The following is a 72,089-nucleotide window of genomic DNA, read 5'->3' as shown; positions in this document are numbered from 1 at the left end:
CTAACTTCTGACAAGAGTGTACCTTCAAAGAGTGTTGCCTCATAGTTGTAGTTTCACATATACCCAATCTCTTGCCTAGTACTGTCTGTTAGACCTGTGTTGGTCAGCTTGTTGCTTCATCCTATTTTGTGCCTTGTGAAGGTTGTACTTTAAGTGATGCAAAACTATCTCCCTTGCTGCCAAGATTCTATCCACCACTTCCACTACTGAATTCCCAAGTAGACAAGGCATATGCAGAGATGGTGCATGACCATACACCACCTCAAATTGGATAACCTTAGTGGCAGCATGAAATTTGGTATTGTACCAATATTCAGCCAAGGGTAACTAGATAGACCATTGCTTTGGAAAATCTCCACACATGCACCTCAAATATTACTCCTCCACACATGCACCTCAAATATTACTCCAAACACCTGTTTACCACCTCAGTTTGACCATCTGACTGAGGGTGGTAGGTAGAAGAGGTATTAATCTGCACTTTTAGTAACTTAAAAAGTTCTTGCCAAAAAGTGCTAATGAAGACCACATCCTTGTCACTAACAATGCTCTGAGACAAGCCGTGAAGTCTACAGATCTGATCCAGGAATATGTGCAAATATAAATGCTGAATAAGCATGTGACAATGCCAAGAAGTGTGCATACTTACCTAACTTGTCAACCACCACCAAGATGGCTTGTTTACCATGTGCATTAGGTAAACCTTCCATAAAGTCCATGGAAATTCACTCCAAACCTTTTGAGGCACACGTAAAAGTCGTAATAAACCCAAATCAGCAGTATTGTCATATTTGTTGCACTGACAGACATCACATGCAGCCACATAGTTGACTATGTCTTGATACATTCTTCTCTAATAAACCACTGACTTCAACTTCTTTTAGGCAGCATAAACTCCTGAATGCCTCCAACAGCACTAGAATGCCACAAGTGAATTATATTATTCTTGAATTGGCAGTCATTTTCTACCACTAGTCTCCCCATCCTCCTTAACTGCAAGTTGCTCCATGTGTAATAAGGTGAGACCTTAGAAAGATCAAATTGTAATTGAGTGATGAAGTTCTATAGCCTTATATCTATTTGCCATCCCTTTTTAATCACTATCAAAGATCACTGTTAACAATGATGATGGCAAGAGCTTCTCTTGGTTCTGCTAGTTTTCTAAAGAGAGTATCTCTCACCATATTATATGCTTCTTTCCTGTAGTGAAGCTCATAATAAAATCTTACTAGCTTAGCCATCCATTTCTGCTGCATAAGGAGTTATGCGCGGCTCAGTTTGGTTTTTCAATCTTTGTTCCATCATATATTCAATGCTCTAATGGTCATTTTTAATGATAACGTACCTTCCAGGTAGATAAGGTCTCCACTTCTATACAGCAGCAACTATGGCCAATATTTGCACTTTTCCAATATACTATCATATGCTATTCCCCCACACACCTAAATCTTACATTGTCCCCAATGTAAAATAAAGAATAAAAGAAAATTAATGGGGATAACGAAACTTCCTTGATAACTGAGGGGGCCGTCGACAGCTACAGGTGAGGGGCGAATGACTGTGGAGCTCGACGTATGTTGATGGTTGGCGGCGGTGGAGTTCGGATGGAAGAAAGAAAGAAAGAAGAAAGAAAAAGAAGAGAGAAAGAAAGAAAGAAAAAGAAAAGGAAAAAGAAAGGAAAAGGAAGAGAAAAGAAAAGGGAAATACGAATGGGAATTGCTCCAATGCAGCAAGCGCGGAAATTTTTTTTTTTTTTACATCTGATTTTGATTTTTTTTTCCTTTTCTGTATTTCCTTTTCTTTTCTTTCTATTTTTTCTGCAAAAACAATCAAATAAAAATCAAATGAGATGGAATGATTTTTTTTTAAAAAGGTAAAAATATAAATAGAGATAAATAAATATAGTAATTAAATAATAATAGATATAACAAATCAATAAAATGATTTATATAAAATTTTTTTGGTGTCTACGTATATACACATACTATTAAATTTTATGATTTATATATTTTTTCTATTTAATTTACCTGATAATTCTTCCTTATTTTATTACTTTCTTAATTATTTTATATTTCAAAAATATAACATCTAAAAAATATATATTAACGAAGAGGGCATCTGTTAGACAGGTCCTATTTTATGTAGCATATATGTACTACATGGAAAAAACTTTTTTAATAGGTATCCCGTTTTTTGACATGAAAAATACCTTTTGACTACATTCTGACTAGCGCCAAAAGCTATCCACTTTTGACATGTTGCCCATGTGGGGTCCTTGATGATTGGTGTCACAATTTTAACACATGGTCGTACTAGGTACAATGTGGTCAATATTGGATTAGGAGCACTAATTCAAAAAAATTGGTGTAATTGTACGGTTGTTATTTTTTTATATAAAATTTGGCACATATTTATATAAATGTTTATATATTTTTATACATTTTCAAAAAATATTTTATATACTTTTTTAAAAATATATAAATTTTTGTATATATATTTTAAAAATTTTGGTATTTATGAGCAAAATTCTTACATACAATAAAATAATAGCATGATATGAGATGAATAATAATTGAATAGTACTGCAGTTGCCCCATTTACCGGTGACGCTACTCGTAACTTGATGTTCAAAAAGTACCACCATAACTTTTGCTGAACTAAATTTGAAAAAGCATTTCATCAAATTTGAATGGTATCGAATATAAAATAATGTTCAAAGTTGATTTGACAAGTTGGTGAACCAAATCGAACGAGCTTTTACCAGACTGAACTTAATTCGAATATCAGTAGTTTGATTCATCTTTCAACCTTTATACCGACCAAAAAAAAAAAAATCAATTACCAATCAAGTATAATGTCTTATTTTTTTACCAAGTTTTTAAGGGTGTGCACACCATTGTTCTCCCTTTTCCTTTGACATGTAAGGCCACTTTTCCTGCTTCATGTGTTGCCTAATTTAAGTTTCGTTTTATGTTGACTCCTAATTTAGCGTCTTCTTGAAAGCTCCGACTATTGCTCGGAAAAAAATATTGCTGTTGAAAACATCATCACATATTTGGAAAGATTTACTTGTTGCTCTGGATTTTAGGTTTGATCTTTATTTCATAAAGCATTTTGTTAGATTTCAATGGCTTAAAAAAATGATGACTTTTGTTAGAATATTGAGCTCTCAGACATTCAGTGCAGGCCTAATATTTTTTTTTTAGTACTGAATTTGTTTTGGATACGTTAGTATTTCTTGAATTTTAGAAAATGCTTCTCTTTAATAAATGTAAGTTCATTTTAATCTTGATTCGCAAGCTTTTTCTCGTAAATGGTTTGCCATTTCTTATTAGTTGTTACAGTAAATTTAACATGCATATATGCTTTTTGTCAAAATTCAATCATTTCAAAATCTAGAAGGGAACTTCTAAAATACCTGCATCCTCCTTTTTCTTTTTTCTTTTTTATTTTTCCCCCTCTTGGCTTTGTATTCAGAATCAGATTGTGTTCAATTAGTTGGAATTTGGCTTTGGAGTTAGAAGGGATTTCCATTTTTTCCTAGGTATTCCACAGCTTGCATACCAAAAGCACAGAGGCGGAAGAAAACCTATGATTAAATCATACAACAGGCTTGTAAGAAAATGCCCACTTTGAAAAAAATGAAAAGTTGAATTTCCTATTTTCAAATTTACATGCAAAAAATGAAAAATGACATGCAAGAAATAGTCTACTATTTCGCAATGTTTCATAGTTATGAGAAATATATTACAAATAAATCCACATAAATGGTGGGAATAATAACTCAAATATGGTGGGACAAATAAACATACAGGGTGACCCCTGCCAGCTGAGATAACTAGCTGGTTTATTTAATTTAATAGTTTGAATACAATAGTAAATCAATGCCATAGCTCAGATACTGACTAAATTTTTCTCCCTGAAGAATTCAACAGCATCTTTTAGGCTGACCTCCAAAGGAGTGAATTGAACTCCCAACCTTTTTGCCTTCTCATTGGAGGCTCTGTAGTTTGGGCTGATAAGGTTGGTATTGTTTGACATTCTGCTGTATGCGGGACAATACACAATTATGGCAAACATAAATAAAGCTTAGGTAATGAAAATGCAAATGTAAATTCAAATGCTTGAAAATCTACTGGACAATTGCCTCATATCTACTGTAAATTGTGCCTTTTTTACGAAGTTTCAAAAGACCTTTTAAAAGATAACTTTAGTTGTGATATGAATGAAATTTATTTTTTTCTAAAAAAAAGCCTAAAACGGAATTTCTATTTTGGAGACAAAGCCAATTTGGTGATATATCCTAGTCCAAAGAAGACCATCTTCTAGAAATCAACCTGAGAAAGAGCTCATTTTTTATGGAACATGAGACCAAAAGAAAAAAAAAAAGAAGGCAGAAAATTTAGGATTTAGTGTCCTTTAAAAGAGAGTATAAAAATATGTGATACATTTTGGACGTATACAAGGCCATCAGCAAAAGCCTGTAAAGACCTAAACAAGGAAAACAAGACTTACTTATCAGGAAATTGGTGAGTTGGGTAATGCTCATGCAAAATCTTGATGATCTGAGAGGCATTTGCACATCTTTCAACCAGACAATATCTTCCACTTGCAGAAGGGGTTTCAAGGGCAAGAACATGTGCATAGGCAACATCTCTAACATCAACCCAGCTACATGTTGCCTTAGGAAATGGTTCAACCCCTGCATTTGGCACCTAAGATCTTTAAACACATTTTTTTGCAGGCTCTTCAGCAAACATAAGTGAAACCAATTTGGTTTGTTTGGATTGGCATGATTTCAGATAAAATAATTTGCTTCACAAATTCCAATCACCTTTTTATCTCACATACAGCACATCACAAAAAGTGTTACAGTAATTATCTCAAATAAATCATCTAAATAAACTTCTATCCAAACAAAATGTTGTTTGCCATGAAAAGAGTCAAATTTAGAGGCCATGGCCTGCCTTCCAGAAGAAATGTGTGGTATGTACTACTTTGTTCTGTTTTAGTATCAGCAAAGCCACAGAGGGGAGGGAGATGTGAGGAATGAACTAGTTGAGACAATTCAGATAATTGGTGAATAATAATAAAGATTAATCCCGACAATCTTCTAGTTAATCTGTCCCTGGAATTTCTCAGATTTAGAGTTAGGTTTCTCTTTCAAAGGATAGTTTATTTATTTTCTTCCAAAAAGGATCAATTACTAGACAAAAGAATAAACTACAGGCATGATAATACTAGTTGTCTCGTACTTAAGAGTGTTAAATGGTGAGAGCTGAAGAAACTTGTCCCTTCACTCTCATCCAGATAGAAAAACAGAATTTATTCCTGTTGTTTTGTTCCAGAGAGTGAAATAGTAATCAATTCCTGAAATTTGTTTCTTGCCATTGTTGTACAAAGTGGCTATTTGGGTCGAAGGAGTCATGGCGAATTGAAAGAATAATAAACAAGCTTTAGCAAGTAAAGTTTGTACAACAAAAACAGTGACTACTCCTAACAAATTTTTCCTCACAATTACCACCCAAAAATTTCTTTTCCTTCCTGTTAATCACATAGAACCTCAATGTTGTTGAAAGGAAGATGCACACAACGTGAATTTCAGATGAAAGATTGTACTGCAAACCTTTAAAACATCATAAGCTGGTCAGAGTTTATAGCTTGATATATCAGTTCACATTCTGACCTATGTCTGTCAATCATGTGATTAGCCAGCAGTGCCTTGAAATGTTATTAGTCATAAGTTTTTTGTTCTACTGTAACAAAGAAAGTTGTGGTGCATAATAAAGCTATAACTAACATAGATGGAAGAGTCAGTTAGACAATGATTACTAAGGTGATTCAATAAATTTTGAAACAAACCCTTTAATAGGTTGAGGAACAAAACGGCGCTCGAATTAATAGATGGCTGCAAGAGAGGACCAATGACCAATCCTGGATGAATTGTGATTGTGTGTCAATGCCATGCTCCTTTGCAAATTTCAATGCAGCATTCTCGGCCATGGTTTTTGAAAGTTCATACCAAGACTATCAACACCAAAAAATCAGTAAATGTTGGTAAGATGGTAGCAGAAAGTAATTAGATTTGTAAACTTTAAGAAGTAACATTATAAATTTATACAAATTTGACAAAACCAGTAGCTAACAACAGTTGGAACTATTATTGCTGTGGCTACAGACCACAGAGTGAAAGTATCCACATTTCCTAGGACAAGCTATGCTCTAAGTGAATAAGTAGATTTCTCAAGGATCCTAGCAATGGTGTAAACTTTTTATATTCAAGGAATGATGCAAAGCACCAGAGTGTCGACATATCCTGATCATCTGATCTCTTAATCCACAAGTTAACAGCAAAACTACAAGGGACCTTGACACTTGAACACATAGAGCCATATTCATGATATTATAGCAGAAGTTCCCTTTCAACCGACCAACCAAATATTGCTCATCTAGGTGTGTATTCTCAGACAATAATATAGAGTTTGATAATGCAAGAGATGCATAATTGAGTAGGAAAACTTTCATATTGCTCTTTCCTCGACTATTCCACACTACATTATTAATTTTTTGTTAAAGTTAAGTTGTTACTTAGAAGGAAAGAAATGGACTGACCATTCTGGTTACAAAAATATCCTTCTTTTTGCCTATTAAAGTACCACCAAGTCATGAAGATCCTAACTTAATTATCTCCACAGCTGGGCTAACTCCTCATTTGTGTTCCAATAACAAGTTAAAACTAAAGAATTCCAGCATTCCGTATTAGATTTTGCTGGAAGAAGACAGACAATATATGTACCTTTTGGTCCTCACAGTATGATGGATCGGAAAACCAACTTTCATCAACTACCACATCCTCCTTTAATTCTCTGTTTTTTGAAACTACAACCATAGAGGATGTTATAACTACTCTTTTGACAGAAGAAGAATTTGCACATGACCGCAGCACATTCAGTGTTCCGCTTACTGCAGGTTCCAGTAGTTCTGCTTATGAAATCAAACCAAGTAAAAAAGGAAGTCATTACCAGTCATAAGTAAGACTATGCTTTTAACCTGCAAAAAACTTATCATTCTGGTATTATGTTTGAGAATTTCACCACAAATGCTGTAAACCTACAGCTTTAGTTACTTAGCTAAAGGATGCATATAGTTGTCTTATCTCCTCTTGCTGCTAAAATATGGTCTCAGGTCCTTTATTGTTGTTTTTTCCCGAATTTTTTGAGCTTTCACTGGGTGACAGGAACTTGAGACCAATAGAGGAACAACTGAAATAAGTCTCAGATGTGGTCACCAATTAAACCGTTTGCTACCAAATATCAGCCAATGAAATTCTGTTCTGGCTTGAACAGGACAGACAGAGAAAATAGAAAAGGAGTAGCTCCCATAAATCCTGCGAACAGATTTTAGCGTGAACACATAATGCATGTTGCAATTTCTTTTAGTGTCTGTGAGTCAACCTTGTTCATTGAAATGACTAAAATCAAAGTTCTACGAAGTTACTTAAATAAAAATCCATAAACACAATTAGAGAAACAGACAAGGATAGGGGTACTACGTAAAATTTTAAGGCACAATCATTAATAGAAGTTAATCAACTTACAAATGAAGATACATTTAATTTGCAGATGCTCGAACATATATTGTAGTTTCTATAGGCTTCTTATTCATGGTGATATCGGCACCCAAAAACTATGGCTCTATACTGACTGAATAATTAGTTGGTCAAAGCAGCGATTCATTTTGCTCCAGGACAAGCTTGTAGCTTGCTCTATAACCTTACCCTGACTGACCCACCCCAATGTTTCGAAAACTGGATCGGATCGATCGGTTCGATCGATTCAATCGCGAACCGACCATGCCTCCGGTCCGGTTTAATTACAAAGCTAAAGAATTAATTGAACCAGTCAAAATCGATCAAGAACTTGAAAAAATCGAAGGTTCAACCGATTTTTATTAAGTATTTATTTTCTAAAATAAATATTTTAGTTTTATTCAAAAATTTTAATACTAAAATGAATAAAAAATTATTAAAACTTTGAACCGGAGTTGAATCGGTTGAATCGATTGAACCGTGAACCGAAAGATTTTTCGGTTCACTCTCCGGTCCGGATTTAAAAACATTGACTTACCCAGGAAAATAGTTAGTCGACCCAATCTACGGCCCAATTGTGGACCATTTGCTATGTTTATGGCTCTTAATGTTTTTATTCCATAACGTTGCACCCTTTGAATTGTTTCTCTGAAGTACCAACAGAGAAACATCATTTCCTAAGGCAAATGTTTTAAACATCATTTGATCATTTTATAGAAACATCATGTAAACTGATTAAAGAGAGACAAAAGCACATAACACACGACAGTCTTTTTGTGAATGACCTGCAGGAACAGAATAGTTTTGTATGTACCAAATGTAAAGAAATATTCTTCAGGTGTTAGACCTGCTTGCTTCATTAATCTCTTCCATTTGGTTAATATAAGAATAAGTAGAGCTGTAGAATTGGAAACATTTGATTCTAACTCTTTTTTATTTTACAGTTGTAACATTGTCATAAATCATATATAGAGGAATAGACTATAACCCAAAAAAGCCAGTAAAAATGCAACAGAGGAAGATACTAAAAGAAGTCGTACAATTATAAATCAGAAAATATGCTACGATTTTCAAACTTCACTAGATAAATAGCAGATTTTGTAGACAGTAGAGAATTTTCAATCTTGTAAAGCAAATGTACCTCTGGATTGCTAAATGAAAGTTTGATTGAAGATGCAGTATGGAAAACCCCTTCACATCCCTCGACTATTGGATCAAACGATCCCTCTTCTAGTAAGTTTGCCGAGTACAACTGAAGCCTTTCTTTAGCTCCATCAAGTGATATCAAATGTTGTGTCCTTTCCGGATCATCTGTGTCATGACTGCATCAGTAGAATGTTCAGACAGCTATAATCAAAACCATGCCGCCAACAGGAGACCGCCTTGGTTTTCACTATGGTCAAAACTCAAGAAGAAATGGACTTAAGAGTAATAATAAACGAATCTCAAAGCAATGATAAATTTGACTAGCTAAAGGCAATTGGGGAAAAGCGAAAAGAAATTGACGGGCAACATAATATGACCACAATAATATCATAGCCCTATGATTTCTGGTTTTGAGATGCGTACATTTGTAACTTTCTTGATAACAATTAATTCTTGAGATAATTATCAGAGGGACAATTGTATGCCATCTACCACTATTTTTATAACAAACTCAGTCCTTCAGAAGAAGGATATAGATTCGATAGGGTAAAGATTTTTTAGTATAACTTGATCTTTGTATCTGGAGCATGAAACATTACTGTTAAGGTATACATTATATAGTTTCAGCTACTCAAATATCAATTAGGTTGGTCCACATCAATTTTTTTTTTTTTTTTGCAAGTGATTTTTTTTTTTTGAGCAAACAGAACTTGGGGAGCATTTACTAGCAGTTGTTGCAAGAATATCATCTGGAGCTACAAAACAATTTCACACTGCAGAGTTGAATAAAAATGTTGGGCAAATTACATATAATGCTCCTGTGGCTTTGTTTGTTGCCACATGACCCTTCTAACATTTTAAAATATCCAATTCACCCACTATGATTTATGTAAAGCGGAAACTTGATGGAGAATATCCTATGTAATGTCGTTAATTGAAATACCATTAGCATTTTTACTTAAATGCTAAATCAATCGACGATTTAATTACCTTATATAAAAGTATAAGGGGATTATGTGGATAAATATAAAAATCACAGGAGGGATAAAGTAGGCATTTATACAAACTATAAGGGAATTACATTGAAATTAAGACTTTATCACACACGCTTTTAGAGCGTGTTTGGTATAAATGTCGTAACTAATTGTGCATTCCATCATTTTCCGCTTTACATATAACTATGGGGGGTTATGTGACTATTTTGAAATCTTAAGGGGACCATCTAGCATTATATAAAATCACCCTAAAATATTGTTATAAGTAATTTACCCTAAAATGTTAGATTCCAGGAGCAATTAAACAACAATCAGAACAGGGCATCAAAAACTGCACAAGCCACTTAGATAGTTGATCAAGAATAAAAACTGGACTAACTGGCATCTCGAACAGAACCTTTAACAGTATAACCGCGCTCGAGCAGCAGCTTCACCAGCCATGAAACTGTGTAACCCGAAGCTCCCGTCACACACACCATTTTCCCTTCTCCTGCTCCACTCATTTTGTTATAATATTTTTGTGTGTGAATCTGTCACCTGTTTGCCTTACTTCTGGACTAATAATAATGGAGGGAGGCCTATATGGTGTACATATAGCTATGGTGAAGAAGACGAAAGATTGGATATGAGATTACTGGGAGACTGGGGAGATCCATATCTATTCTTGCAATTTGCATGGATCATCGCTGACATACGTATGGTATAATCGCGTCACGTCCCATTTTATCAAGGTCAATTGATCAGTGTAAATAGAAATGAGCAATAAATACGAGGATAAATTACCTTTTACATCTTATGCTTTGATGTTTTATCACATAATCCCCTATGATTTAAAAATCTATATACGACTCTCTCATAGTTTGGATTATTGTATAAGTAAAAAGTCAAATTCAAACTTAACAAATTCACTGTTTCACTACTTTTTTTTTGTTTTTTTTTCTTGTTTTCCTTTTCTTTCTCTTTTTTTTTTGGAAAGAGTACAAATGATTTTGAAAACCTATATTTTGGCTTACAAAACCTTAATTTTTTACAAATACAAAAGAGACAGAAGGGAAATAAAAAATAAAATCAATAAGAAACGAAAAATATGGAAGGTAAAGATAAAACAAAAAAATAAGAAACAAAAAAATACCAAATCTTTTTTTACTATAAATATCATTATAAGCTTTTAAACCAAATCTTTTATGGTATTTTCTAGTTCTTATTTATCTATTTTTTATTCAATTTCTTCCTTTTTATGTTTGGAGGAAAAAAAGAAGTAATGAAGGGATAAATTTGTCAATTTATCAGTTTGACTTTTTAATATTGACTATTAGTTTTAATGAAAAAACTAATAATGACACATTAACCCAAATCATGAGAGGGTTATATATAGTTTTTAAACCATGGGGGTTTACGTGGTAAAACACCAAACTATAGAGGTTAAATGCAATTTAGCCTAAATCCAAAATCAGGCGGTTGCATATGAACAAATACCAAGGTTCTTGACTTTGTTCAATACAATCCCAAGGCTAGAGACACAAATTTTAAATTCACTACCAAGATAAACCATTCTCTTGTTTATTTTTCATTTTTTCGGGTCAAAAAGTACAAACTACTTGAACTAGAAACTAATCCCGACAAAGTTTGTGGGTTTTTTTGCAAGAGTTTTAGTTAAATATTGGTTACTTCGCCTAATTTGCACCTATTTTATCATGCAAATGCATGCACACTTTTAAAAAAATAATGCATGCACTTATATTATTGCCTTTCTTACATTTAAATACTTTTTTCAATTTAATTTTACTTTTCTGGCAAAACTAAATCTGAAGCCCATTTCAAGAAATATCCACCGAATACCAGGTAAACAAACCTCCTTCGTAATAAAGAATGAAAAGGACCAAAAAATTTTTTTGTCTTTAAGGATTAAATTTATAACCAGTCCTAAGATAACACGCAGCAGTCTTTTTGCATCTAACAAAGTTTTTGATTGACTAGAAATCCTTCTCTGATTGAGAAATGGGAATTGGCTTGATGATAGCTGTACGCGATAAAAGTTAAAGTTTTCAGAAACAAGAAATATACACGACAAATATGTGATATATAAATTTAAGAAAAATATGTGAGCACAATCTCTGAGGTTTTCTCGAACTCGTAGAGAGTTTCCCTCGATTCTCCTCCTCGAATGCCAATTCAAGGGCTTCGCAGTTTGTTCTTGGATCCACCACCGATTCCTTCAAATCTTGATATAGAAGATTTGAAGAATTTTAGAAGATATTTGAAGACTCAAGTCTTGATATATGGGAGACTTTGAGAGCTTGAAGATCCAGACCTTTGTAGCTTGGAGCTTCAATGCTTTGAGCGAATGAGATGCCTCTTGGTGTCTCTGTGTGTGACTTGGTAGAGAAACCCCTATTTATAGCTGTAGCAAAAGGTAGAGGCTGAAGACTTGTGTACCACTTTACTTGTCTTGCAAGACGTGCAGTCATATTAGGACTGTGCTAGTCAAATATTATCTCTTCATTTTATATTTATTAATAAAGAGATAAGTAATTCATCGATTGGCCAAACTCGTGGGGACACGTGACGTGGCGCCGTTTGACTGGCCAAGCTATTGCAGTATATAAGAAATATACTTGGATTAAACAACTCTAAATGTTATCCCTTTAATAAGAAATAAATATTTAGATATTTATCTAATAGACATGTGACATGATATGATTTGGTTGGTGGAGATATCCCTGCAATTTGAATTGATTCGGAATACCTCAACTTGACACGTGGCGAAATATAATTGGTCATTTAATAACTAATCTTTCCAGGTGTATATGCCATATGGCAATATTCAATTGGATAAAAATACTTTATAGACCAATGGTAATTTTTGGAATTTAATTAAAATTTCATTGTCTACAAATGCCCCCTCAAAACCTGTTTGCGAAGAGTACAACTTAAACGGACAAGTTTTGACTTTCTTTAATTCGCTTAAGAGCCTTTCTTGCCAAATTGGACTTCGAAACTTTGTGAATCAATTCACCTAAGTAGGAAGCCAGCCGCACAAAGACTTCAATGACCAAATAGGCACATAAGTGATTAATCAAACTTCATGGAATTCAATCTCGTAAGTGCTTGATCAAGCACTAGTGCACCAGTGCACCTTACATGCAAAACACCTTTTCATTGGCCTAGGAAGTTACCAACTCCAATTATAAGACAAGTGCATTGTTCCTTGATCAATCATGAATTCCACCGCTTCACAAGATTCAAGGTTTGAACCAGTCGGCTTCTTGGCGAAATTCTAAGATTTGTATCCTTGATGAACTTAAACATTTGAGTTCCTTTTTGTTTTCCTTCTTTTTGTGATAAAGCCGAAGCTTGAAGAGTAACCCAACACAATTCTTCAAGGAATTAATCAGCCTATAGAAGTTGGTTGTGAAAATAATTCCTTCCAAGGCCAACATGAATTGAAGCTTTGTCCTTTATAATCCTATGGAAGAGCAAGCCCCCGAAACCAGCTTAGAATTCACTTTCTTTTAGATGTTCAGCCTGCCAACCGATTTAATTGCTAGGAACCTCCAGAGCGAAGGTATTCCCTAGACAATTTAGGTGAACTAGGAAGCCAATTACACTTGAACTCACCTTCCTCTCCGAATTTGTAGTAGAAATCCTTTCTATAAATCCCCAAGTCCAAAGCCGTTAATGTATGAAGCTCCTTGAAACTAGTCGTGGCTCTTAATTGATAACATAGAATGATGATAGCATGTACTAGTGCTCTCAATTTCCCGAGGCCGGATCATCTTACGTAGTAGCTTCATGTTTGCTATTTCAGACCAATTCTATTCTTTGTGGTATTCCATTTCTTGAAGCCAGGATTTGCATCATTGTTGACTAATCAATTAACTTCTCCACTGAACATATTTGAAACTCAAGGAGCTGTCTGACACCAATGTTGAGACCCAACTCGCAGAGGAAGTCGATTGCGAGAACAATTCTTCTCCAAAACCATCTTGAGTCAGAGCTCCATGTCTCTTTCTTCCCTCTTCGTCCACTATACTAAACAGGAGGAAACCAACTTCTTTCGCTAGTCAACTTCCTCGGCTTGACAAATTAACCCGCTAAGCCGCAAATAATGAACCCTTTGTCATCTCAAGCTGAAACACCTTTGACCAGAATCCTTCTTGAATATGGAACGCATATCTGCTATATATACTCGAAGGTTTGAGGCATTAGTTTTCCCACAATCCAAAGGCAAACTCTCCCTCGTTTTTTTTCGCTAATGTTATCGAACTGCCGCTACGTCTTTATTTGCTAGTGCCGTTGTTTATTATTTGCTGGTTTGCTTGGCTTTGCTAGCCTTTTCGACTAATAGAATCAACTTGAAGTCGGTCATCACTGCTGCCGAGCTATTATTTCAAGGTACGCACTACTTTTCCCAAGCTATGGATGAATTTCTTCCTTGCTAGAGTTCAAAACCCTTTTTTTTTCTTTTTTATCTATGTATAACTAACCCGCGGGCTCTCAAATTATCCCACCCGAAATAACTTTCATGCAGTGATCTAATATGCCTCTTGAGTTTACAGTAGAACCCATACGGATTAACCGATGAATGACTTGACGCTCTCATTACCACCCTGCTTGTGTTTCTTTTTTTTTCTTTTTACTACCTTGCATGGAACAATTGCTGATTTTTGTAGTCTGTGCACAGATAGATTCAGGGACAATATTTTCTTTGCCGATGTTGCCAGAACACCTGACCCAATGTGCTTTACATTTATTTCCCATGCAAGATGCTAAGTACCTTATGAATTATTGTCTTTGTTGGCCTCGCATGAAACTTCCCATCATGAATTGGTTAGAACATTATGTCCGCCAATCATGCTTTAAGATGAAAAGTTGATGCACTATGAGCGGTCATATAGAAATATTTGACGGTTGCTTCAACCAAATTGGTGCCACCCGCTATCCACATCCTGTCGATGCCATTTTTTTATGCCATTTTTTTCGTGTTTATGACAAATTGGCACCTAGGATTTTGCTTTCCCGTACTTAATTGCTAAACGGAACTTCAGCAATAGACTTTGCGTGTTTATTTTGATGCATCCTTGATGTCTCGGATGTGATTAGCACTTGAAATTCGTATGCCTACTTGTCTTGTGTTTTAAACTTGTAGAATTGCATCCGCATGTGTCATAAGATGGCCTTAATTTTCACACAGGTCCATATCAATATCTCAACCTTACTAACTTGCTCTCTTGTAGATAACCAACCTCGTGCTTGAAAAGAAGCTTGAAACAATTTCGGGGATTTGAAAAAAGCAACCAATTAGGTAATTTAGTTACCAAACTTTTGTAAGAAGTTCCCTTCATCATCTAATACTTTCTTTTACAAAATTCTAGCAAACATGCAAATTAAGGACTACGCCACGCCATTACCACATATTTCATTGACGGACGAACGGGGTGGACCTCAATCAAAGAGCTTGTCACTACATATTCATAAACCCGCAATCAGCCCGTTCGCTGAATCTTTCATACCCCTTGAAGGATGCCTTCATCTCGAAAATTGGACTAGCAAGTGGGCTAAGGAAGTGGTGGCACCCTCGACTTTCTCCACTACATCGAGGGAAGAAGAAGTGGTCGTATTAAATTCGTCACTTCACAACAGAGATCCAGAAATAGCCAAATTCACGCTTCTGTTCGTGGGATTCAATATTGACAAAACTACATGGAAGATCCCTTCGTCCTTCTTTGGCGAGGCGTGCTTCACTTCTCATTATTGGGAATGGGTTGAGGACATCCTCGGAAGGTATAAAGAGGTACTCATACGTACTGGCATATTTGAAGCTGTCTACGCGTCGAGCTACTCCTACGATCGCTATGAAAATTCTTGCGAGCCTTCTTCAAATATTGGTGTCCCTCGACAAATACACTTCATACACCCGTTGGGGAGTTGTCCATCACACTTTGGGACCTTTATCGACTTGGTGGCCTTTCGATCGATGGCTCGTTCTTTGATGAAGTTATTACTTCGGCGCAGGAGCTTCTCACTCGTGACAAAGAAGGGAAGCCACTTCTCCCTGAAAGTTGCAGGCACATCTTTTCCGTTTACTACCACCTTTGGACTAATGACCAAGGGATATGGATGAAAGACTGGATTCGCTTCTGGTTCAAAGAAGAGGCTAGGTATAGGGTTCCTCCAAATAGGGCGAATAGAAGAAAGACCACATCTAAACCGAAAATGACTTACAGCCTTTCTAGAAGCTTAGAGCCACACGACCTTGCTGATACGAAGGACTTCAACATCCCTTTCGACACACTGGATATCCCAGGGTCTTTAAGAAAGGAAACCTATATTGCGGCATCCATAACTTGCTGGATTTGCAAGTTCCTTTTGCCAAGCAAAAAGGTCGATCGTGTTCGCCCAAGTGCCTTCAAGGTTGCATGCTTAATGGCCACAGGGAAAAGATTTTGCCTTGCAATTCTCGTTCTTACGAGTATATATCATGGGTTGAGGGAGATATTCCACACCCCTAACCTTGGAGAATATGGGGTAATTTTTCCAATCTATTACGTCTATGCTTAGATTGGCAAATACTTCGATGTATATTATGAAAACAATCAAGTGAGTAGCCACCACGCGCGCATGACAAGATTTAGTTGTGAGAAAATGACAATATTTTATGGCCGATCAGAAGTTGAGAAAATCTTCAAAGAAGTGAATCCTTTGATGCTTCCCAAATTGTGTTGGACTGAAAATGAAGAAAAGGTGTTGATCGACAATGGATCCTTATCATCAAGACTTATGAGCTACTTCATTAGTCAACGCTCTTGCCATTTAACTCTACGTAAGGACAATACTTTCATTGTTGAAAAATATAATCCTTGCAGGTTTAGCAGACAATTCGGCTTCTGTCAAGAGACCCCCAACAACTTGAAAGAGATCACTCATACTTATACTTTGGGTGAGACTATTCAACTATGGGATTCCTCAGTTCGCACGCAGACGCGATCTCGAATGACTATACCCATGCACAAGAAGCATCCATTGATCACAAAAGACTATGACGCCTGGTGGTCGACTCGGTCAAACAGTGTCTCTTCAATTTCCTTTAAATTCACCGTTAAGATCCCTCAGCAATCATCGAAGAAGGGTAAGGTTACTTCCGCCAACAAGTCAGTGCATCATAATGGAGCTATAGAGATTGTAGTGGGTCTTACCTCATCCACCTTGCGGAAGAACAAAATTACTAGCAGTCCCTCGAAAAATATTGTCACAAAAAATAAGTCTTGCAAGGACTCTCGACAGGTCATCAAAGAGGTGCAACCAGTGATTCCAGCACAGAAGACACCGCCCAAAGTTTTAAAATCCTTATCGGTGACTCACACAGAAGAAGATGTCGAAATCGAAACGGTGGACGATCGTGATTCTATCGAAGCTATAGAAAAGGAAGGGATTCAAGTTCAGGGCATCGGATCTACCCAAGGAGGAGCCCATTCATTGGCGAGTGGTAGTAGTAGTCAAGACCGTCACTGGAACCGATCAAAGAAGAGGACATCTTCTGATTTGGAGGAGGTTTCCTTTACACCACCATCGATTGGAGTGTCGCCACTTAAGGTAATCATCTCGCTATTTTTTTTTTTTAATAATTTTTTTTGGTAACTTTTTTTCTTTTCAGCCCCCATTTTTTGAATTCCGTCAAGAAGATGTTGGTAACAATTCACAACCCAAACTGATGATGTAATTTCAAATAACAAAAGCGACAAAGTAGCTATCAGTACTCCAAAATAATTTGCCCACAGTTGAGGTACCTTGCCAATGCGTAAGAAGGAGTTAATTGGTTTGCACGAGATCCGAAAGAGATCTAAACCAGCACTGATTTCAGAATTTTGCGAGAAAAAATTGATCCAAGCGCATCGAAGGAGATACTTGCAGAGTTTGTTGATGGATTTTACCGAGCAAATTCTTAACACTCCTATTGAACAGATCTCTTCTTTAAAAGAGTGCGCAGAGGAAATCATTACGGAAATCACAAGAACGGATCCTACCAATGGTCTCCCTTTAAAGGACTTCTTGATAGAATTGTTTGCCAAGGCGGAGGCATATGATATTTTGGCATTTTCATCATGAAAAAAGATAAGTAAAAAAACACATGCAGAACTCCTTTCCAAAGTGACCGTCCAACTCGGGAGAACTAAGACGAATGAAGAAGAACTAACTCGTCATCTGCAAAGTCTTGAAGAAAAGTTGCAGTCTATTGAAGACAGGAAGGAAGTTCTGTAACAGAAACTTATCAATTTGGGAAAAAAAGATCTAGAAATCAGGTCAACTATCAATCAAAAGTATGAAACTTTCAAAGAGATCCAGACTGAAATAACCTGGGCACATGATGAGCTCTCTTCTATTGAAAGTACCAGCATCTTGACTGATGACGCAGTGAAAGAAATTGAAGACATGAAGTCTACACTTGAATCATGCAAGATAGCCGTAGTGGACTACAAATTTGGCATTTAGACTTTTCACCATGTCTTTTTTCTGAATCTGTTTCATTTTTTTTTCTTTTTCCATGTAATGAATTTTTTCCCATTTTTTTATGAATAATAAAATGCTTTCTGTTCCTTATCTCTTGTTTTTTTTTTTAAGATACAAGAACTCAAATGGAGTATTTTATTTATTTTATATATTTTTTTTGGAAAGAGAAGATTCTTTTTTTTTTTGCAAGGAAACAAGGATTTGATTTGGAGTGGTGTGACTGAACCTGAGAAGTTGCCCTCCAAACTGCTTACGTATTCCAAAAAGGGAATCAAGTCACACGTAGTTCCTGCTGTTCACATTTTAAGTTCATGCGGGCCAAGAGTATCTATTTGTTTACCACCTTAACTTGGTGGAGGTTTTCACCATTTAACACACATACTACACATTGGTGATTGCATCCACATTTTAGCTTATACGGGACAGGAGTATCTATTGTTTACCACCTTGAATTTGGGGAGTGTTTTAGCAGTTTAACCACATACTACACTATTGGTGGTTGCCATCCACAGTTTTTAACTCATGCGGGCCAGGAGCATCGCGGTTCCGATTACGCATAGTACCTTTTTTAAGTACTTGCCATTGATGGGACCAACCCTTAATCCATTTCTCAGCAACTAAACTTTTATGAGCCATTTGTATACACTTCTCGAACAACATATGGACCATCCCACTTAGGAGTAAACTTTCTTTGTCCGCCATGAGTGAAAATGATCGGTCTCCGAATAGCGAGTACTAACTCTCCAATCTGGAAAGAGCGTGGCCGGATATGCTTATTAAATCTTTGAAAGGCGTGCTTGATAGCACTCAATTCGTTGTTGAGTTTCCAATCTCTTTCGTCGAGTGCTTCTAACTCTTCGAGGCGAAGACAAATATTATCTTCTTCACTGAACCCTTCTTGAATCGCAATTCTTAGCGAAGGTATTTGACATTCAAGTGGAAGAACAGTTTCAACACCGTAAACAAGCGCATATGGGGTCGCTTGCGTGGGAGTTCGAAAAGTAGTTCGGTATGCCCAAAGTGCTTCTCCAATTCGAAGATGCCAATCCCTTTTCGATTTATCCGCGATTTTTTTCAACAGATTACATAAGGTCTTGTTAAATGCTTCAACGAGTCCATTTGCGGCAGCGTAGTACATGGACGAATTGCATTGTTTGAAATGAAACTTTTCACAAAATTTGTTCATTGCTACATTGCAAAAAGGCTTACCATTATCGGTGAGATATAATGCGGGACCACATATCGATAAATGATGTGCGAGCAAATGAAATCTACTACATTCTCCTTTTTGACCTCTCTTAGAGGAACCGTTTCGACCCACTTTGAGAAATAATCCGTTGCCGCCAAAATAAAAATGTGTCCTCCAGAAGATTTTGGGAGCTGTCCAACTATATTCAAACCCCAAGTATCGAACGGTCAAGAAGCCACAGTTGGATGCAATGGTTCAGGAGGTTGACGGATGAAATTGCCATGAAATTGACAAGCTTGACATCTTCTAACAAAATCGCTATAGTCTTTTACCATCGTTGGTCAGTAGTATCCCATTCTCTTAATGCGAAAGTGTAATTTCGGACCAAATTAGTGAGCACCACATATCCCAGAGTGAGCCTCCTCCATTGCTTGCATGGCCTCATCTTCTCCAAGACATCGTAGAGACACCCCATCGAATGATTTTCGGTAAAGCGTCCCTTTGTAGTAAATGAAATGTGGCGTTCGACGACGTACATCAACCCTTTTCCCGGGATCTTCATGTAATTTCCCATGATTAAGGTAATCAATGATGAGGTGACGCCAATCCTTCTTTTCAATCTCATGGACAAAAATATGATAAGTTTTTTCTTCTCCACCATCATCTTCTTCATCGAACATCGGAGGTATGACCCAATTTTGACATATTAAAATTTGATTTTGATGAGAAGGTAGAGTGATCATGGACGCCACCCTTGCCAAAGAGTCAGCTTGTTGGTTAAAATTTCTAGAGATATATTCTATAGTGATATTATCTAAATATCCCATTAGTTGTCTTGCATACTTATAATATGAGATCAATTCAGGTTTCTTGACATCATAAATATCAAGAAGTTGATTTATCACTAATTTTGAATCACCATAGATTCTAAGATACAACTACTTCATGTCTATAGCCGTTTCAAGACCGAGAATTAACGCCTGATATTCGGTCACATTGTTTGAACACCGGCGTGTTAAAATGAAAGAGTACTGCAATATATCTGCTTTAGGAGTAAAAAGACAACTCCCACACTAGCTCCATCACGGTGAGCAACCCCATCGAAATACATCGACCACGAGGATTCGACCATAAACACTTCTTCATCGGGGAGTTCATCAGTCAATTCCTACTAGGCAGGTATGGGATGATCGGCTAAAAAGTCTGCCAATATTTGTCCTTTGACAGCCTTTGCAGGTACATAAATAATTTAGAATTGTTGAAACTGGAAGTACCATCTCGCGAGCCAATCAGATAGTACAGGTTTCGCCATGACATATTTAATGGGATTAGACTTAGATATGAGTCGAATAGTGTGTGCTTGAAAATAATGTTTCAACTTCTGAATGATAAATATAAGTACCAAATACAATTTCTCAATGGATTAGATGTCATCATCTGACTCAAGTAATACAGCGCATTCTCCTTACCTTCATCATTTTCTTGAGCAAGTAAGGCCCCAACCGACCGTTCTTGAGCGAAAATATAGAGAATCAATGATTTTCCTGGAATGGGCGCAGCCAACACTGAGGGATTCATGAGGTACATTTTGATGCTTGTAAAATCATTTCTACACGATTCATCCCACTCGAAGGGCATCCTTTCTTCATCAGTCGACTGAAGGGTTTGCATCGTCCGACCAAATTAGAAATAAACCTCTGAATATATGCCAACTTCCCTTGAAGGTTCTTCAATTCATGAATATTTCGCGGTTCAGGCATGTTCACAATGGTATCAATTTTAGATCGATCGACCTCTATTCCCATTGATGAACGATGAAACCGAGAAACTTGTCAGAAGTGACTTCGAATGCACACTTCAAAGGATTCATCTTCAGTTGGTATCTCCGAAAGCGTTGAAATCAACTCTTGCGATAGGTTCTTGCAATCATGATTCCATCTACGCTTCTTGCATTATCACAAGGTCTCAACGTTAGCATTCCACATTCCTATGGAGCATATCATTCAAAAATTCTTTGCATTCCGCCCTTTGATATGTCGCTCCAGTGTTTTTCAAGCCAAACAGCATCACTTTATAGCAATAAATTGTCTTGGGGGTGCGGAAGGCAGTGACCTCCTCATCCTCGGGCACCATGCATATTTGATTGTAGCCAGGCGATCCATTGAGAAAAGATAGTGCTTCATGCCCGGTTGTAGCATCTACCGTCAATTCTGTGATGGGGAGCGAAAAATCATCTTTGGGGCAAGTCTCATTTAAATCTCGAAAATCAACACAAATTCGAATTTGCCCATTCTTCTTCCTCACAGGAACAATGCTTGAAATCCATGTTGGATATTTCACTTCCCGTATGAACCCAACTTCAATCAATCTATTTATCTCATTTTCTATCAGAGAAATCAATTTGGGCCGAAAGCGCCTTTGAGTTTGCTTGACACGTTTTGTTCCTCGCTTGATAGACAAATTATGAACGGCGATCCTTGGATCCAAACCAGGCATTTTTGAGTAATTCCAGGCAAAGACGTCCCTGAACTCGAGCAGCAAATCAACATACTCTTTCTCTTCTTCAGAAGTCATATAAGAGCTTATGTAAATTGGGCGAGAATCGTCGCTTGTGTCAAGGTTAATCTCCTTTAGCATATCGACTGTATTTTTTACCCCTTGTTCAAGTTCAGTGGGAGCGTTATCCGCATCTTCTTCTTCTTCTTCGGGATCACTGATCGTAATATGATGACAGGAAACCATATTTTCTTGACACTGTTCTTAAAAAATGGTTTCAATTCTTATATTGAATAAGTCTCCATAGTGCATGAAGAAACTGGAGACTCGCTTTCTTAGTCCGTTCTTTTTTATTGGAGTAAGAGTTTCTTCTTTGTCAACTTGGTACTCTTACTTTTTACTGCCTAATCTTTCATAGACGGGCGGTTTCAAAATTTTCGGCTGTGAGCCAAATCTGTCATACACAAAAGTACGCTTTGACTTATTTCCCAACCTATCGAACACAGATCTGTTTCGGCTTGTGACCTCCATTTCTTCGTTCACGTAGTTATAACTTGCCCTTTTGATCATTATACGCACTGGAGAAGGCGATTGATAACCAAGACCCATCGATGAACTTTCAACATTATAGCCTTTTTCTTTCAATATTTTCTGCGTAGGTGTTAATCCATGAGTCTTCTCTCCAGTTACCTCAGGAGGGAGTTTGCCCAATGCATGCTTCTCATTTGGGTTATAACCGGCCTTAGCAAGAAGTCTATATGCGTTTGGATCAAAACCTTCTTGAGTCCGATTAATTGGTAGTAAATAGTATTCTACTGTCGGTTCTTCTTTGGAACGAACACATCCTGGCAAGCTCGCTTTCTCACTTTTAACAGGTTCTATTTTGGTGAGCGGAACATTTAATGTATCATTCCTGATAAAAGAAGACGACCTTCTTCTCTCTTTGATCTTGGAATATACCGCAAAATGGGTACTTTGAAATCTTGACTTTCTTCCTTTACTGATTCTTTTCTTTTTACTTTTTTCTGAATGTAAAATTTGGCATCGACAAAGTGAGCCTCGGCCTCAGTTTGGCATCGACAAAGTGAGCCTCGGCCTCAGTGAAAGGTTTATCATTGAGAACAACCTTCTTAATTATACCGTCTCGATACTATTTGAAATATTGATGCAGAGTAAACGGTATAATTTCATTCTCGTAAATCCAGGGTCATCCCAAGAGCATATTATAAGAGGTTTTGGTTTCAATGATATGAAATAACGCACTTGAAGACAACTCACCAATGAGCAATTCAAGCCTTATAAGACCAATTATTTTTTGCCCCCATGATTAAATTCTTGGATCATGAGGCGGCTTTGGGAGAGTTCATCGTTTGAGATTTCTAATTCTTTCATAGCACGTACAGACATAATATTGACAGCAGATCCCCCATCAATGAGTATCCGAGTCATCTTCTGTTCTCGGACATACGCACTAACAAACAAAGGTCGATTGTGGGTCTTGAACTCAACAGTTAAATCGTCATCATAAAAAATAATAGTCGTTGCACAATCCACTGGTGGTTATCATCGATTTTGAGTTTTTTCTCAAATTTAGTGCTAATTTGTGTGATTTGAGGATTTTCAACTTTGACGACATTACAAGAAATGGAATTATCAGCATCGTCACTTAAATACCCCTTGGGTATAAATCTCTCAGTGTCACGGGCTGTCGAATCTCTTGAAGGAGCTGAAAATCTGAAGGAATTGGCATTGTGGCCACTCCTTTTTATTTCTTTGTTGCATTTCATTGTTTCATTGTCATTTTAGGCTTTGTCGAATGAATGCTTTTCGAAAAGATGTACTTCTTTATTTTTTGGCTTGCAAGTTCTCTTTCGAGTGACTAAAGTCCATCCTTCGTTGTCATCTTCAATAACGTATTCAATTGAAAATTTTTCAAACTCCTTAGACAAAGCATTGCTTGATGTGGATAAAACTTCTATCGGACAACACATAGACCCAAACATTATTGTTGTTTGGTTTGTCGATACTTTATCTTCTTCGAGAAGGATTTTTTCTTGACGGGCCAATTCCATAATTTTGTCCTTAAAGACAAAACATTTTGTGAGAGGGTGGCCTATCAGGCGATGATAACAGCAATAATTTGGATCAGTGACTCAATCGGCTTCCTCTGGGCGTTTCATTTCGGGAAGTTCAAGGAGTTTCTCCTTGAAAAGATCATCAAACATCCCTTGTAAATCAGATTCAAGGAATAGGTTTCTTTTTCTTGCATCTCTTTCAAAGTGGGTCTTCTTACCTACCTATTTTGAGGGGAGTCTACCTTTTCGGTGACCTTTCGGCTCACCTTAGTAGCAATTTTCATGGGAGCTGTGTTTATTGCCATAGATTCCTTATTATTGAATCTTGAAAGAGGCTTGTCCCCTTTTTTATTTTCTTGTCTTTCATTGCTTTGACGAGGCGGCTGCACTCGTGGAGCTTGAATAGGAAGCCCATCAGTTGCATTGGCCATGATGCTTAACTCTATATCATGAGCACGAGTAGCTAATTTTTCCAATGTGTTTGGACATATACCCTGTAGAATATAGCTTAGGCTCCAATGCATTCCTCGGATGCACATTTCTATGGCAGAGGGTTCAGACAGTCTGTCCTTGCAGTTAAGACTCAGACTTCTCCACCTATCAATGTAATTGATCATAGGTTCATCCTTCCATTGACGAGTATTAATCAACTCCAGCATACTGACGGTTCTTCTAGTGCTGTAGAAGCGATTCAAGAACTCTTTTCCCAACTGTTCCCAACTATCGATGGATCCCGGAGTGAGATCAGTATACCAATCAAACGCGTTGCCCTTCAAGGATCGGACAAACTGTTTGACTAGCAGGTCACCATAGGTTCCAGCGTTATTGCAGGTTTCGACAAAATGGGTCACATATTGTTTTGGACTACCTTTCCCATCGAACTGTTGAAATTTAGGCGGTTGATATCCAACAGGCATTGCTAGGTTGTCAATTCTAGCAGTGCAAGGCTTGCAGTAGGTAAAACTTGACTTTGAACCACCCTCCTTTTTATCTTTGATCACGCCTTCAACAAGTTCCTTTAGTTGTTCAACAGGGATAGTTTCATCGGCAGTCACATATATTTTCTTCACCTTGTCTTTACCTTTAGATGAGGAAATTTCAAACTCTTGGTGCTCCTTAGGGTTCGCATGGCTTCTTTCAAGAGCGTGATCTTTTTAGGTGAGTAGTTGAGCGATAAGAGCATCTTGGTCCTTGATGTGTTTCGTCATGGTCTCCATCATTTTGGACATGTTCAAAACTTGTTCTTCGAGACTTAAAGTATTTGTTATCATAGCAGGCATTGCAGCAGAAGAAACAGCAAAATCTTCAATAGAAAATCTTGATTGAAGAGTTTCATGTGAAGAGGCTGATCCAGTGCTTGATGAATCATCATCATGCTTAGAAAATTTGGATTCGGATCCAAATTCGAGAATAGCAAGAGCCTTCTCAATCGAGGCAGGAACGTCTTGGATTCCCATCGTGAAGGAATAGCTCATTGGTGATGTTGAACTGAAGACAGGAGTTGGTGCCGATGAAGCTTCCATGCTACTTTGGGTGGAAGTTCTCGTCATGCTCCTTGTCACAAGACCAATAACGCGAGTATTGGTGGCAACATGTGCAGTTTCCTGAACAGGTTTGACATTAGCAGCGTTGGAACGAGCAGTCATGGACTTGTTGTTCTTTGGTGCCATTGGTGATATACGTAGTTGATATACTTGCAGTATATAAGAAATATATTTGGATTAAATAACTCTAAATATTATCCCTTTAATAAGAAATAAATATTTAGATATTTATCCAATAGACATGTGACATCATATGATATGGTTGGTGGAGATATCCCTGCAATTTGAATTGATTCGGAACACCTCAACTTGACACGTGGCGAAATATAATTGGCCATTTAATAACCAATCTTTCCAGGTGTACATGCCATATGGCAATATTCAATTGGATAAAAATAAGTTATAAAATATTTTATAGACCAATGGTAATTTTTGGAATTTAATTAAAATTTCATTGTCTACAATAGCAACTCCATTTAGAAAACTGGTCCACACCCTTGAATGTGGTTTAAATTTAATAACACCATTTCATCATTTCTGACGACTGCTTTTTCCACACCCTTGGGTGACAACTGCACAAGAATATTTTAACTTTACTTGGTATGTTGAGTTTCTACAAGCGGAGCCAAATATCATCCACAGAACTATTACTCCTACTAGAAAAGCTCTTGAAGTAAATCATATTTCCATTTCCTGCTATTTTCATCAATTAAACAATCTATAGTGGAGTCTTCCAGTAGCACATCAAAATGAGATATAATTTTGAAAGTAGAAGGACGTGGAATCTATCTATCTTTCCAAATTTTGATATGATTTCCGTTTCCAACTCGCCATCAACTACCAAAAACACCTTTGACTGATAATTAAATAGTTAAAAAAAACTATATCTACCTAATTTGTTTACTCAATATTTATGTGCACTTAAACATAAAAAGAAAAGGTCAATCCATATATTAGTGTTATATTTGTAATATTAGTTCCCTATATAGTAGGTTGCTGAGTTGGATGTATTTATATTCTACTGAGTAAATGCCCAATCTTTTCAAAACGTGGCAAAAAAATTGTGTTTGTTTTTTAGGAAGATTTCATTCTTTTTCTTTTTTGGTAACAATTAATTTACTCTTCCTTTTCAATTCATTATTTATAGTAAATTTCAATCAATCATCAATTACTTACCTTATATGCATTTCTATTAATTATACCTCTATTTTTTTTCAATCAACTCATAGCTTTCCTTTTTAATCAGGCACTCGTTAATATATATCTTAGGTGTTAAATTATTAGAAATATAAGATTAATTAGGGAAAGCATATAAATGTAAGGGAATTATTTAGAAAAATATATAAATACAAGAGAAAGTAGTAATTGTTGTATATATACATAGTAGGTTGGGTGAAATGTAAGTGTGTTAACGATTGCCCATAGGGCACCTATTAGAAAAACTCATCAAAATTTGGATGAATTTTTATTTTGCCTATCATTGCAATCATTATTACCATTTTTCCTATCATTTATTACTATACCTTCATGTTTTCTAAATTCCAATCAATGTATTACTCTCTTATTTTTTATATGATTGTGCTAATTACAGCTTTCCTTTTACTTAATCAATTAGTCAATCAATCAATCAACCCATGATTTTAATTTTCTTTTTCAATCACAAGATTCTTTCTTTTATCCATCATTAGGGAGATTTACAATTAGTCACATTTTTTCTATTTTGTACTTCCATTACTTGACCTGATTATTAATTCAATCCACATATCTTGTAATGTGTACAAGAATATGCAATCATAAGCACAAATAAATGCAATTCTAATAATTTTGCATATATGCTTTCATATTGTATTGCAACACATTTAATAATTCATTATATGGTTACAAAAGAAAAAAAATCTAGTATTACCTAGACCTTAGCTAGTTCCCAATGTATACGCTGATACTATACGAAAAGATTTAAAATCTGCTAATGTATATACTGATTGCATATGAAGATTCATCCCTAGTTTAGACCTCTTAGATAGTTTCCAAGCATTATATTCCCTTTTTTCAATTTCTTATTTAGTTTAATTCCTAAAGTTAATGAAATGGTTTTTAAATCTCCCCTATAAGTGTACCTTATTACCATTTATGATTTTTTTTAAAATTTAAGCAACATCTTCCAATATTTTATCACCATTTTAAATTAGTTCATTTTTAGGAGATAGTAGTATAAGTGTGGCATTTTGTCCAAATAACTTTGAATATGCATAGACAACCCAAAAATAAAATGTGTTTATCTTTATTCGTACCTTTTGATGATTACAAAACAAGTGGATAAAACTAATATTTTCCAAGTTTGTTTTTGGTCAGAAAATGGAGCAAGATAGGTTCAAAGGCCAAGCATCTGCTAAAACATCTGTCGGACGCACAAATACATCCTATCGGCCGTCCGATAACCATTGTGTGAGAGCCCATAAATTTTCTTATTTTCTAGGCTTTACTTTATTTAATTGCACGCCTTTTATGCATTTTCTTTATTAGGAAAATTTTCCAGATAATTTTTATGAGCAAATAGAGTTTTGAAGTTATTTTTCTAGTATAAATGAGTTCATGAGAATTTTGGAGCGTATACCGGACGTGCGACCCGCTAGTGTGGAGAAAGTTCGGTAAAATTCGGCCAATTGGGTTAAGTTTTGTATACAGGGTTTAATTTACTAGGTGCTAAGAGATAATTAGAGGATACCATATGGATGAGAGTTGAGGAAACAAAGGGATATTCATGCATTAAATAGGGTGACAAGTGTCACCATATGATTAAATCTTGCATTTTGACCACTATTCATTACCTTTACTAAATACCAAAATTTGACCACAAATCATCTTCAATTTCTTGTGTCTTGGCCGAACCTTGGAGGGAAGAAAGAAGAAAAAAAAAACTTCATCTTGCACCATTCTTTCTTGCTTCAATCTTGGATTCCAACCATAAATCTTGCAAACCTCTCCATATAAGTTGCTCTTTGGGTTAGATTAAAGATTGTGGTGGAGTGATTTTTGGAGAAGAAAACCTAAGCTATCATCTTTCCTCAAGTTTCAAGGTAAATTCCCTAGAACTTTCCTTTTACTCTTGATAATTGTCGATTAATGGATTGGAAAGGTTAAAGGTGTAGTTTTGTGGATAAGTTTATGGTTTTAAGTAGGGTTATGGTGAATTTCAGTTTTTATAGTAAAATTTCTGTCCTCATATGATGATTAATGTTTGGGCATGATTTGGTAGTTGTTATGAGCAATTTTGAGCTTGAGAATGCTAGTTTTGCTTGCCTTCAAAGAATTTCAGCTTGTATAGAAAAATTTCTAGATTAGGATTTACAATTTTCCCATTCTGGCTGGCACTGTTTCTCCTATTTAGAGGCCGAATTAGCCTTGGTTAAAACATGAAAGTTGTAGAGAATGATGTTTTATAGTTTCCTTCAAAGTTTTAGCTCAATCGGAGCAACGTAGCTTGTGAAAAAGACCGAAATACCCTTGCTGCCCTGTTTCTATCCGAACATGCTAATCAGCTTCTGTAATTGGTTGTTTTGACCAGGAATACTACTGATTTGGTTGCCAATGTCTTTTAACATTTATACCCTTGTATCTTAGCTTTCAAAGGGCTTTGGAATCACTTGAATTGGAGTTGTGTATGATGAGATATGACTGAATGAATCAGAACTGCCACAGTAAACTTCGAATTGGAAAATCTGGGGTTATTTTGATAACTTTTACCTAGATACATTGCAAACTGGACTGAGTGGCCTTCTTCAACATTGTAGCCTTTTCTCTTAGCTTCGAAACGGTGTAAATTTCACCCCAATCCGATAAGTGTAGCTCCAGTTGTGTCCATTCCGTTAAATGACGTCAAAACTGTCTTTTGGTTTTAAGGTTTATAATTGGGGCTTTTCTAGGGTTCCTTTGTTGAGCTACCATTTGGTTGTTTTGAAAGGTATTGTGGCTCTAATTAAAGGTATTTGATGTTCGTGATTGGGTGTTGATGCTTGGTTGGAAAAGTAAAGAAAGACAAGGGGAAGTGCTGTCCAAATGTTTGCAGGAGCTTCGGTGCAATCTCGGGAGATTTGCTATATCTTGATGTAGAAATGTCGGAATTGAGTTCTGTTTATTGCTTTTAAACTAGATTCATAGGGTTATAAACCGTGTAAATTTTAGATCCTGTTTCTGTCTGTCCAATTTATGGTGATTTTTCAAAGTTGACAGAAATCTTGTACCTGTTCTGTCCTCCACTGGATAAAGCAGCAACTTGCGACTTGAATTCGACTGACTTACGTTCTGAATCTTACAATAGTGTTTTCTGGAAATTTATAGCCCTTTGAATGTATTTTCCAACGGTATAACTTTTATTAATTTTGGACTTACAAAACTTGAGATATGATTTTTCATATAAGGTCGCGCGGAACTGGAAAAATTCTGTTTTCCTAGTATTGATCTTGCTTTCATTATCTACTTCAAATTTGGAATTGGTCAGTCATTGTAGGAAGGGCTTTGAGGTTGTTCATGCTTTTAAGACTACTTGTTACCTTTTCACTCCGAAGTCACCTCTTTGCTTTGCATTAATGGTTCTTTTGACTAGGCATATGGCTCGTAACCGAGTCTCACTTGCGAATTCCATACTCGGTCTTGGAGTCGAGTTTTAAGTGTTTGCCTTGATTGTTCTAGGAGGTAACGACGAGTAAAGCCACACTTGGGAAGGAAACTTTTGACATTATCCTTGTTTGATCAGGTGAGTGCACCACTCCCCTGAGTTATTGCTAAACTGGTTTTCTGTACTTGCAACATGCTTTGAATATCTTTCCTGACTGTTTATCTTGTATGAGACGAGAGTGTAGTTTATCACACTCGTTCTCTTGCCTGTACTGAACAAACTAGAATCTATTACTTGTACTTGTTATGTACTTGAACTTGTTACTTGCACTTGTTATGCGATCGTTTGGAAGTGTGTTCACGATCGTCCTGTTAAACTTGATCGTCCTGTTAAACCTGAGCTCAACCTCATGGGGAGTTAATTAAATCGAGCCATGCAAGGGTTTGGTCGAGAAAATTGATAATCCGTGGGTGCCTTTTTTATGGAATCTTTGAGTATTGAGACTCTTGATTCCGGTATACTCGAGTATTACCATTCCTGTTTCTATTTGGCGTTCGGGTCCGGTAAGGGGGTATGAATGGTGAACGGGATTCGGCGTTAAAGCGGTGTTCTACTGGACTGGTTTTCTTTAGTTGAAAGTTGACGGAGGGTCAACGTAGTCGGATCAAGTACTGCAACGGGAAATTGGCTCTTGAGAGCCATCTGTATCCTTTCTATCTAAGTTGTTTACATATCTCCTTATTTGGTACACTTATGTGATTAATTGAGCATGAAGTTCCTTGGTCCTTGACTGTTATTATTTTTGGTATCTCATTGAGCTTATAACTCACCCCGTTTTGTTATAATTGTTTTCCTTACAGGAAAATCTTTGGGAACAATGATGTTTGGAAGCATGAGTTGAGCTAGATATATATTCTTTTGTATAGCTCCTCAATAGATAGAAACCTTGAATGTATTTCGATCCAACAACTCCCTTTTGATTTGTAAATTTGCAATCATGTATTTATATATATATATATAAAAGTGTTTAATCATGTACATGTGTTACCCCGCTCGAATGTGTTCATTCTTTATGGCTACGTGGAGTTTAATGAAATTCTGAGGTTTCGGACGAGTATAGTATCCAAGTGTGAAAAGAAAAAAAAAATCGGCAGGGATTTCGACAATATTTTGGGTTGGCAAGTTACATTTAACTTGGAGGTTTCCCAATCGTTCGTTTTCTTTGGTTTCTATCACGCGTGCTATAGAGTTGGGAGTGATTTGACCCCGTAGTCCCGGCGAGAGTTGGGCAGGCGATCCGCCGAACCCTTTGGTTCGCCTTAGGGGAGGTGGGGCTGTCACACGTTGAGTATCTTCGGACGCGCAAAAAACCTATCCTCGGACGTCCGACACTGATAAGTCAGTACTTCTAAGATCTCTAACCTCGATCAGAAGCACAATACCTGAGCACCGGACGTCCAACAATCGTTGCAACACTTCGGACGACAAGCATTAGAAGCACCGGACGTCCGAAAGAATTAATGAAGGATTCCAAGTTTTACATCATATGGTCGGACGCATATTCTGATGCTGCCGGACGTCTTAATGATTTCAAGAAAATTTCTTGAACTCACTACCTGCATTCGGACGCACAAAACCAGCCTACCGTACGTCCGACACTACTAACGGCTAGTTGACTCTTCAGCTGCCTTGTGTCCGTTAGTGGCATTAATTGAAGATGTTTTTGGTCTATTATAAATAAGATAAAAGTCAACCACCAAAAGTATTGATACACATTAAGTCTACATCAGATCTTGAGTGATTCAAGCATAAGAATACTCCAAAAAGAAGATTTGTACTCTTAGTTGTGTGATCATCTTTTAGCTTTTCAAGTGTGATTCAATTTCTTCAATAGTATAGCTCTGTGAGGATTATTCGAGTGTTTGTAAAACTTCCTTGCTTGATCAAGTTTATCTTGAGGCAAGGAGGAAGTGATCCTTCCCGTGTACACAAGAGATTGGTTGTTTGTTGAATCAACTTGAAGAAACTTACAATATAAAGGGGATATTCAAACTCTAGACGAGTTTGAGATTTGGTTTGCTATTCCATCTTCTTATTCACTGTTTTGTAACACTAACTGTTTATTTCTTCTGCTCTAAATTACTTCCGCCTTATCATAAATTGTTCCCTGGTCTGGTACTTTAGAAAAAGACGGCTAGTTCAGAAAAAGTGATTTATATTTTAGCTAGCTTTTAAAACTGCCTAATTCACCCCCCCTCTTAGGTTGTCTTCGATCCTTACAATTGGTATCAGAACTTGGTCTCCTAGAGATTAAGTTCAATCGGCTTTGGAGTAAAAATGACAACCAATAATGCCATGTTTTTTGAGGGACAATCAGTAACTAGACCTCCTATGTTCAATGGTTCAAACTATGTGAGTTGGAAGGAAATGATGATTATTTTCTTACAATCTATTGATATTGAGCTATGGTTTATTGTCAATGAAGGTCCGTTTGATGCCTCTACTATTGATGCAAATACAAACAGGCCGAGACCAAAAACAAGAAGGGAACTAACTGCTGAAGATAGAACTCATCTCACTCTGAATGCCAAGGCGATGAATGTACTGTACAGTACTTTAGACTCAGACAAATCTGTTAGAGTCAAGGGCTGCAAATCTGCAAAAGAAATCTGGGATAAACTTCGAGAAATACACGAAGGAAGTGAAAATGTGAGAGAATAGAAGAAGTCCATTCTGGTCACGAAGTATGAATCCTTTAAGATGGAACCTCACGAAAACATCGACAAGATGTATTGCAGATTCAATGATCTTATTAAGGATCTAGAAGTTCTTGAGAAAGATTACTCTCTAGGTGAGAAAAACAGAAAAATTCTGAATGCTCTATCAAAGGATTGGGAGAGCAAAGTGACTGCCATTGAGGAAGCCAAAGATCTGAACACTTTATCTATTGAATCCCTTATAAATTCACTAAGCTCTTATGAGCTAAAACTCAAGTCTAAGGTGCAGGAAGAAGAAGACACAAGAGTTAGAAAGAGCATTGCTCTGAAGACTTCACAAGAAGAAGATGATACAATCTCTCTGGATGGAGATGACATGGAAGGTGATGATAGTGACATTGCACTCATCACACGAGGCTTCAAAAGAATACTCAACAAGAGAAGATTCAGAAAAGGAGGACATAGCAATTCTCTTTCCAAATCAGTCCAACAACTTCAGAAATAAAGGAAAGCTGGAATTCAACAAAAAGCAAACTGATAAGTGCTTTGAATGCGGTCAACCTGGTCATTATGCAAATGAATGTCCAATGAAGAAAAAGAAGGAGAACAAGAGTGAACGAAAACCAAAATTCAACAATTTCCAGATCACCTGGAATGACTGCAATTCAGAAGGAGAAGTAGAGGAAGAAGAGGAATCCGCCCAAGTGGCTTTCATGGCCATTGGAGATGAAGAGGTAACCCAATGTAACTCTCAAACTGATAGTGATAGTGAGTCTGATGTTGATATTAATTCTTTCCTAGAAAAAATGCATAACAGCTTAAAAGAATCCTATGTTAGAAACAAGGAACTAAAACAGAAAATTAGCTTTCTAATACAAGATAATGCAAATCTTTTTCGACAAAACAAGTGTCTTAAGCATGAAAATGAGAACCTGAAAAGGATTGAAACTGATGTGCTTGCTGAACTTAACAAAAAGACAAATCTCTGTGACATGCTCAGAAGTGAACAATGCAGCCTAAAAAAAAGGATGGATGATTTATGTCAATTGTTACAACATATGAAACAGAACCGCCTTCAAAAGAATGACACTGAACCTCACCTTAACACTCATCGAAAAGATTGAATTATAGTAAAAATGAGTTTACTGTCTACAAGAGAAGGCAAGTCAGATTCATTAAACCTGTTCATTTGATTGATCCAATGACTGTATGCAACTTTTATTGTCAATTTGGTCACATGAATAGCAACTGTTATGTTAAGAAAAACATGAGAAATGGAATGAGATGCATGTGGGTTGTTAGACATAATGCTAACCATGAAGGACCCAAAAAGTAATGGGTACCAAACATTATATTGTGGACTACTGTGTAGGTGAACCTGGTGAACATTGTTAAAGAATCAAAATGGTTCATAGATAGTGGATGCTCAAGACATATGACTGGTGATGCATCACAGTTCATCAAGCTCAAGCCAAAAACAAGTGGAAAGGTTACTTTTGGAGATGATAATAAAGCCAAAACTGTTGGAATTGGTGATGTTGGTAAGAATGGTCAAACTTTTGTTCATAATGTTCTTTTAGTCGACAACCTGAGTTACAATTTGTTGAGTGTTAGTCAATTATGTGATAGGAACCTGCTCGTGTTATTTAAGAAACATCAATGCCTTGTTCTTGACTCAAAGTTTAACATTATTTTCAAAGGAAAAAGAGTTAATGATATTTATGTGGTGATTCTTGAAAAAGTTGATGCTTCCAGCCTTAGTTGTCTCAAAGTAGCAAATGAGGATCCCTGGTTATGGCACAGAAGGCTTTGTCACTTCAATATGGATTTGCTAAAAGAGGTTTCCAAAAAGGACCTGGTTAGAGGGATTCCAAAACTCAATTTTGTAAAGATCGCATCTGTGATGCTTGCCAATTTGGAAAACAAATCAAGGTATCTTTTAAACCAAAAAAATGTGTTTCTACCTCAAAGCCCTTAGAACTCCTACATCTTGATCTGTTTGGTCCAACTCAAACCACAAGCCTTGGTGGCAAGAGATTTTGTTTTGTTGTTGTTGATGACTATTCTAGATACACTTGGGTGATGTTTCTTGCACATAAAGATGATGCTTTCAAAAACTTTATTTCCCTGTTTGCCAAGGTTCAAAATCTGATTGGTTTGAAAATCATAAAAATAAGAAGTGACAATGGCACAGAATTTCATTTTTGTGGATTTCCAGAATTTTGTGACAACAATGACATTACACATGAGTTTTCTATTGCTAGAGTACCTCAGCAAAATGGAGTGGTTGAGAGGAAAAATAGAACTCTTCAAGAAGCTGCTAGAACCATGCTTAGTGAATGCAATTTATCAAAGTACTTTTGGGTTGAAACTATAAACACTGCATGCTATACCATGAACAGAGTTCTATTAAGGCCAATCTTGAACAAGACTTCATATGAGTTGTTGTTTGATAAAAAACCTATAGTTGGTTATTTTAAAGTATTTGGTTGTAAATGCTTCATTCTGAACATCAAGGAGCATCTTGGTAAGTTTGATAAAAAATCTGACGAGGGGATCTTCTTGGGATATTGTGAAAATAAGAGAGGCTTTAGAGTTTATAATCGTAGAACTCTGGTTATAGAAGAAGCTATACATATCACTTTTGATGAATCTAATGGTGACACTTCCATGAGTTGTGGTGAAGATGATGATGCAGGTGTTCGAGAAGAATTAAAGAAGCTAACAATTAGCAATCAAGGCACAGCTCCATCAGAAAATGATTCAAAGGAAGATGAAAATCAAGACAGTCCTACTAGAGAAGACAATGACAGTGACACTGCGATTCCTAATGATCTTCCAAGAGTCTGAAAATTCGTCCAAAATCATCCTAAGGAACTTATCATTGGGGATCCATCTGAAAATGTCAGAACACGTTCCTCCTCTAGACAATTAATAGATAACTTTGCATTGGTCTCACATTTTGAGCCCAAAAATGTTGTTGATGCATTAAATGATGAGAGCTGGATTTTGGCAATGGAAGAGGAGTTAAATCAATTTGAAAGAAATAAGGTTTGGACATTAGTTGCTAGACCACAAGATCATCCTATTATTGGCACTAAATGGATTTTTAGAAACAAAATGAATGACAAAGTTGAGATAGTTAGAAATAAGGCCAGATTGGTAGTTAAGGGTTACACTCAAGAAGAAGGAATAGATTTTGATGAATCATTTGCACCCGTAGCTAGGTTAGAATATGTTAGAATGTTTTTAGCTTTTGCATGTTTCAAAAATTTTAAATTATTTCAAATGGATGTTAAAAGTGTTTTCCTAAATGGTTTTATAGATCAAGAAGTTTATGTTGATCAGCCCCCTGGTTTTGAAAATGAGAATTATCCAAACCATATTTTTAAACTCTCAAAAGCTTTATATGGATTAAAACAAGCTCCAAGAGCATGATATGAACGCTTGAGTGGTTTTTTGATTGAAAATGGGTTCAAAAGAGGCATAGTAGATATTACTCTTTTCACTAAACAAAATTCACGTGATCTTCTAATTGTTCAAATATATGTGGATGATATTATTTTTGGTGCTACTAATGAGAATTTGTGCAAGGAATTTTTCAAAATTATGCAAAAAGAGTTTGAAATGAGCATGATGGGAGAATTAAATTTCTTCCTTGGACTCCAAGTGGTTTAAACCAGAGAAGGAACGTTTATCAATCAAACAAAATACACCAAAGAGCTGCTCAAAAGATTTGGAATGAAGGACTCAAAGCAGGTTGGAACACCTATGTGCACATCTACCAACCTCGACAAAGATGAAGAAGGTACAAAAGTTGATGAAAAGAAGTATAGAGGTATGATTGGTAGTCTGCTTTATTTAACTGCTAGTAGACCAGATATCATGTTTGTTGTATGCTTGTGTGCTCGTTTTCAGTCCTGTCCAAAGGAATCACATTTGAATGCAGTAAAAAGAATTCTTAGATATCTAAAAGGAACCTTGAATTTTGGTCTTTGGTATCCTAAGTGTAATGAACTCCCATTGAGTGGATTCTCTGATGCTGATTTTGGTGGTTGTAGAGTTGATAGAAAAAGTACATCAGGAATATGTAGTTTTCTTGGAAACTGCTTAGTATCTTGGTTCAGCAAGAAACAAAATGCTATTTCTCTTTCTACAACTGAAACAGAATATATTGCTGCTGGTGCTTGTTGTGCTCAACTGTTATGAATGAAAAACACATTGAATGATTTCGGACTAATATATGAATGTGTGCCTATGTATTATGATAATACTAGTGCCATAAATTTAACAAAAAATCCCATTCAGCACTCTAGAACAAAGCACATAGACATAAAGCATCACTTCATTCGTGATCTTGTCCAAAAGAGAGAAATCTGCGTTCAGTATGTGTGTTCAAAAAATCAAATTGCTGATATTTTCACAAAATCCCTTCCACTGGACCAATTTGTGTATCTTAGAACAAAACTGGGCGTCTGTGAAAAAGTTCTCTAAAAACTTCCATCGGACGTCCGATGTGTTAGAACGGACGTCCGACAGTGTTCTTCATCAGTTTCCCCAGGAAATTTTTGTTCGGACGATTGTGTCGGACGCTTCATTTTGTTCGGCCGTCCGACACTCAATTTGCTGCGTCTTATAAAGAAGTCATCCACTTCATTCAGTTCAGTTACCTCCTTAGACTCGGACGCAACCCTTCGGTTCTCCTTCAAATACAAAATTCAAATCAATCTCTCCCGTATTCAAGTTCCAAGGAATTGATCCAACCATCTTCATTACACCTCCATTGACCGTTTTACTTCACTCATAACACCCCATAACTCCCAACTGCCTCATAATTCCCAATTCATACTAGAAACCCTAATTTTTCCAAATCCACTACCTGTAATCATCTCAAGCATCCTCTGCAGTTCTTAACGCACTAGTAGTCAATTTGACACGCATCTGCACTACACTGCATCTCAAAAATCAACTGCATTACATCATGGTGAGAGTTAGAGGCGGTTCAGCAAGTGCCAGACGCACATTTAGACTCAGGGATGAAGATGTTGAGATCGTAGAACCTTCCACCAGGGTATCCAAAAAGAGGACAGGGACTCGTGGTGGAAAGGCAAAGCAACCTGCAAAGAAGATACAAGATGCTCCAACTGCTGATCCATCTCCTGTACAAGTGGAAGCACATCAAACTGAGGAACAAATTGCTGAGGAACAGCAAACACCTGAACCCTCTACCAGAAAATCACCGAGGACAAGGTCTGATGCTCAGACTACTGGGTCATCTGCCAAACAAAGTACAAAAAGGAAACGCACTTCAAAGGAACCAGCGGCTCAGCCTGTCAAAGAACCTACATCCCTGCCAAAGTTCATTGATGACGAGGCCAGAGATAGATTTGAGTTAATCTCTCAAAAAGGATTCATTATTCAGAGGTCTGTCATCCCATATGAATTTTGTAAGATTGATTTAAAACCTGTGCTTAAGCTTTTTGAGTCCCAAAAATGGACTCACCTCCTGACTATCCCACACACCTTCTACCCTGACATGCTTTACCAGTTTTTTGCAAATCTTAGGAAAGGAAACTCACACACCGAGCTTATCTCTAGAGTCAATTCTGTTGATATCACTTTAACTCCTGATGTCATTAACTCTGTTTTAAAAACTAAGATTGAAGATGGTTTCAGAGGAAAAATTACAAATTTCTTTTCATATGAAGAATTCCCCTCTACTTACCATCATATTCACATCTCCAAATTAATGACTTACTTTCGCACTCACTTCAACACTCCTGCTGAGGCGAGATTAGAGGATCTCAATCTTCAGAACTTGATTATCTTCACAATTGTTTCCAATTTGTCGGTATCCACTGATGGTCACAGAATCGATGCAAACAAAATGAAATTGTATCTGTTTTACTATTTTGTGGAAAAGATCAGAATCGATTTTGGTTTTGTGATGTGCAAATTCCTGCTTAAGATTAGTACCGACAGTCGTAGGAAGCTTTCCTATGGAAAATTCCTGACTCCCATCTTTGCTCACATTGAAATTCCCTTCACTGGAAAGTCTCCTAGAGATAGTGCCTCAACTGTTTTCTCAAAGGCCTATTTTGAACGAAAAAATTTGAAGTTTTTTGAGGGTCACTGGTGTCACAAGGAACCTTTGACAGAGTTCAGAAGAAAGCGCCTTCACGAAACTCCAGTCACTCCTAGGACCTCTCGGGATCAATCCATGTATATCTCTCCTTTCACCATTCACCCTAGAAAATCAGCCAACAAGTCCTTTGTATATAACTTTGAGGTCATCACGTTGCTTGAAGACCTCAAGCAACATGTTATGCTCATTGAAGATGGTCTAATGTCGACCATGACACCTGACCGGCAGGCTTCCTTCATTGAGAAATGAAATCTTCTTGTGCCTCCCACTCCTGTGAACAATGAACATGCTCATCAAAAAGAGCCCAGAATTGAGCCTACTGAGCACACTCCTGGTACTGAAGCTACTCCAGAAGCTCATGCCTCCAGTTCTCAACCCAAGAATAAAGGAAAAGCTCCCATCTCTGAAGAGGCGACTGAAGTTGATGCTGAAGATACTGAAGAGGAAGATCATGTGGATCCTGAGCAATTTCGTCTGACTAGGAGAAGGCCTGGATCATCCAAGATCACCATATAGGCACTACTAGGCCACTGCACTTCATTAGTAGTTCTCAATAATTCTCTTTTGCATATTTTGCTTTTAAAAGACATCTGGTGTGTTTGTTAATTTTAAGGAGTTTACTCCTCTACTGGTCTGTAAAAATATTTAGCTATCCGTTGTTGGAAGATGTTTCTATATTTTGGTTGTGTCTCTCTTGTCATAAATGGATGTTGTCTCTCTTGTCTTAAATGGATGTCTTAAATCCGTTGTTAGCTATCTCTCTTGTCTGTGTATGTTAGTTCTTGTTGATTGCTGTCATTTGTTACTGCTCTGATCTTAGTTCTGATTGATTTTGGTTCTGATATGGATATTGCTGTTATGATGACAAAAAGGGGGAGAAACATGGATGGAATCAGGATATGAATCTAATCTATATGTGAGGGGGAGTCAAGTAAATTTTTCTGTGGGGTATGGAAAATTTTCTGAGGGGGAGTCACTGAAGGGATGTGGATATCATTCTGAGGGGGAGTTGTAAATACTCCAAGGCCTCTCTAAGAAAAGGGAAACTATATCAAAATTCCCTCACTTCATCCATTGTTTTGTCATCATCAAAAAGGGGGAGATTGTTTATCTTTGTTCATACCTTTTGATGATTACAAAACAAGTGGATAAAACTAATGTTTTCCAAGCTTGTTTTTGGTCAGAAAATGGAGCAAGACAGGTTCAAAGGCCAAGCATCTGCTAAAACATCTGTCGGACGCACAAATACATCCTATCGGCCATCCGATAACCGTTGAGTATCTTCGGACGCGCAAAGAACCTATCCTCGGACGTCCGAAGCTGATAAGTCAGTACTTCTAAGATCTCTAACCTCGATCAGACGCACAATACCTGAGCACCGGACGTCCGACAATCGTTGCAACACTTCGGACGACAAGCATTAGAAGCATCGGACGTCCGAAAGAATTAATGAAGGATTCCAAGTTTTACATCATATGGTCGGACGCATATTCTGATGCTGCCGGACGTCCTAAAGATTTCAAGAAAATTTCTTGAACCCACTACCTGCGTTCGGACGCACAAAACCAGCCTACCGGACGTCCGACACTACTAACGACTAGTTGACTCTTCATCTGCCTTGTGTCCGTTAGTGGCATTAATTGAAGATGTTTTTGGTCTATTATAAATAGGATAAAAGTCAACCACCAAAAGTATTGATACACATTAAGTCTACATCAGATCTTGAGTGATTCAAGCATAAGAATACTCCAAAAAGAAGATTTGTACTCTTAGTTGTGTGATCTTCATTTAGCTTTTCAAGTATGAATCAATTTCTTCAATAATGTAGCTTTGTGAGGGTTATTCGAGTGATTGTAAAACTTCCTTGCTTGATCAAATGTATCTTGAGGCAAGGAGGAAGTGATCCTTTCCGTGTACACAAGAGATTGGTTGTATGTTGAATCAACTTGAAGGAGCTTACAATATAAAGAGATATTCAAACTCTAGTCGAGTTTGAGATTTGGTTTGCTATTCCATCTTCTTATTCACTGTTTTGCAACATTAACTGTTTATCTCTTCTGCTCTAAATTACTTCCGCTTTATCATAAATTGTTCCTTGGTCTGGTTCTTTAGAAAAAGAGGGCTAGTTCAGAAAAAAAGTGATTTATATTTTGGTTAGCTTTTAAACCACCTAATTCACCCCCCTTCTTAGGTTGTCTTCGATCCTTACAAAATGATAGTTGTTTATATTCTTATCACTCAATGATGAGAGTGGTCTATAATTTAAATGATTGAGATATATAGCCATCCAAATATAAATTTAATACGAGGGTATGATACCTAAAAGTGACTATAGAATCTCCCTAAATGATAAATAATGTGAATTAGATATTCCCTCAAAAACTTGTAAAGTACTTAATGTATATACGGGTAAATTCTTGCAATAGTGAAAGGAAAATATCGTACTAGCCTTGAATTTTTGGCTATGTATTGACTTTTGTTAGCTAAATTAAACTATCCTGGAGTGAAGACATAAAATCTGCTACAAATATTGAAAGAATTGTGAACATAGCTAACTTATCTAGCATACAAATTTTTTCTCGAGTTTGAGTTCTCTCACTTATACTATAAAAACAAAAAAACTATCGTACATTTAACTTCCAACTAACAACGATGTATAGATAACAAATTATATGCATGGGATATTCCCATAAATAAATGAAATATATTTAAGTGAGAAAGAGTAAATTCTTAAATTAAGAAGAAATAATATTATAGTACCTGTCAATTTGATTATATGACTTTTTGGTTTGTCTTTACTCATGATAGCCAATTATATATGTTATTTTGATGTAAAAATATCCAAAAATGGTTAAATACAATGAGGGACATTATTATTATTACTCGGATTAAGCATGTCAATGGGTAGGGTCTGGTTTGGATCCCTTTGATCCAGATCCAAACCCATTTAATTTAGTTAGATTCAGACCTAAATCTATACCTTTTTTGGTTTAGAAAGGTAAGGCCATACCTAGACCCTTATGGATCTGGATATCCAATGGACATCCATGAATATTTTTGAACATACTAAAGTAAAAATGTATTTAAAATATATAGAGTTCATAAATAATATAAACACTATTCAATTTTTGTTTTCAAATAAAACATTAACATTTGACAAGTTGAATGCAATATTGTGAACTCAAAGAAAGAATTATTATTGACTATTTTTATATATTTTCAAAGATTCAACTGCATCCATACCTAATATTTTATTTGTTTGCCTTTACTTTTTCTCCTTTTCTTGAAAAGTTTGAACAAATTACAATGACAACCAGGATTAGTTTTTAAAAAAAGAAAACAACCATAACATATATAAATATTTAATCTCATTAAAAAAATGTAATTTTGTACCTCTTATTCTTATTTAAACTTCAATATTGGTATATGTCTCGCAATCCAGCACTAAAATAGTGAATGAGATAAAAGTCATTTGACTAAGGACCTAACAAATAAATATTAGAATAAGAAGATTTACAAATACTTATTAATTTTTTGGGTAAAATACCAAAAAACTCCTTGTGGTTTACTAAATGTTTAATTTAACTCTCTTTGGTTTGGAAACCTACACTATAACTCCCAGTGATTTTAACTAATTTGAAAATTGGACGGAAAACATCCAATCTAATGGTTATACGTGAAATGTCAATATTGCCCCTATATAAATGAACTCCCTATGGTTTGTCAAATGGTCAATTTAACACCCTCTAGTTTGAAAAATTACACTATAACTCCCTGTGGTTTCGACTAAATTGAAAATTGAATGGAAGCATCTTACATATAGTAAGGACAATATTGAAATTTCACACACAACCGTTAGATTGGATGCTTTCTGTCCAATTTTCAATTTAGTCAACATCACAGGGAGTTATAGTGTAGGTTTCCAAACTAGAGGGAGTTAGATTGAATTTTTATCAAATCACAAGGAGTTTTTTGGTATTTTACCCTAATTTTCTTTGATTCAATTCAATCATCACTAGTCACTAATGTTTCAACCATGTCTAGAAGCAGTTTGACATGAGTCTCTTCAATCACCAAACCATCAATACTAAATGTAGATTCTAATACCATAATATCTTACTATATTCGATCCAATAACCATAAAATATTAGATTATTTTATAAATTTACTAATATATATATTATTTAATTAAATATATATATGGATTTGGGTAAAGTTTGGTATGAGTTTGGATTTGGATATGGATTCTATAAAACTAGACCTTACCTAGACCCACGACTCTTTCACAGGGTCTGGGTCTGGGTATGAGTAGGGTCTAGATTTGAGAAATTAAATCCAAACCCTACCCAAATATAGTGGGTCTGGGTTGGATCTGGATAAGATTCGACCCATTGACATGCCTAACTCCAGATACCTCAATATTTATAAAATTTGTTAAATTGGAATCCATTTGGATTTGACAGTATTTTGAAAAATTATTTTTGTTTTTTAGGTCTACAGTAATAAATTTTACAAACAACCTTAAAAACAATTCAAAAAATGCAACATATTTCAAATACATTAAAAAATAATTAAAAAATTCCCTCATTCTTCTTCCCCACACTACCCACTACAACCACCACCACCACCACCCATTACTCTCCACTACCACAGCCATCCCCACACCCAGGACCCTCCTTCCTCTCTCCCCTCTCCTCTCTCTCTCTCTCTCTCTCTCTCTCTTTCTCTCTCTCTCCCCCTACTAATTCTCCTTCTCTTTTCTTCTTCCTCCTCTCCCTTGTCCTTTCTCCCTTCTCCCTTTCCTTCCCCCCCCCCAATCCCATCTCCCGTCTACTGACCGCAACCTTCCCGGTCGTGACTAGAAAGGTCGCTAGAAGCTGCGACTGGTGGCTTCCGGCCACAACCAAGAAGGTTGTGGCTGGAGTCTCAGATGGAGTCGCAACCACCAGGGGAGACTCAGGTGGAGTCTCAGGGGAGAGGGGTTTGGGGGCGGGAGAGGAGAAGGAAAGGAGGGAGTAGAAGAGGAAAGAGGAGCGAGAAGGAAGAGGAAGGGGAGGAAAGAGAGGGAGGGAAAAAGAGAGATAGAGGGGAGGAGTAGGAAGGGAGTGGCGGCAGCGGGTGGTGGTGATAGGTGGTGTAAAATTTTTAAAAAATACCCCATAAAGTTGTTGCAAAATATATTTTAAAAATATTCCAAAATATATTTTGAAAAGCCCTGAAAATACTTTTAAAAACACCTCAAAAAACATCTATAGTAAAAGTTTTTTTTATATATAGTTGCAGTAAACTTTTTGAAAGACACCCCCAGAAACAGCTAGTCCAAACAGAGTCTTGAGTTTTGAGATTAAGGTGCAATGATTGACTACTTTTAGGTCAAAACAAAGCTTGGCCGAAAGTTTAGTGGGTTAAAATATAATTTTAAAAATTAATCATTTTCCCTAATCCTCACAGCTGCAATGGGGACACTGGTCGCCCATCTTCAACCACCACCAACACTGCTTTTCAAGATCAATTCTTGTCCAACACTCATTTTATTCGCTTGAGTCATGATTATGGCATCATTTTTCATCAATTTAAACCCTTTGACGATACAAAAACAAGGTCACAATTGAAATTTTGATTTGAAAATTTGAAACTTTCGGGATTGCCTCCTGCTATGGGCTTGTCTCAGACTCGGGCATATGCCCAAACAAATTCATCAACCAACTCTCACTCTGCCAAGGCACCCAATCAACCCCTTTAAAACAATTTTGAAGACACTCAATACTAGGGTTGGACAAAAATACCCGTTTACTCAAAAATCCATCATATTCGATTCGATTCGATTCGATTCAACAAATAGGGTATCCGATGTGCATTATTTGATTAGGTCAAAAGAGGGTTAGGTAATTACTTATATGCGATGTAAGGTAGGGTTACATGATTAAGAATCCGTGGGTATCCAACGCGTCACACAAATATATATTTTATTTTTTATTTTTATACACATATTACAAAATAATACTTTTGGAGCTAAATAAGTAATTTTATTGAAGAAGCTATATTATAAATATGAAAATTATAGTTTGTTTATAAGATTCATTTATAGAGGTCGTGATCTTTTTTTCTTTTAGGAAAGAGTTTAATTAATGTAGAATATATACTTTTAAAAAGGTACTATTTAGTTGAAATTTTCATTGATTTTGAATTATTTTAATTATTTTCTTTTTCTTGTATTCTCTTCGCATATTTGTTTTTTGGTAGGAGACTTTTTTTGAGAAAAAAATCTTTATTAAGTCTTAGATAAATATTCAAAATACAAAATTAAATTACTATAAATTATCTTTTTTTAAAACTAAATGATAACCAAGGCGACGCAGGTACCTGTTAAGCCGACCCTACCTTAACAAATATCCGTTCGTATGCGGAATGGGTAAGGGTCAAAAAACAACTGACCTGCAAGGTGCAGGTCTAGTCAGCCAAATAATGCATAGAACATGTACTACTCAACCCATACTCACCCCTACCCAAAACAAATCTTAATAATCATAAAATAGCAACCAGAACATGCAAAATCCAATTTTCAAATTTCTCCTCAAGATTTAGCATCAAATTTTACAAAAATTACACAAAAAAATCCAATCAACAAATAAATACTCAAGCACTGAATTGGCATTATACTGTATTTGTGCAGCACCGAATTGACATTATCTGACTTGTATGTATGGCGAAAGAGAGGAACTATGGAGAGGAGGGGGAGGAGGGAGAAGGATGTTGAGAGTAAGGGAGGAGATGAATCAGAAAATTTAGATATTTTTTCTTTTTATTTTTCTATATTTTCTTTTAACCGTATTTGTAGGTAACTTGCATCAAAACGGCCTTATTCTCTCAGTACTTTTTTTGCCTTTTTATAAAACACAGGTGCATTAACGCACAACAGAAGCACCCTATCAATCTAAGATCCCAGCCTGCTTGTAGCTTTCGACAGAGTCAACAAGGGTTTCTTCCACAGGTCTATATGTCCAGCCTAGCCTCTCCAATTTTTCTGAGCTAATATTCCATCGGCTTTGATCCTTCACCTCTATAAGTCTGCGAAGAAATGAGCTATTTCAAGAAAATATGCAGACAACATAAATGGTTCTTGTAGAGACTCGTAGATGCCACACTTTTGGAAATGGAAATCATGACGGACATGAACAAACAAGAAAATCAGGACAAACGGGGTGTCTGAAAAATGAGACAATTAATTTCAAAGATGGTAATCCACCTCTTAGGGTACTTGTAGTTGGCATAGTTTTTCCTCAGAGTTTCCACCATATGTTTTGTCGTGGTGAGGTGAGGTGAACATATGTACCGGCCTTCAGCTTCAGGTCTCCCGTAAACCAAAAGCAGTGCCTCGGCCACATCACGCACATCTACTGTGTTGTAGAATTTGTTTTCTGTTTCCTCACATCCTTCTGTGCAGCCAAGGAGTAAAAAGAAGAGCAGTTTAATCTCAAAAAATGATGTTATCTAAGCTAATCTCTGAGTTCTTTACTGCATATATGAAACATACAATCCCTTTGACAAATCGTACCGCAATAAATTCATGCGACTTTTGAACTGCAAAGGACCTACAGGTCACAATGTTAACCTTTTATATCTTCAACTACGTCCCAAAGCAATCAAGCAAACAGTTGAAAGATGCAACCTCTTCAGATGTTATGCCTATTGTCTGTCTCACCTTCCATTAGGTTCTTAAGTTTTTTTTTTTTTAGATCACTTTGCAAGTTTTCAGATCATTGCCAAAATCATAAAACTATTAGAATGGCAGATAGCTTACAGGTTTAGAATCTGAAAACCTTTCAGCTGGCTTGAAGATTAAAAAAAATGCCAAAAAGACGGCAAAGCAGTTATCTGATCAATGAATATGGTTTCATTCCTAGAAGTTCAATCGCAACCATGTTGACGAATTTTGTGAAATTTTATTGACATCAATTCATTGTGTACCATGAAAATAACACTGGAAGCCAGAAGCATAAAAATGATGGGTTACTTGGAAAATTAGTTGATCAACCGCATGAAGAAATTCAATTGCTTGACCTTTGACGGACCAAAAGAAAAAATGCTAAGCTTTAGAGTTCATCAGAGTTCTACAGTGACATCCATGCTCACTTAGGCACAAACCAATATCAAGGAAAAAACTGTATCACTTACGAGTTACGACCACTTCCATGCAGAAGGTGAAAGAAAGAAAGAAAATATATAACATAACGGAATAGTTCTCTAATTGATTACGGGCATTAGTAAATCACCTTTCAAGAGCTTTATAAGAATTAGGCTGCTAGCATTTGCGTCATGCTGAAGCATGGGGCCAAAAACATAGGATGGGCATACAGTTAAAACATCAAGGCCAGTTTCTTTTGCATATTGTAAAGCCTCTCTTTCAGCAACCGTCTTGGAGTAACAATACCAGATCTGGAGCAATATTAGTACAGGATGGTCAACCAAAAACTGATAGTAATTGCTAAAATCTGATTTCTCAGCAATCTTAGAAGCAGTATGAATAAGACAGTGATTTTTCTGCACAATTACAAAACCAAGGTGCAACAGTAAAAAGTGTAATTATGTTGATGCATACATTTGTTGCCTTGCAGTATTCTCCGTCTGACCAACACTTCTCATCTATAATTTCACCTTCAGGCAGATTAGGACTCATTACAACAGCAGCAAGAGAGGAAACCGCTACAACGCGCTTGACATTTGCTTCAGAACAAGCCTTCAGTACATTAAGGGTACCCTTTACAGCTGGCTCAACAAGTTCAACCTGCAAGAAATCATCATGTTGGCAGAGGAACTAGCACTCAACTCTTCATGCTGAACTGCTTGTTTTTGCGTAAAATATATCCAGATAGACGACTGAGTAGTGTCAGTTAACCTGACATCTTTAGAGTGAATGAGTACATAGTTAAGAACTCATGACTGCTTATGCCAGCGATGAACTTGGTTACCAGCATAGGTTATTATTATATGCATTTATTCACTCATTTCAACATTTGAAAAATCCTTCCACAAATAGATAGAAAGGCAAAGAGCCCCAGTGACTACATAAGTTCGTACAAAAGCTTAACAAGATCCTATTTTAAACGATACCCAACTTTAGCTCATGTTTGGCAAAACGCAATAAAATATCATCTGTTATGACAAAAGCTGTCTCTCATAAACAAAAGATATGTTAAAGATGTTATTCTGGGGAAACCAAAAGGATAAAATATCATAGCAATTGAAACGATTGAAAATGGTCTTGCCTCAGGATTGGGAACAGAGCCTGAAGGAACAGGACTAGCTACATGAAATACGCCATCACAACCCCTGATGGCTGCAGAAATGGAGTTGTAATCCAGCAAATCAGCCTTAAAGAGTTTCAAATTCTCAGCTGCTTTGTCAAGTTTCTTCAGATGAACATATTTCTCATCGTCTACAAAACATACACAGCAGTGCCCACATCATCAAGTAACGAAGCACACAATTCACAGCAGGTGCTTTTATATATTTCTTCAATTAAACATATTTCTCACCCTTCACAAAACATTTACAGCAATTCCCACTACATCAAATAGGAAACAGCCAATTGACAGCAGGTAAAAAATCAATTGTCGTATTAAAGGGAATGAAACAAATTATACAAGACCCAAAACCCAAAAAAAAAAAAAAGAGCAGTAAATCAGGAAGGAAGGGGTATGAGGATGAAATACGTACCGGGGTTTCTGAGGGTGGCATGAACAGTATAGTGGCGGGAAAGGAGTAGCTTGACTAACCAAGATGCCAGGTATCCCCCTGCTCCTGTAACACACACTGTCCTGTCCTTCTCAGCCTCCCACGCTGCCATGTCTGATTGCTTACTAGTAGCAGTAGTGGGATTAGTATTTTAGCTCCAAATTCACTATAGACTGATCAAGAAGGTGGGTGAAGTTCTATTCTTTTCTTTTTGTGAATATTAATTCTTTTTTGGTCGGACAAGGCAGAGATTTCGTCGATCCTTAAGGAGAGGGCGATTGGAGGAGGAGGAGGAGGAGGAGGAGGAGGAGGTGGTGGTGGTGGAATTTTGAATGGATAAGTCCTGTATGTAGGAGCTAGCTGATTCCAGCAGTCTCTGTCAAAACTAGTAGTGATCAGCAGCTAGCAGGCTTGGGGGCTTGTATATAGCAGCAGACCAAAGGTGCTGTTGCGATTTGCATGGCTCATAGATGACGTAGGGTTTCAAGGTTTCAGTGGGCTGTGGGGGGGGGGGGGGGGGGGGGGGGGGGGGAACGGTAATAATGGTAAATGTATGTCAAATGAAATTTGAGTGTATTACTGAGAGATTTCTAGCAATCTGTTAATAAAATTTATTTTTATAAAAAAAAAAGGAGTAAAAGAGCATAATATTATTAAGTTATAATAAAATTTGATGCATATATCAATAAAATTAGATATTCTGTGCATTTGAATACAACAGTATACTATGATTGTACCATTGTCAGATGTTTAACAAATTTATTAATGGATATTAAAGTGTTAGATTTTATCTCATATTTTCCCAATTTATGACTCAGATTTTAAATTGATTAACTCATTAGAGAATAAAAAACTCATCCCGTTGCTAAACTGGACAAGTAACAAATACTCATGTCCATAATGGGGTTTTGCTTCTGATTGAAATTCTATACTGTGAACCAAACCCTAAATCCCTCCATCCTGAAATATAAACTAAACTACTCAATATTCAAAGCAAATTCCGCTCAGTAAAAGTTTGTTCGAATTTGATTTGCAAACTAATTTAATCAAGTTACAACAAAATTTTTTGTTTAAAAAAATTTTAACTGCAGCTCGAGCTTAGCTCGATAATCATAAAATTGGATTTTATAGATAAAAATTACTCGAATTCGACTCAATAAAAATTCTTTTGAACTTGCCTTAGTAAATAAATGAGCCAATCCTGAATACTATCTCAAAATTCTTTAAAATAAATAAGCAAGATACTTGGTTTGATTAGACACATTCACAGCCCTATTTTTCATATGCTCGATAACAATATATTTCTGCACTGGACCAGGTCAGGAATAGGTATCTAAATCGTTGAGTTTTGGGACATGTTTGTCATTTTTAAAAATTTTTTTTTATTTCTTGTTTTTGTAGGAAAAAACTAAAGGATGTGTTTGGATTAGAGACCAATGAACTTTTTTCCCCCTCGTGCCTAATTGCAGATTAAAAGGAAGAACTAGTTCTTAGATAACGTTTCTAAGTACAACTCTATTACTCAGAAAACTGGTCTACCAGACTGTGGGTTTTCCTTTAGTCATGCCATTTTGTCATTAGTGATGATTGCTTCTTCTAAACCTTAGCTCACTGCACACGCCATGCGTATGAAAGCCAAACTTAAATTGAACTCGTCAAGTTGCAAAATAAGAAAATTTGTGTTACGTTTGGTATGAGTAGTAAGGGAAAATTTAATTCCTTATCAATTTAATTCCTATATTTATGATTCTTGACTAATGTGATTGTAGAATTGTTGACTGAAAATAAAAGGAAACTGACAAAGAAATGTCATGTGATTGCATGTGCATGGTTAAAACAATACAAATTATAACCAATTTGATCCCTTGTTTTTAAGGTTTTGATCGTTTTGGTCCCTTAGTATCATGACAAGCCAATTTTGCCTCTTAAATTTAAAAATATGGTTAGGGAGGTCCTTTTGATAGAAATTTGAGTCGCTAATGAAGTGAAGAGACCCTTTAATGCCTTTCGTGTCACATCCATCTCAACAGTATATTAAAGTTTCAAAAAATCTCAAATAAGTCATAAAACTAAACCCAAAACTCTTTATCGTGAAGAAAATAAATTTTTGTAACTTTAAAATAAATCAAACACAAAACTTTAAACATAATTATGGAATTTGTGCCATTTCCGAGTTGAAATATCATGAAAAAGAGTACCTAAAGGTGACAGAAAAAATGCATAAATTTATGTTTGACATAGTATAAAAAACTTTTATCTCATTATATTGAAGAGTTTTGGGTGAGTTTATAGTTTTAGGCTTTTGTTTGAATGCTTGGTGTTTTCTGCAAGATGGTACGAAGTACCCTCTAAGGTCTCTTAACTCCGTTAACAACTCTAAATTAGCCTTGACCAAATTCTTAAAATTTAAGAAAAATTGGTTCGCCATAATACAAAGGGACTATATTGTTTGGAGATAAGATACCAAATTAATTAATTTTTATTCTTTGCGTAATTCAAGTGATTTCTCCGTTAGCTTCCCACAATTTTGCTGCATTAGTCTCTTTTGATGGAGATAGAGCACTAAATTTGTTGATATGACAGACCATATTGGCTGAGACTTCAAAGATAGATGACCAAAGCAACAACATTTCCTAAGTAGTTCATGAATCAATTTCATTGTATAGTTAGATATGATAGAGAAGATGTGTCTTTTTTAAAAATGAAAGGAAATAATATTAAGTTATAGATGATTTCTTGAATAAAAGGGCAATAATATTATTGTACTCACTTTTTTCATTATTTTTAACTTAGACTAGTTTTCATGAGGGGTAAAATATACATATTTAATGTTAATGGGAGCAAAGTGTGATTATCCACTAAGTTTAGGGGACGCAAAATGTTATTAACCCTTTTTATAACTCACAATTGTATTAGAACTTAACTTACGCTGTAACCGTTAGGATTTTCTTATAATCATTCGACAACTCAGTAACCATCCTATTGTATAATAACTATCCTACACCTCATCAAAGCCTGGGTTTCTTAAACCGACAAAACTAGACAACAAGCCGAGGCCATTCCGTTTCTTAAATTTTTGGGCATCTAAGCCTGGGTTTTTGGATGTGGTCCGATGCAACTGGAACGTGGCTTTCTCGGGGCCTCCGTTAATGGTCCTTGCTGCTAAGCTTCGAAGTGTCAAGATGGCGTTACGTGCCTGGTCTCGGGAGGTTTTCGGAGATATCTTTGGCTCGGTACGGGTGGCAGAGGACATGGCCCTCAACGCTGAGTTGAGCTATGACACTGATCCATCGGAAGACAAGCTTGTAGCATTACAGAAGGCTCGGGCTCATCTTCGGCGGTCGCAAGGGGTGGAGCATATGTTTTGGCAACAAAAATCAAGGGTCAAATGGTTGAAGGATGGAGATCGAAATTCGAGATATTTCCATGCAGTGGTGGCAGAGCGCCACCAACGGTCGGTAATCCATCGGATTAAATCATCCACTGGGGATTGGCTGGAGTCTGCGGATGCCATTGAGAGTGAAGCCGAATCCTTTTTTAAACGGTTATTTACGGCAGAGTCCCCTAGTGCATCCTTTAATGCTCTTGACGTTATACCGAAATTGCTGACGGACCAGGATAATGACATGCTAGACGAGATCCCTTCTAAGGAAGAAGTTAAGTTAGTGATTTTTGCAATGGATGGTGGGAGTGCGGCTGGGCCGGATGGGTTCTCGGGTAGGTTTTTTACGTGTGCATGGGACATTGTGGCAGAGGATGTCCATGCGGCTGTGGTAAGTTTCTTCTGTGGAGAGGTGCTGCCTAGGAGTATATCTTCCACTTCAATAGTGCTGGTTCCGAAGGTCCAGTCTCCGCAGGATTTTACCCAATTCCGTCCGATTAGCTTGTGTAACTTTATCAATAAGGTGATATCCAAGGTCTTGTCGGACAGATTAGCATGGATCTTGCCGAAGATTATTTCCCCTCAGCAGAGTGGCTTTGTGAAAGGTAGGCATATCTCTGATAATTTTCTGTTGGCTCAGGAGCTTATATCTGGTATTCGTCGCTCTAATAGGGGAGGGAATGTGGTGTTAAAGTTGGACATGGCCAAGGCTTACGACCGCATTTCATGGGTTTTCTTGTTACAAGTACTGCGTCGATTTGGTTTCACGGAGAGGTGGATTGATATGATTTGGCGATTAATCTCCAATGTTTGGTTTTCGGTTCTGGTCAACGGCTCTCCTTGTGGCTTTTTCCAATCTACTAGGGGGCTCCGACAAGGTGACCCCATTTCACCGGCTCTTTTTGTTATTGGGGCAGAGGTCCTGTCTAGGTTGCTTAACTCTTTGGTTGGCCAGCGTGGATTCCTGCCGTTTAAGATTCCTTCCACATGTCCTGTCATTACACATCTAGCTTTTGCAGATGACGTAATTATTTTTTGTAGCGGGGTTAAGAGTACTTTGCGGCATGTTATGAGGGTTTTGGGGTTGTATTGTAGTACGTCTGGGCAGCAGGTAAATTGTCTGAAGAGTTGCTTTGTTACTCATGATAAGTTGAGCCCTGCTCGTCGACGAGTGGTGTCACAAGTTTCTGGTTTTCAGGCCAAGTCCCTCCCACTTAAGTATCTTGGATGCACTCTCTATTCCGGAAGACGGAGATGTAGCTACTTCTTGGACATCTGCTCCTCAGTTGCAAAGCGGGTTCTATCGTGGAAGGAAAAGTTATTGTCGCCTGGTGGGCGTTTGGTTTTAATCAGGAGTGTTTTGTCGTCGTTGCCTCTGCACATCCTTGCTGTCACGGATCCTCCAAAGGGTGTGCTTCATACCCTCGAGAAGGTTTTTGCAAATTTCCTTTGGGGAAGGTCTGTGGGGGGTAATCGCTACCATTGGATTAGATGGGAGACTATGTGCAAACCGCTTGATGAAGGGGGGATTGGTGTTCGGTCCCTGGCGGATGTGTTGGAGACATTTTCAGTGAAGCTATGGTGGTCCTTCAGGCAATGTTTATCCCTCTGGGCGAAATTTATGCACGATAAATACCTCCAAGGCGGTCATGTGTGTGAAGCGGAACTTCAGCGCTTTCAATCTCCCACCTGGAGGAGGCTAGTCAGGTGCCAGGCTCTGGCAGATTCCCATATCCGGTGGGTGTTGCAGAATGGAATGGTCGACTTTTGGCATGAGAATTGGATGGGTGAAGGGTCGTTGTGTCAACAGGTTGAGAATTTTGGTGATCACGCCGTAGCGGACTTCGTGTTGAATGGGAGCTGGAACGTTTCGATGCTTCATCAATGGCTACCTGATAGCATTGTTTCTACGATTATGCAAATACGCCCTCCTGATATTTTTTCTACAACCCCAGATAGGATGGTGTGGGACTTGGAGACAACTGGTTCCTTCTCCTTCTCATCTGCATATAATTTGGTCCGACAGGAATCCAACATTTCCATCTTCTCCTCTAATATTTGGTTGTCAGCTTTGCCTGTAAAAATCTCTTTTTTTATGATTAGGATGTTATCGGGCCGCCTGCCTGTGATGGAATCGCTGCAGAGGCGGGGTGTCTGCGGTCCATCTCGGTGTTCTTGCTGTGTCAACCCAGCGGTGGAGTCAGTTGATCATGTCTTGTGTGTTGGAGATGTCCCACGGTGGGTATGGAATTCTTTTCAGGTAGAGGCAGGAGACTTTGCACATGTCTCAACAGTAAAACATGCAGTCATTCAATGGTGGATGCGCCCGGCTAAGAACAAGTTGATGAAATTGTTGTATCAGATATTGCCTTCGCTTATTTGTTGGCATCTCTGGAAGGCTAGAAATGTGGCGGTGTGGGAAGGAAAGGTGTTGTCAGCGATACAGGTACATGGCTTTATTCTTTCGGATCTCTGTGATATTCTTCAGATGCACTTTAAGGATATGGGGGTGGGACGTTATTCGTGGCATCGACTACACATTTCGCTGATGGGGTGGAAGAAGGAAATGAGGGTCACTTTAGTCAGGTGGCTGCCTCCGGCTTCTACCCTCCTAAAACTGAACACTGATGGGTGCTCCTTAGGGAATCCGGGGAGGAGTGGAGGTGGTGGGATTTTGCGAGATAGTGCAGGTTTTTTCAGACTTGGTTTTGCGGGTTATTGGGGAGAGACGACGAGCCTACATTCAGAATTGAAGGCCTTGTTATTTGGGGTTAAGTTGTGTGTCACGCAAGGCTTTTGTTGCTTGCACCTGGAGTCTGATTCCATTCTTTTAGTCCAAATGGTCACAGGGGTTGGTAGATGCCCATGGGCCTTGCAACGAGAGCTGGACGAGTTGCTTGCCTTTCGGAATGCTTTTCAAGCTGTCTCCCACTGTTATCGCCAAGCGAATGTGCCAGCAGATCGGCTTTCTAAGATTGGGACAGATACCCGCTCTACTGTTATCTATAACTCGTTTGCGCAATTGCCGCGTTTGGTTCGAGGAGACCTTAGGTTGGATAGGCTTGGCTATCCTAACTTCCGTGCTTCTTGAGCGCCGGCGTGCTTGTGTTTAGTGATGTTTCCATGTACTCGTTCAGCAAAATGGGGGGAAAAGGGGAGGATAGGTCAAGTCTTTTGTTCATGGCCATGCTGCAAATCTTGTAACTTTTATGATTCTGTTTGAATAATAACGATGAGGGCTGTCCTCTTTAATCAAAAAAAAAAAAAAAAGATGAAGAAAATTTCTTTTCTGGCATCTTAATGCCTTATATCCAGTATTGAGGGAAAAAAATTAGTCGCATTACAGTCTGAGAATTTGAATCCAGCAATTTCATGGTCTGACGTAGTCACCCAAGTAGGATCTCCTTAAAACAGGGTCTTGAGGCAAAATACACATCAAATAGGTCATCTGTCGATCTTTGATTATGTCTACACGTTCAAAAGATAGGCTTAATCATATTAGTGGAAATAACTCATAGTTCATCATATATTAATTTGCTATTCAATTTAGTTTGAATACATGATCAATGTTATCGTATGCCAAAAAAGATTGAGGATACTTTTGACCTAGTTCTTTGCACTAACTTGAAATCTACCAATTGTTCTTTCTTTGATGCACTTGCAAAATCTCCTGCAAAAGTAAAATAACTCAGTTGGTGAATTTTGGCTAATTGAGAGGCCCTATCTTCTTTTTACTTCTTTAGCACAAGCGAAGAATGAATTTATGCATAATAACCGTGTGATTCTAATGAGATATGATTTTTTTGGTTTTGCATGCTGGTTAAACAATTGTTCAAGCTCTTATCTCGGTTTTTGATACTTCACCAGTATGTTGCTGCTTCATTAGAAGAATTTTCTATTTTATGACTGGCAAGTGATTTGGTATCTTAGCAGTTCATCAATTTTGGTGCTTTGTTTACAATTTAATTGGCTTCAATGGTCCATACATATAGGAACTTGGAATTTACCCTTTTATTTCCTTTTGCATGAGCAAAGATTAGTAATTTTTAATCATAATTTTCGATTCCTCTATTCTGGCCATGGTGAAGAAATCTACCTTTTTGTACTTGTGTATATGCACACCAAACATCATTGGGCTGTCTACTTTTGACTTCTTGAATTACTCAGTTTAGAATGTGTATTAGCTGCTGGAAGCAAATGCATCATCGTTGGCAATTACTAAACAGAAAATATGCATGCCATTACTATTTTCACTGAAATTAGCATCTAACTTATAGTGATCTAATTAAAGGTTAACCACATTGGTTTTGACTAGAACTAAGAGATCACTAGCCCTCTTATTTTTGGATTTGCATTAATCCAGTATCATCAAACTTCTTCAAATGGGCTCTTTAGCTACTAACCCCTTCAAAAATAATTTAGGCTTACGGTTCTGTTGATGTCGTAATTGCAGGAGGTTCAGAAGATAACGAAAGGCTCATCTAAGATTTCTTAAGGTGTTTGGCTTATATCGCTAGATTTACCTAATCTATTTTCATTCTTCTCTGATGTCATTATTGTTAAAGTTCAATTCATAAGTTGGTTGTGTTAGAAAATTGGCTTAATTTCTTTTTAGATAGGTTTTTGTTTTGTGCGAAAGTAACTAGTTTTCTAATTGGTTTTAGTTACTCGAAATAGTAGCCAAGAAATTTCTTATTTTGTTTAGAATTAGAAGTTATTTCTTATTTTGTACAAGTCTAGGAATTAAAATTAATTTCCTGTTGTTATTTGGATTTTTTGACAAAATAATGTTTTTATAAATATGTGGGTTGACATACTATAAAAGAAACACATAAGGGCACACAAGGACGACATGTAACCTTATACATGGGTGGTGAGAGAGAGTTCTTGGGAGATGAGAGATGGTATACAAAGGTTGGACTTGAGTTCGAGTTGTATTCTTGTATAAGGTTTTTCTCTCATAATAAAGAACAAGTTTCTCTCCGTGGACGTAGGTTCAATGGAGTCAAACTACGTTAAATATTGTGTGTTGTTTATCTTTCATACTTGTGGCTTGTTTCTCATTAAATTATTGTGTACTTGATATCTTAATAGTTATTTATTCTGCATTTAGTTCCTAACAAATGGTATCAGAACTTGGTTGCGAGATTGGGCTGCTCACAAGCACTTGGATCCCAACAAACCAAATAGTTGGATCAAGAGTTTGGTTGTTCAAGGTTGGATCCTAGTTAACTATTGATATCAAGTAGGTTGGTGACTGTTACCAATTGAACAATTTAATGGGCGGTATCCTTATTTCAAGAGTTTGGCAAAAAGCATTGACGGTGAATGATGAAAAGTCGAAAAGCATGGAGATACTTGACGGTGAATCTAGGCAGGTAATTCAAGAGTCAAGGAAAAGGTGGAATCCAATGTCGATTTTGGACGTGAATCGGTGGAGACTTTCTCACAACTTCAATGGTTGATACTACATCCCGATGGTTTTTAGATTTCGCTTATGTTTTTTGAGTGGTACAGCACGTGTCCCAAAAAAACAAAGAGATTTAATTTCTATGCGCCAGAAGACTCTGACAGTTACGAGTCTTTTGTTTCAGGTGGAATTTTGGAAACTACACGTGGCGAGATAGTCCAGAGGAAGGGAGGAAGTCTGATGATTTTACCACTTGGTTGCCTCAATGATTAAGGTTAGAGCTCACAGAAGGAGATTTTGGGTTGCAAGTGGTGGTGAGAAGAAATCCTGTAAAGGGAAATGGTGAATTGAGGCATCTTCTCACGAATCAACTGGAGGTTGTACTGGATGTAAATACACATATTCATTTGGCGATTAAATTAATTTGGTATCAGAACTGTATTGATTCGAGTGTGTAGTTCGGTACCATATTATTTGGTAGTTGAAGGTAAATAATTGTTAAAAGAAATTTTCGCCAAGATGGAGATTTGTTAGGAAATTGACTTAATTTCTTTTCAGACAGGTTTTTGTTTTGTGTGGAAGTAACTAGTTTCCTAATTGGTTTTAGTTACTTGAAATAGTAGCCAAGGAATTTCCTATTTTGTTTAGGATTAGAAATTATTTCCTATTCTGTACAAGTCTAGAAATTAGAATTGGTTTCCTATTATTATTTAATTTTTTGGCCAAATAATATTCTCTATAAATAGATGGGTTGGCAGACTACAAAGAGACACACAAAAGCACACAAGAGACGACATGTAGCCTTCTACATGGGTGGTGAGAGAAGATTTTTAGGAGATGAGAGATGGTATACAAAGGTTGAACTGGGGTTCAAGTTGTGTTCTTGTATAGGATTTTTCTCTTATAATAAAGAACAAATTTCTCTCTGTGGATATAGATTCAATGGTGGAGCCGAACCACATTAAAAAATAGTGTGTCATTTATCTTTCATGCATGTGGCTTGTTTCTCATTAAATTGTAGTGGACTTGATATCTCAATAGTTGTTTATTTCACGCTTGGATCCTAACAGACTGCTAAACCAAGATTGATGTAATTGCGTCCTGTACTTGAGATAATAGAAATAATAAAAACAAGAGAGTTTGCAATTCAATTGATTAAGGGAAGAACAGAGAAAATCCCTGAAAATGGGAATTAAAGGAAACAAAGGAAACCCTAAAACTAGTTTCCAAGAACAATTCTGTTGAAGACAGAAAACAAAGAAAATAGTATCAAAGGCTATATCGTTATTTAGAAAACAAGAAGCACTTGAAGGTGAATGTTGCAGAAAATAGAAGATCCCACTACAATTTACTAATTCAAGGAGCTGTAATTAAGAAAGAAAGAAGAAACTCAGAGAATTAGGGATTGTTATTGATTGATGAATGAGTAGGAAGAATGTAGATGAAGATGATAATCAATTACAAGTAATGGAAATCGGAAATCCAAGAACTGCCTTCAACTTACCACCCTCCTCTCTTTTATTCGGCTACTACACTTGTCCAAGTCAGCTAATTCATTACAACCAACCGACATACAAGAATTATAAGGATTTATTCATTAAGTCCCTATCATACTTGCTTTATTACAAAAAAAATAACCCTATCAATAAAACTAAGGTAACAAATACTTCCCCCTCAGAGAATCCTTGTCCTCAAGGATTAAATTCAGGAAATTGTTGTTTAAGGTCAAACCAGAATTCCCAGATAGCATCTTCAAGAAAAGAATTGCTTCACTGCACCAAAACTTTTGTAGCAAGAGAGTTACCACATTTCACCAATTTCTGATCAAGTATGGCTATAGGCTCCATTAATAATTATCCCTGTGTATTGATTGCAAAAGGAATGTGTGAGGTAACTAGTGAGTGCCCACTTTCTTCTTTAGAAGAGATACATAAAAAATAGAGTGTATTTTTGCCATATTAGGCAGCTAAAGCTGATATGCAACAGGGTGTACTCTTTTGATCGCTTGGAAAGGTCCAAAAAACTTAGAAGCTAACTTCTGACAAGAGTGTACCTTCAAAGAGTGTTGCCTCTATAGTTGTAGTTTCACATATACCCAATCTCTTGCCTAGTACTGTCTGTTAGACCTGTGTTGGTCAGCTTGTTGCTTCATCCTATTTTGTGCCTTGTGAAGGTTGTACTTTAAGTGATGCAAAACTATCTCCCTTGCTGCCAAGATTCTATCCACCACTTCCACTACTAAATTCCCAAGTAGACAAGGCATATGCAGAGATGGTGCATGACCATACACCACCTCAAATTGGATAACCTTAGTGGCAGCATGAAATTTGGTATTGTACCAATATTCAGCCAAGGGTAACTAGATAGACCACTGCTTTGGAAAATCTCCACACATTCACCTCAAATATTACTCCAAACACTTGTTTACCACCTCAGTTTGACCATCTGACTGAGGGTGGTAGGTAGAAGAGGTATTAATCTGCACTTTCAGTAACTTAAAAAGTGCTAATGAGGACCACATCCTTGTCACTAACAATGCTCTGAGACAACCCGTGAAGTCTATAGATCTGATCCAGGAATATGTGGAAATATAAATGCTGAATAAGCATGTGACAATGCCAAGAAGTGTGCATACTTACCTAACTTGTCAACCACCACCAAGATGGCTTGTTTACCATGTGCATTAGGTAAACCTTCCATAAAGTCCATGGAAATTCACTCCAAACCTTTTGAGGCACACGTAAAAGTCGTAATAAACCCAAATAAGCAGTATTGTCATATTTGTTGCACTGATAGACATCACATGCAGCCACATAGTTGACTATGTCTTGATACATTCTTCTCTAATAAACCACTGACTTCAACTTCTTTTAGGTAGCATAAACTCCTGAATGTCTCCAACAGCACTAGAATGCCACAAGTGAATTATATTATTCTTGAATTGACCGTCATTTTCTACCACTAGTCTCCCCATCCTTCTTAACTGCCAGTTGCTCCATGTGTAATAAGGTGCGACCTTAGAAAGATCAAATTGTAATTGAGTGATGAAGGTCTATAGCCTTATATCTCTTTGCCATCCCTTTTTAATCACTATCAAAAATCACTGTTAACAATGATGATGCAAGAGCTTCTCTTGGTTCTGCTAGTTTTCTAAAGAGAGTATCTCTCATCATATTATATGCTTCTTTCCTGTATTGAAGCTCATAATCAAATCTTACTAGCTTAGCCATCCATTTCTGCTGCATAAGAGTGTTCAATCTTTGTTCCATCATATATTCAATGCTCTAATGGTCATTTTTAATGATAACGTACCTTCCAAGTAGATAAGGTCTCCACTTCTATACAGCAGCAACTATGGCCAATATTTGCACTTTTCCAATATATTATTATATGCTATTCTCCCACACACCTAAATCTTACATTGTCCCCAATGTAAAATAAAGAATAAAAGAAAAGTAATGGGGATAACGAAACTTCCTTGATAACTGAGGGGGCCGTGGACAGCTACAGGTGAGGGGCAAATGATTGTGGAGCTCGACGTATGTTGATGGTTGGCGGCGGTGGAGTTCGGATGGAGAAGGATGGAAGAAAGAAAGAAAGAAGAAAGAAAAAGAAGAGAGAAAGAAAGCAAGAAAAAGAAAAGGAAAAAGAAAGGAAAAGGAAGAGAAAAGAAAAGGAAAATGCGAATGGGAATTGCTCCAATCCCAGCTGGTTTTTTGTACTACTACTTTGCTTCTTGTACGAAGCTTGAAGATGCAGCACGCGTGGGAATTTTTTTTTTTTTACATCTGATTTTGATTTTTTTTCTTTTTCCTTTTTTGTATTTCCTTTTCTTTTCTTTCTAATTTTTTTGCAAAAACAATCAAATGAGATGGAATGATTTTTTTTTTAAAAAGGTAAAAATATAAATAGAGATAAATAAATAAAAATAAACAATAATAGATATTAACAAATCATAAAATGATTTATGAAATTTTTTTGGTGTCTACATATATACACATACTAATAATTTTTATATTTATATATTTTTCCTATTTAATCTTACCTATAATTCTTCCTTATTTTATTTACTTTCTCTAATTAATTTTATATTTCAAAAATATAACATCTAAAAATTTATATTAACGAAGAGGGCATCTGTTAGACAGGTCCTATTTTATGTAGCATATTTGTACTACATGGAAAAAACTTTTTTAATAGGTATCCCGTTTTTTAACATGAAAAATACCTTTTGACTACATTCTGACTAGCGCCAAAAGCTATCCACTTTTGACATGTTGCCCATGTGGGGTCCTTGATGATTGGTGTCACAATTTTAACACATGGTCGTACTAGGTACAATGTGGTCAATATTGGATTAGGAGCACTAATTCAAAAAAATTGGTGTAATTGTACGGTTGTTATTTTTTTATATAAAATTTGGCACATATTTATATAAATGTTTATATATTTTTATACATTTTCAAAAAATATTTTATATACTTTTTTAAAAATATATAAATTTTTGTATATATATTTTAAAAATTTTGGTATTTATGAGCAAAATTCTTACATACAATAAAATAATAGCATGATATGAGATGAATAATAATTGAATAGTACTGCAGTTGCCCCATTTACCGGTGACGCTACTCGTAACTTGATGTTCAAAAAGTACCACCATAACTTTTGTTGAACTAAATTTGAAAAAGCATTTCATCAAATTTGAATGGTATCGAATATAAAATAATGTTCAAAGTTGATTTGACAAGTTGGTGAACCAAATCGAACGAGCTTTTACCAGACTGAACTTAATTCGAATATCAGTAGTTTGATTCATCTTTCAACCTTTATACCGACCAAAAAAAAAAAATTCAATTACCAATCAAGTATAATGTCTTATTTTTTTACCAAGTTTTTAAGGGTGTGCACACCATTGTTCTCCCTTTTCCTTTGACATGTAAGGCCACTTTTCCTGCTTCATGTGTTGCCTAATTTAAGTTTCGTTTTATGTTGACTCCTAATTTAGCGTCTTCTTGAAAGCTCCGACTATTGCTCGGAAAAAAATATTGCTGTTGAAAACAAAGTTTTTTGCCAAAATAACACTCTTTCTAAAAAATATTCCCAATGTGATTCACTTTCAAATTTTATTCCCAAATCGATGTTATTGTTGCCACCTAATTACCCTGATTGCCATGTAGGATAACAAGAAAGGAAAGCTTTAATCTAGTTTATAGTTTCCAATAAAAACTAAAAATTTAAACTGTTTTATTATAGAGGCACAAGAAAATTGCATAACTTTGATAATTTCCTTATAATTATTTAAAATAAATTTTACCATTATTGACCTTGCTATTATTGCTCTCTACAATTTTTTTAAATGTATCAAACTTATTGCATATATTTTTTCAAAAATAAATTTGCAAAATACAAAAATTGCAATGAACATTATAAGCAATAATAAGAAAAAGTTAAAAAACTTCAAGGTTATCATATTTGTTCATGTTATGCTTTCTACTCCTTGAAAAGTACTTTTACAAAAAGTAATCAAACTATTGCAATTAAGATAATGCTAAAGTTTATCAAAAGTAACACAAGCCATTAATTGATGTTGAATAAATATGCAAAAATACTTCAAGTATACGAGATTATTTGATTATGTGATAGAGAGGCACTACAAATGAACATGCTTACATTGAGCATGAATTTATGTTGTTACGTAGTTTTCCTCTTAGACATTTTATCAAGCACACGGTGTGAGAAATCATTTGTTAAAACAATTAGTATTCAAAATTTTTTGAAGGCCATAAGAATGTTCCAAAAACTGCACAACAGAAAAGACGAGAATAATCTTCATTTACCTTGAAATTATTAATTCGATGAGAATATTTTCATAATATCAGGAATGATAATGAAGTTTTAGATGTTGTTAATATAAATATTGACTTTTAACAATTACATTTGACAAGGAAAAATAACGAAAGGACAAAAAATAATAAAGGAAAAAAAAGTGGGTAGGTTCAGAGAGAGAATCAGGGAAGATATTAATTGGAAAAGAGAGATAGTACGTGTCTCTATCTCTATCCTACCACATATGCAACCTATGTGGAAAAAAAAGAATTATAAAGGTAATAAATTTTAAAATTAGGTTACTTTGGGTATATGTTTCAAAAGAAGAGTTATTTTGGCAATAAACTCGCTGAAAACATCATCACATATTTGGAAAGATTTACTTGTTGCTCTGGATTTTAGGTTTGATCTTTATTTCATAAAGCATTTTGTTAGATTTCAATGGCTTAAAAAAATGATGACTTTTGTTAGAATATTGAGCTCTCAGACATTCAGTGCAGGCCTAATATTTTTTTTTTAGTACTGAATTTGTTTTGGATACGTTAGTATTTCTTGAATTTTAGAAAATGCTTCTCTTTAATAAATGTAAGTTCATTTTAATCTTGATTCGCAAGCTTTTTCTCGTAAATGGTTTGCCATTTCTTATTAGTTGTTACAGTAAATTTAACATGCATATATGCTTTTTGTCAAAATTCAATCATTTCAAAATCTAGAAGGGAACTTCTAAAATACCTGCATCCTCCTTTTTCTTTTTTCTTTTTTATTTTTCCCCCTCTTGGCTTTGTATTCAGAATCAGATTGTGTTCAATTAGTTGGAATTTGGCTTTGGAGTTAGAAGGGATTTCCATTTTTTCCTAGGTATTCCACAGCTTGCATACCAAAAGCACAGAGGCGGAAGAAAACCTATGATTAAATCATACAACAGGCTTGTAAGAAAATGCCCACTTTGAAAAAAATGAAAAGTTGAATTTCCTATTTTCAAATTTACATGCAAAAAATGAAAAATGACATGCAAGAAATAGTCTACTATTTCGCAATGTTTCATAGTTATGAGAAATATATTACAAATAAATCCACATAAATGGTGGGAATAATAACTCAAATATGGTGGGACAAATAAACATACAGGGTGACCCCTGCCAGCTGAGATAACTAGCTGGTTTATTTAATTTAATAGTTTGAATACAATAGTAAATCAATGCCATAGCTCAGATACTGACTAAATTTTTCTCCCTGAAGAATTCAACAGCATCTTTTAGGCTGACCTCCAAAGGAGTGAATTGAACTCCCAACCTTTTTGCCTTCTCATTGGAGGCTCTGTAGTTTGGGCTGATAAGGTTGGTATTGTTTGACATTCTGCTGTATGCGGGACAATACACAATTATGGCAAACATAAATAAAGCTTAGGTAATGAAAATGCAAATGTAAATTCAAATGCTTGAAAATCTACTGGACAATTGCCTCATATCTACTGTAAATTGTGCCTTTTTTACGAAGTTTCAAAAGACCTTTTAAAAGATAACTTTAGTTGTGATATGAATGAAATTTATTTTTTTCTAAAAAAAAGCCTAAAACGGAATTTCTATTTTGGAGACAAAGCCAATTTGGTGATATATCCTAGTCCAAAGAAGACCATCTTCTAGAAATCAACCTGAGAAAGAGCTCATTTTTTATGGAACATGAGACCAAAAGAAAAAAAAAAAGAAGGCAGAAAATTTAGGATTTAGTGTCCTTTAAAAGAGAGTATAAAAATATGTGATACATTTTGGACGTATACAAGGCCATCAGCAAAAGCCTGTAAAGACCTAAACAAGGAAAACAAGACTTACTTATCAGGAAATTGGTGAGTTGGGTAATGCTCATGCAAAATCTTGATGATCTGAGAGGCATTTGCACATCTTTCAACCAGACAATATCTTCCACTTGCAGAAGGGGTTTCAAGGGCAAGAACATGTGCATAGGCAACATCTCTAACATCAACCCAGCTACATGTTGCCTTAGGAAATGGTTCAACCCCTGCATTTGGCACCTAAGATCTTTAAACACATTTTTTTGCAGGCTCTTCAGCAACATAAGTGAAACTGTGCATACAATTAAATACAATGTTGTTTGCCATGAAAAGAGTCAAATTTAGAGGCCTTCCAGAAGAAATGTGTTGTATGTACTACTTTGTTCTGTTTTAGTATCAGCAAAGCCACAGAGGGGAGGGAGATGTGAGGAATGAACTAGTTGAGACAATTCAGATAATTGGTGAATAATAAGAAAGATTAATCCCAACAATCTACTAGCTAATCTGTCCCTGGAATTTCTCAGATTTAGAGTTAGGTTTCTCTTTCAAAGGATAGTTTATTTATTTATGTGAGGAATAAACAAGCTTTAGCAAGTCTGAACAACATAAACAGTGACTACTCCTAACAAATTTTTCCTCACAATTACCACCCAAAAATTTCTTTTCCTTCCTGTTAATCACATAGAACCTCAATGTTGTTGAAAGGAAGATGCACACAACGTGAATTTCAGATGAAAGATTGTCCTGCAAACCTTTAAAACATCATAAGCTGGTCAGAGTTTATAGCTTGATATATCAGTTCACATTCTGACCTATGTCTGTCAATCATGTGATTAGCCAGCAGTGCCTTGAAATGTTATTAGTCATAAGTTTTTTGTTCTACTGTAACAAAGAAAGTTGTGGTGCATAATAAAGCTATAAGTAACATAGATGGAAGAGTCAGTTAGACAATGATTACTAAGGTGATTCAATAAATTTTGAAACAAACCCTTTAATAGGTTGAGGAACAAAACAGCGCTCGAATTAACAGATGGCTGCAAGAGAGGACCAATGACCAATCCTGGATGAATTGTAATCACGTCAATGCCATGATCCTTTGCAAATTTCCATGCAGCATTCTCGGCCATGGTTTTTGAAAGTTCATACCAAGACTATCAACACCAAAAAATCAGTAAATGTTGGTAAGATGGTAGCAGAAAGTAATTAGATTTGTAAACTTTAAGAAGTAACATTATAAATTTCTAAAAATTTGACAAATCCAGCAACTTACATCAGTTGAAACTATTATTGCTGTAGCTACAAAGCACAGAGTGAAAGTATCCACATTTCCCAGGACAAGCTATGCCATAAGTGAATAAGCAGATTTCTCAAGGATCCTAGGAATGGTGTAAACTTTCTATATTCAAGGAATGATGCAAAGCACCAGTGTCGACATATCCTGGTCATCTGACCTCTTAATCCACAAGTTAACAGCAAAACTACAAGGGACCTTGACACTTTAACGCATATAGTCATATTCATAATATTATAGCAGAAGTTCCTTTCCAACTGACCGACCAAATATTGCTCATCTTGGTGTGTATTCTCAGACAATAGTATAGAATTTGATCATGCAAGAGATGCATAATTAAGTAGGAAAACTTTCATATTGCTCTTTCCCCGACTATTCCACACTACATTATTAATGTTTCATTAAAGTTAAGTTGTTACTTAGATAGAAGGAAAGAAATGGACTGACCATTCTGGTTACAAAAATATCCTTCTTTTTGCCTATTAAAGTACCACCAAGTCATGAAGATCCTAACTTAATTATCTCCACAGCTGGGCTAACTCCTCATATGTGTCCCAATAACAAGTTAAAACTAAAGAATTCCAGCATTCCATATTAGATTTTACTGGAAGAAGACAGATAATATGTGTACCTTTTGCTCCTCACAGTATGATGGATCGGAAAACCAACTTTCATCAACTACCACATCCTCCTTTAATTCTCTGTTTTCTGAAACTGCAACCATAGAGGATGTTATAACTACTCTTTTGACAGAAGAAGAATTTGCACATGACCGCAGCACATTCAGTGTTCCGCTTACTGCAGGTTCCAGTAGTTCTGCCTATGAAATCAAACCAAGTAAAAAAGGAAGTCATTACCAGTCATAGGTAAGACTATGCTTTTAACCTGCAAAAAACTTATCATTCTGGTATTATGTTTGATGAATTTCACCACAAATGCTGTAAACCTACAGCTTTAGTTACTTAGCTAAAGGATGCATATAGTTGTCTTATCTCCTCTTGCTGCTAAAATAAGTTCTCAGGTCCTTTATTGTTGTTTTTTCCCATATTAGTTACTTAAGACCGATAGAGGAACAACTGAAATAAGTCTCAGATGTGGTCACCAATTAAACCGTTTGGTACCAAATATCAACCGATGAAATTCTGTTCTGGCTTGAACAGGACAGACAGAAAATATAAAAGGTGTAGCTCCCATGAATCCTGCGAACAGATTTTAGCGTGAACACATAATGCATGTTGCAATTTCTTTTAGTGTCTATGAGTCAACCTTGTTCATTGAAATGACTAAAATCAAAGTTCTACAAAGTTACTTAAATAAAAATCCATAAACACAATTTGAGAAACAGACAATGATAAGTGTACTGCATAAAATTTTAAGGCACAATCATTAATAGAAGTTAATCAACTTACAAATGAAGATACATATAATTTGCAGATGCTTGAACATATATTGTAGTTTCTATAAGCTTCTTATTCATTCTGGTATGGGCACGCAAAAGCTATTGGCTCTACACTGGCTGAATAATTAGTTGGTCAAAGCAGGGATTCATTTGCTCCAGGACAAGCTTATAGCTTGCTCTATAACCTTACCCTGACTGACTTACCCAGGAAAATAGTTAGTCGGACCCAATCTACTGCCCAATTGTGGACCATTTGCTATGTTTATGGCTCTTAATGTTTTTATTTCACAACATTACACCCTTTGAATTGTTTCTCTGAAGTACCAATTTCCAGATCATTTCATAGAAACATCATGTATACTGATTAAAAAGAGACTAAAGCACATAACACACGACAGTCTTTTTTGTGAATGACCTGCAGGAACAGATTAGTTTTGTATGTACCAAATGTAAAGAAATATTCTTCAGGTGTTTGACCTGATTGCTACATTAATCTCCTCCCTTTGGTTAATAAAAGAAAACGTAGAGCCATAGAATTGGAAACATGGTTCGCCATCGCGGGTCGCGGTCGCGTCACGGTCTCAGTTGTTCCACATCCGTCGCGATATATCGGTTGAATATCGGGTGATACGAACAATATAACACATTAAAGTTTCCAAAAATTTTGAAAAAATTACTAAAATTAGAAAATACTAAAAAAGACACAATTTAAAAAAATATCGGAGTCGACTCCGAGTTGACTCGGATATATCGGCCGATATCATGCATCACGAATTCGAATCGATCAATATCGGCCGAGTCAGACCGAGTCATCGCGGATATGGTGATATCCGCGATTCGGGGATCGGTATCGTATCGGTCTCTTCTGTTCCAGATACGACTCGGCCGATACGTATCGGTATCGGCCGATATGGCGAACCATGATTGGAAACATTTGAGTCTAACTCTTTTTTTTTTTGCCTTTACAGTTATAACCTTGTCATAAATCACATATAGAGGAGTAGACTATCACCCAAAAAAGCCAGTAAAAATGCAACAGAGGAAGATACTAAAAGAAGTCGCACAATTATAAATCAGAAAGTATGCTACGATTTTCAAACTTCAAGAGATAAATAGCAGATTTTGTAGACAGTAGAGAATTTCCAATCTTGTAAAGCAAATGTACCTCTGGATTGCTGAATGAAAGTTTGATTGGAGATGCAGTATGGAAAACCCCTTCACATCCCTCGACTATTGCATCAAACGATCCCTCTTCTAGTAAGTTTGCCGAGTACAACTGAAGCCTTTCCTTAGCTCCATCAAGTGATGTCAAATGTTGTGTCCTTTCCGGATCATCTGTGTCATGATTGCATCAGTAGAATGTTCAGACAGCTATAGTCAAAACCATGCCGCCTTGGTAAAGTGTACTATGTTTTCACTATGGCGCAACTCAAGAAGCAATGGACTTAGAGCAATAATAAACGAACCTCAAAGCAATGATAAATTTGACTAGCTAAAGGCAAGCGGGGAAAAACGAAAAGAAATTGACGGGCAACATAATATGACCACAATAATATCATAGCCCTATGATTTCTGGTTTTAAGATGTGTACATTTGTAACTTTCTTGATAACAATTAATTCTTGAGATAATTATCAGAGGGACAATTGTATGCCATCTACCACTATTTTTATAACAAACTCAGTCCTTCAGAAGAAGGATATAGATTCGATAGGCTAAAGATTTTTTAGTGTAACTTGATCGTTGTATCTGGAGCATGAAACATTACTGTTAAGGTATACATTATATAGTTTCAGCTACTCAAATATCAATTAGGTTGGTCCACATCAATTTTTTTTTTTTGCATGTGATTTTCTTTTGAGCAAACAGAACATGGGGAGCATTTAGCCGTTGCAAGAATATCATCTGGAGCTACAAAACAATTTCACACTGCAGAGTTGAATAAAAATGTTGGGCAAATTACATATAATCCTCCTGTGGCTTTGTTTGTTGCCACATGACCCTTCTAACATTTTAAAATATCCAATTCACCCACTATGATTTTATGTAAAGCGGAAACTTGATGGAGAATAGCCTATATAATGTCGTTAATTGAAATACCATTAGTACTTTTACTTAAATGCTAAATCGACGATTTAATTACCTTCTATAAAAGTATAAGTGGATTATATGGATAAATATAAAAATCACAGGAGGGATAAAGTGGACAATTATATATAAGAGAATTACATTGAAATTAAGACTTTATCACATGCTTTTAGAGCGCGTTTGGTATAAATGCCGTAACTAATTGTGCATTCCATCATTTTCCGCTTTACATATAACTATGGGGGTATGTGGCTATTTTGAAATCTTAGGGGACCAACTAGCATTATATAAAATCACCCTAAAATATAGTTATAAGTAATTTACCCTAAAATGTTAGATTCCAGGAGCAATTAAACAACAATCAGAACAGGGCATCAAAAACTGCACAAGCCACTAAGATAGTTGATCAAGAACAAAAACTGGACTTACAGGCATCTCGAACTGAACCTTTAACAGTATAACCGCGCTCGAGCAGCAGCTTCACCAGCCATGAAGCTATGTAACCCGAAGCTCCGGTCACACACACCATTTTCCCTTCTCCTGCTCCACTCATTTTGTTAATATTTTTGTGTGTGAACCTGTCACCTGTTTGCCTTACTTCTGGACTTAATGGAGGGAGGCATATATGGTGTATATATAGCTATGGTGAAGAAGACGAAAGATTGGATATGAGATTACTGGGAGACTGGGGAGATCCATATGTATTCTTGCAATTTGCATGCATCATCGCTGACATACGTATGGTATAATCGCGTCACATCCCATTTTATCAAGGTCAATTGATCAGTGTAAAATAGAAATGAACAATAAATACAATGGTAAATTACCTTCTACACCCTATGGTTTGATGTTTTATCACATAACTCCCTATAATTTAAAAACCTATATATGACCCTTTCGTAGTTTGGGTTATTGTGTCACTTTAGCTTGTTCTGTTAAAACTAACGGTCAATAGTAAAAAGTCAAATTCAAACTACTAAATTGACAAATTCACCATTTCACTACTTTTTTTTTTCTTGTTTTCCTTTTCTTTCTTTCCTTTTTTTTTCTTGGAAAGAGAAGAGATGACTTTGAAAACTTGTATTTTGGCTTACAAAACCTTAATTGTTTCCAAATACAAAAGAGACAGAAGGGAAATAAAAATAAATCAACAAGAAACAAAAAATATGGAAGGTAAAGATATAACAAATAAATAAGAAACAAAAAAACACCAAATCTTTTTTACTATGAATATCATTATAGGTTTTTAAACCAAATCTTTAATAGTATTTTCTAGTTCTTATTTATCTATTTTTTATTCCAATTTCTTCTTTTTGATGTTTGGAGGAAAAAAAAAAACAAGTAATGAAGGGATAAATTTGTCAATTTATTAGTTTGACTTTTTAATATTAACTGTTAGTTTTGACGAAAAAACTAATAATGACACATTAACTCAAATCATGAGGGGGTTATATATAGTTTTTAAACTATGGGGGTTATGTGAGAAAATACCAAACTATAGAGGTTAAAATGCAATTTAGCCTAAATCCAAAATTAGGCGGTTGCATATGAAAAAATAACAAGGTTCTTGACTTTGCTCAATACAATTCCAAGTCTAGAGACACAATTTTTAAATTCACTACCAGGATAAACCATTCTCCTTTTTTTTTTCCATTTTTTCGGGTTAAAAAGTACAAACTACTTGAACTAGAAACTAGTCCTGACAAAGTTTGTGGGTTTTTTGCAAGAGTTTTAGTTAAATATTGGTTACTTCGCCTAATTTGCACCTATTTTATCATGTAAATGCATGCACACTTTTAAAAAATAATGCATGCACTTATATTATTGCCTTTCTTACATTTAAATACTTTTTTCAATTTAATTTTACTTTTCTGGCAAAACTAAATCTGAAGCCCATTTCAAGAAATATCCACCGAATACCAGGTCAACAAACCCCCTTCGTAATAAAGAACGAAAAGGACCGCAGCGGTCTTTAACTTTTTTTTTTCTGACATTTTCTTACTGAAGTAAGAAAACTGGTCCACACCCTTGAACACGCAGCGGTCTTTAACACGCAACGGTCTTTTTGCATCTAAGAAAGCTTTTGATTGGCTAGAAATCCTTCTCTGATTGAGAAATGGGAATTGACTTGATGATGGCAACTCCATTT

General features: G+C 36.3%; 2 protein-coding genes and 1 pseudogene across 3 annotated transcripts; all 3 read right to left on the bottom strand.

The window, feature by feature from the left end:
- Nucleotides 1–3,720: 3,720 nt before the first annotated feature.
- On the bottom strand, nt 3,721–10,232 carry LOC113757460 (annotated as a pseudogene).
- A 35,410-nt stretch (nt 10,233–45,642) lies between these two features.
- Nucleotides 45,643–48,896, bottom strand: LOC113757462 (cinnamoyl-CoA reductase 1-like). Its single transcript, XM_027300741.1, has 6 exons — nt 48,736–48,896; nt 48,285–48,454; nt 47,618–47,803; nt 47,292–47,454; nt 46,265–46,454; nt 45,643–46,086 (listed from the first exon to the last, which is right to left on the bottom strand). Exons 1-6 carry the CDS (start codon nt 48,863–48,865, stop codon nt 45,948–45,950), a joined length of 978 nt encoding a protein of 325 aa, XP_027156542.1. The 5' UTR covers nt 48,866–48,896; the 3' UTR covers nt 45,643–45,947.
- Nucleotides 48,897–64,408: 15,512 nt separating this feature from the next.
- LOC113757459 (cinnamoyl-CoA reductase 1-like) lies at nt 64,409–70,628 on the bottom strand. 2 transcript variants are annotated; one of them, XM_027300738.1, is made up of 6 exons: nt 70,370–70,628; nt 69,019–69,188; nt 67,086–67,274; nt 66,152–66,314; nt 65,204–65,390; nt 64,409–64,733 (listed from the first exon to the last, which is right to left on the bottom strand). In XM_027300738.1, the coding sequence occupies exons 1-6, from the start codon at nt 70,491–70,493 to the stop codon at nt 64,583–64,585; spliced, it is 984 nt and encodes a 327-aa protein (XP_027156539.1). In that variant the 5' UTR covers nt 70,494–70,628; the 3' UTR covers nt 64,409–64,582. The 2 variants fall into 2 exon arrangements, with proteins under 2 accessions (XP_027156539.1, XP_027156540.1); XM_027300739.1 differs by having other exon boundaries at nt 64,409–64,730; nt 70,370–70,621.
- Nucleotides 70,629–72,089: the final 1,461 nt, after the last annotated feature.

The sequence above is a fragment of the Coffea eugenioides genome, unplaced genomic scaffold, assembly GCF_003713205.1.
Source record: "Coffea eugenioides isolate CCC68of unplaced genomic scaffold, Ceug_1.0 ScVebR1_309;HRSCAF=961, whole genome shotgun sequence".
NCBI classification, from domain to species: Eukaryota; Viridiplantae; Streptophyta; class Magnoliopsida; order Gentianales; family Rubiaceae; genus Coffea; species Coffea eugenioides.
The sequence above is the reverse complement of the archived record's forward strand: the minus strand, read 5'-3'. Positions and strand labels throughout refer to the sequence as shown.

Bases quoted from the DNA above. Each gene is read 5' to 3' on its own strand.
- LOC113757462 (XM_027300741.1), bottom strand. From the start codon at position 48,865: ATGGCAGCGTGGGAGGCTGAGAAGGACAGGACAGTGTGTGTTACAGGA. The intron at 48,455-48,735 runs GTACGTATTTCA...TATGTTTTGTAG, and splicing joins TGCCACCCTCAGAAACCCCG to ACGATGAGAAATATGTTCAT. The intron at 47,804-48,284 runs GCAAGACCATTT...GATTTCTTGCAG, and splicing joins GCTCTGTTCCCAATCCTGAG to GTTGAACTTGTTGAGCCAGC.
- LOC113757459 (XM_027300738.1), bottom strand. From the start codon at position 70,493: ATGAGTGGAGCAGGAGAAGGGAAAATGGTGTGTGTGACCGGAGCTTCG. The intron at 65,391-66,151 runs GTTTGTTTCAAA...TGCCAAATGCAG, and splicing joins GTTCCTCAACCTATTAAAGG to GGGTTGAACCATTTCCTAAG. The intron at 64,734-65,203 runs GTAAGTCTTGTT...TCCCGCATACAG, and splicing joins ACTCACCAATTTCCTGATAA to CAGAATGTCAAACAATACCA.